Here is a 68,056-nt window from a genome sequence, read left to right as displayed (position 1 = left end):
CTTAACCGTTAGACTATCTCCAATCGAAGGCTGACCAGAGGGATCGTTTTAGCCCTCTGGTCTTCCAAGAAATTAATATTTTAATGAATAGTGAAGGGTCATATTTCTTACCATCTCCAACCGAGGGCCAAAGGGTCATAGGGTTCATTTTAGCCCTGTCACAAAAAACTGTCTCCAACTAAGGGCCAAAAGGTTATAGTATGGAATGTGAAGAATTGAAATAAAATGAGGTAAGATAGTATGGAATGGTGAAAAATATGTGAGAAATGGTGTAGGAAAACAATTAGAAATAAAAAAAATTAAAAAAAAAAAGGTCCCAAAATAAAATGGGCTGGGCATAAAAAACAAAAAATGGGTTGAGACCCATAAAACCTAAGCCCTAAACCCTAAAGTGGGCTGGGCAAGTGGAAAAGAACAAAAAAAAAAGGGGGGCTGGGCAAATGGAAAAAAACAAAAAAAAAATGAAATTGGGCTAGCCAGCGGGCTGGCTGATTGGCTAAAGATGGCCAACCGGTTGGCCCTTTTTTGTCCAGTTAAGCCCACAAGCCTTTTGGCCTGATCCTCGGTTGGAGACGGTTTTCGGGCTATTTTTGACCGTTAGGACCCTTCGATTGGAGATAACCTTAATTATTTTTGTTCATAGCCATGCATGCAACATCAATTTTCGTAAGTAGATATAGTGTGGAATACTTCGTGCATGGAATTGAGTGGTAGTTACACGAAGTACATATACATAGCCCTAGTTTGGCTTAGCTTAACTTAAAAAAAAAAAAAAAAGTGAGTATGAAAAAAACTTGAAGCATTTTAAATGTTTGGTAAACATTTTAAATCAGTTTTTTTTTTCAAAGTTATGGGTGAAAAAAAGCTGAAGAAGATGATGGGATCGGAAATGGAAATGGAGGGTTGTTCGCGACGGCTACGCCTTGGCTGCTGTTGCAGCGTGAAGGGGATAAAGAAGGAAAAACACAAGAATGAAGAAGATGAGAGAGAGAGAGAGAGAGAGAGAGAGATTTTTATTTTTATTTTAAAAATAAAGTATATTTAGTAATTGAACTTTATTTGTTAAGAAAATTAAATTAATAACATATCTAGTATTATATATATATATATATATATATATATTTTGTCATTTCATACTGTAAAAACTCATGATTATGTGAGAGAACAATTAGAAGTAGAGAGAGAAAGAATTCAAAAGAGAAAGATGATTGAATAGAATGATTTCATTACCCTTTCAGAATATGTACAATACAATATATATAGATACAACCACCTACTCTACCAACTATATCTTAACAGATAAGAAATCTTTTAATCAGATATAGACTTAGTTGGTGGTCCTATTGTATCCTTAACACATACAGTCACAATTGTTTCATATAAAAGTTTATCAATCACTATCATACTGTTTTTTTTTTTTTCCAAAAGCACTTAGGCCATCTCCAACCGAAGGGTCCAGAGGGCCAGAGGGCCGAAAATAGCCCTAAAACCGTCTCCAACCGAGGGCTAGGCCAGAGGGCTCTGGAATCTGGGAGGGCCCCACGGGATCGGAGAGGGCTGGAGGGCTGGAGGGCTGGCTGCTTTCGGCCAGCCAGCCAGCCCCGGGCTGGCTATTTTTTTTTTTAATGATTTCCTATTGCTGTCGATTATAGCCGACAGCATTAAAGATATTCCTTTTTTTTTAATAGTTCTACTATTAGTGTCGGTTATAACCGACACTAATAGTTTGAAATGTTTTTTAATATAACGGCTAGTAGCCGTTGTATTATTAGGCCTCTTTTTTTTTTTTTTTTAATGAATTTAAACTTCTTTTTTTTTTTTTTTTTTAATGAATGTAAACTTCTTTTTTTCCCCTTTTTTTTTCCTTTTCATATGAATCAAATTTTGTTTCATATTTTTTTTCCTATAACTTTTATTTCACAAAATTTGTTTCATATTTTTTTTCAATTTTATTTTTTCCGTATAACTTCCTAGGCCATTTATACAACATTAAATTGTAGTTTTTAAATAATAAATTATGTTTGGCCCTATGGCCCTTTGGCCCTCGGTTGGAGACGGTTTTTTGTGACAGGGCTAAAACGAGCCCTTTGGCCCTCTGGCCCTCTGTTGGAGACGGAGGCAAATATGGCCATGTACTGTTCATTAAAATATTAATATCTTGGGGAATCTTGGAGGGCTAGAGGGCTCAAACGAGCCCTCTGGCCAGCCTTCGGTTGGAGATGGCCTTAATGTTTATCAAACATTATATTGCTTTATTTCACAGCTATTTTTTTTTTAAAGCACAGTAATACTAAATCAGCCATTCGCTGTGAATCATTCAGTAACCAAAATTATTTTGATGGCTTCAATATTATTGTAAAAGTAATCCAACGCACCTGACTTTCTTCCTCTGCTGGCACTTTGCAAACCTGCAATGGATGTGCACAGTTCAAAGCCTATAAACATGCATATGCAACTAGTGAGATATAGGTGCTAGCCTGGGTCCTGCGGACTCCGCGGGTGCCGCCCAGCAATTCGATAGCTGATCAAGGTTGAACGCCAAGTTCGAGGAACATCGGACGGTCCATACGTTTGAAAAACAAAGTGCTAGTTAGCCAAAAATATATACGTTTAGAAAAGCTTTAGTAAACCGCTTTATTATGGCAGACTGGCAATTCCTGTGTGGGTTAAATTACAGGGGAGGAATTTTATGGGAAAGAGATTGGATTTTTTCCTTTAAAGTTCAGGAATCAAATTATTCAGATTTTTAAAATTTGATCCAATGTTAAAAAATTATTATAGCTTTTAAATTTTTTTACTAATTTCTCTGTTTTTAATTGTTAGATTAAATTTCAAAGGTCCATATCACTTAATCTTTGAGCTTTAGAGAGAAAGATCCAATCTCTTTCCAATTTTATGTATTTGTGAAATGTGTTAATTGAGTTGTCTCATGGCAGTAAACACTTATTAGTTTTTACTTTGTATTTTTTTCCCAGGATTTGAAAAAACAAAAACAATGAATATAATTAAGCTTAAGTGCTATATCAGCAAGATTTGTTAGAAACAGTATAAGTAAAAACTTTGTATGCAGTTGTGTAATAACGAAAAATGTCGATTCATTTCTTTCCTTAGCTATCTCTCTCTAGCTTCCTTTTCTCGTCCTGCTTCTCTGTTATCACAAACCTCCGTTAATTCAACCATATAACTACTTTAAAGGAGCGGAAATTCTATGCAGTTTCCCGGGAAATTTTTTATCTTATTAATCAAGGATTTTGTATATAGTTAGAATATCATTACAAATGAAAAGAAGAAAAAATGTGTCGCAAACAACCTTTTTTTATTGACTAACAAGAAAAAGAAAGAAACAGGGTTTATTAATGAGAAGTTTAATGAAACACTCTCGATCAATTTTAAGGAAAAAAAACATTTTTTCCTTTCCTAATACTATTCACTTACACATTTATTTGTCATTTTTCATTAAAACTAAAAAATTTAAGAACTTTTCGTTAATTTTCCTTTTATTAATTTATTAATGAGTTCTTTTTTTCGCTTATATATTCTCGAGGAGCTTTCTTTTTTGCATGATGACTCTACGATGTAGTGAATGGTCATGATTTCCCCTTCCAGGCAATTGCTGACACCCTTTTTTTACTGTGAGAAAATAAATCAAAATTAACAAATGAAAACTAATAAAAAAGGTTTTAAAAATTGAGTTTTAACAAAAATGACAAAAATGTGTTGTAAGTGAATAGTACTAGGATTGACTTTTTAGAGTAAAAATATGGTTTTTCGTTAAAGTGAACAGTACATGGAGTTTTTCGTTAAAATTCGCAATTAACAAAGGCGAACATACAATTTTTTTTGTCTTTGATCCAAATAAATGAAAAGAATAACCAAGAAACGAAAATAAAAAGTTTCGCATGAACAGACAAAAATACATATGTGGAAGAACACTACTTGGGTGCAACAAATTCAACAGCAGCCTCTGCTACTACCTAATCATGTTTGAACACGTGTCTAACCTGTGTTTACAATTTCAATTATTTGAACACACGTCCAAACTTGAGTGGGTAACAAAAGAAGTTGCTGCTGAATTTGCAACAATCAAGTAGTGTTCTATGCGGATATCAATTTACCTAAATTCAAAATGGTATGTTTCATCTAAATCTAAGGGGTTTAGCAAATTTCTTCTTTAAAAGTGTCCTTTGCTAATCTACATGGAACTTTTATTCAACTTTAAAAATTTGTCAATCTAACACACTCTCCAACTAAACTCTTCAAATCTTAATTTCATCTTAATCTTAATTTTTCTTACCTTGTGTTGCATCAATTTTATTTTCAAACTCTTTACTAAACAATAGTTTAGAATAAAATATATTGCTGGATCAATTTACTAATTTGAAAAAGTAATAACTGACCTTAAAAATTTACAAATATTAGATTTTTCAATTTGCTAATTGGGTTGCTACTTCATTTGAAAATGCATTTGCTACTTCCATTGAAAATGCATTTTTACTTATGACATAGCAAATCTAACTTTACTTCCCAATTGATGCCTCTCTTAAAGATGTTCTTATTTTGTTTAAATATATAACTCAAATTCATTTGCAAATTTATCATTTCGTGTGAACTTTTTTGCCCATTGCTTTTCTTTGACATAATTACAAATTTGGTCTCTCAACTTTAGTGGTGGTTTTACATTAGTCTCAATTTTTTTTTTTTTTTGGGTATCAAGTTCGTCTATAACATTTTAAGGGTAATGCTAAGTAAAATAAAAGTTCATCTAAAAATTTTTAAACTAAATTTGCAAATGAAATGATATGTCACTAATCGAAAATAAGCACATTAACTCCAATAATTAACAACCACATTATTTGTTTACAAATTCAATTTATAAAATGAGTAATGCTAGGTAGATTAAATTTGTAGACTAAATTTGTAAACTAAGTGATGTGTCATCAATAAGAATAAGCACATTAATCAACACTTAAAGTAATACTTCAATTATCAACTCCCATATCATTTAATTTACAAAATTTAGTTTACAAATTTAGTTCCCTATCATTACCCTTATAAAATTGGTCTCTCTAATATTACACAATTTTTAATATAGGTTCAATGAGAAACAGTGTGCCGTTCATTAGAAATTTGACAGACTTAGTGGATAGGGTGATTGAATTCAATTTTTGTTGAAACAATACCATTTTGTGATGGATTTCAATTTTTGTTGAAACATACCATTTTGTCAAGTATACCAACTATAGAATTTTTTTTTTAAACGAGAATTTTTTTTTTGTCACATCTATTCTCACTTTTTTTTTACTGATCACATATGTTTCCTGTGGTTAGAAAACAAAAAAGTTAATTATATTTTGCACTCTTGTGGACTTGTAGTTTAAGACTAGTAACCGTTTAGCTTCTGTCTTTCAAGAATAGTACTATTAACACACTTAAAGTTACAAAGTATTACATTATTGGTCTCTCTATCTATTTAACTATCAAGTCAACTACTATATGCTGACAAAAAAATGTTATTCACACTTATTTTTACCTCTAACGTACATGTTTTAACTTTTAATTATTAATATTCTTCGTGATTCCATTTTAGACTTCCATAGCCACTACTTTAGTGCTACCTGAATTCACGGATGCCCTAAAGACAATAAGAACTTCCTTTGTACACCAAATGCTGAAAAATAGTGATTAACTTAATATTTGTATAGATTAGGGGCCAAATTATAATATTTTGTGATACATTTTTAGGTGCTCTGGAATATCCAGTACTTCGTGAGTGAGTGTAGGAAGATAAATAAATGCCAAAGTACAAGTAGGTTTAACATTATGACATTATTAGCTAGGAATGAGGATCCCATCCGGATCCAAATGGTGGGGATCCTAGGAATCCTCACATCCTAGTCGTTCATCGTATATCGTGCAATCAGTTTTCGATAAGTACTATTTATGTTTAATTTTAAATAATAAAATTTAAATAATTTATGATCACACAATATACGATGAACGGCTAGGATTTGAGAATCCTTAAGATCCATGTGGATGCAAATTTCCGCCTTCTTCTTCTTGGACAAAATTACACCTACAAAACAATTAACACCTTAGGTCAAGGCCAAGAGTCTCACGCGCCCACGATGAATTGGGGGGGCTTTGGCCGAAGAACCTCCGATGCCAAAGTTAGAATTTAGAGAGAAAAGTATTTGGAAAGTTTTTGGGAGTTTTTGCAAGAGTATCAACCTAGCTTTTTAGAAGAAATAGGGTCATATATATAGGAAATGGGGTGTGGCCGGCCTTTAAGTGTGTTTTTGGGTGTTATTTGGTGATTCAATTAGCAATTAATATATTAATTAGGTATAAATATATTAATTGGCTAATTATCATAATAAAAGAAATGTTTTGGGAGGTTATGGTATGAGGATGGATGAGACAAATTTGAACTTGTTACCTATTTTGGGTACTCCTGATTTGGTTGATGGATGATTCTCCACTGCTCGCGTGTAGGAGACTCGGTATGCCTCGAAGGTAAATTTGTCATCTTCACCCAAAAATCCACGTGTCGCTTTGTGATTATTTTTTGCTCCATAAATGCCCCCACACCTGCTGGGCTGCTCATAGGAAAGTGCAGCAAGTGTAGAGATCTTCTTGCTGTAAGAAACTTAGGACTGCTTCCTGTTTTGATGTAGATGCCCTCTTTAATATGAAATTAGATCCTTCTAGGAAAAGGAAATAAATTTCTTTCAAAGCCTATTTAAGTCCACCTTAAGTGGGTTATTAAATCAACTTTGGAGAGTGATTTATTCTACTCTACAAGAGAGAGAGAGCGTTTAGAGGATATTTGTTCTCCCTCATCTAGCAATCTTCTACATCTTGCCCGTGCAAAGGACCGTCTTTCGTAGATTTCTTCGTCTTTCGTAGATTTCCTAGGTGGTGTTACCATGGGGCAGTCGTCAGGGTGGTGCGGCACGTCGGCTGGCAGGGGCCAGGAGTCGGCTTGGCATGGGCCAAGGAGGTGATGTGGCAGGGGTCATTGCTTGAGCAGCTCGGCATGATTGTAGCCAAGGATTGGTTCGGCATACGGCGAGGAAATGGCATGGGATAGGCAATTGTTTGGGCTGCCACGTCTAGGCTGCCTCCTGAAAATGAGGAAACTGCTTGAGTTTGATTTTTCAACATTTGTTGCTTAGTTGATTTTCAAGCATTCGATCTTTTGAACTATGTGGCATTCTTGCACTGAAGAGCTTACCCAGATGGGTGTCAGGGATTTAGTTTACCCTCTCGCACTGGAGAGCAATTAGTTTACCCTATCGCACTGGAGAGCGATTAGTTTATCATCTTGCACTGGAGAACAAACCCATATGGGTATTGGGGAATTGGTTTACCCTATCGCACTGAAGAGCAATTAGTTTATCCTCTCGCACTGGAGAGCAGACCCTTTTGGGTGTCGGGGAATTAGTTTACCCTATCGCACTGAAGAGCAATTAGTTTATCTTCTCGCACTGGAGAGCAGACCCTTTTGGGGCTTAGTTAGCGCGAGAAATTGCGCAATCGCTTGGTCATGAGCCTTTCTACTTCTTCCTGATTTTCCTTTGTTAGGGTGGCAAAGCTCTCGACTGCCTCCGATCGTGATGTGCTAGTCTAAGCTGTTCTTCCATATGTTTGGCTCGTCTATGCCGCAGTTGCGGTGGGTGTGGTATGTTCCTAGCAAGCGAGCGTGTAACTCACATGTTGCTGGTTGAACTTGAGCCGGATTGAGTAACTGTTGTTTTCCATCAGCTGTGCTGCCTGCACCTAGACCTGGCAGTTTTTGACACGACACGGTGACACGACACGAAAATAACGGGTTTCGGGTCAACACGATAACTTATCGGGTCACTATCGGGTGACCCGTTAAGAACCCGTTAATAACGGGTTCTTAACAGGTATACACGCGGGTAACACGTGGGTAACCCGTTTCGACCCGTTAAGAAAAAAATTATTTTAATAATTTTAAAGTTTAATTACTAAAAGATTTATTATAAAATACAATAGTCATATTAATATATACAATATATTCTATATTAAATATATAGTTTTGTATTATTGTTCTATATAAATTATAAAAAAATAAAAAAAAGTTTTAGTCATTATTTATTTTTATTATGAGAGTTCCTTATTATCATTACTAGGATAAATTTTACATAACATATTCTTGTCCAAAATTAAAATATACTAGTATAGTATTTGTATATGCAAGAACTAAGAAGACATATATACAAGTATGAAAAATGTGAAAGAATATATAAACACTCGTGATTTATCATTATTCCTTCACGAATAGATAATTGTTACACTTATATTATCGTTTAGATTTTTAAAATCCTTCAAACCCTCATGAATAATGTTTTTTATTTGAGGGCAAAATTAATAAAATTAATAATAATTATTGTAGAAGTGTAAAAAATGTAAAAAATTATATATACAATCACTCATATATAAAAAATGTAAATACTTTAAATTAAAGATCAAATTTATTCATTACATTCTAATAGGGTTGAGGAGTGTATATGTACAAAATCATCAAAATCGGAGCTAAAATAACCGTTAAATTGTGATTTTTCGTTTATAACCGTCGAAAACTTTTGTTCCGTTACGTAATCTCTGAATGTTTGTTTTTTACAATTTTTTACGTTTGCAATCTCGGAATGTGTACAAATAAGTTTGACGGTTGGATCGTTGAAAAAAGTTTCATAGAATTCATACTGCATCAAAACGGTAGATTAAACAAACACTTAGAGTTAATATTATACTTCTATTAAGTATAAAATAAGTTTTTGTGGTATCCACTAGTGTAAATACTTTAAATTAAAGATCAAATTTATTTATTACATTCTTATAGGGTCGAGGAGTGTATCTGTAAAGAATCATCAAAATCGGAGCTAAAATAACCGTTAAATTGTGATTTTTCGTTTATAACCGTTGATAACTTTTGTTCCGTTACATAATCTCTGAATGTTTGTTTTTTACGATTTTTTATGTATGCAATCTTGGAATGCGTACAAATAAGTTTGACCGTTGGATCGTTAAAAAACGTTTTGTAGAATGCATATTGCGTCAAAATAGTAGATTAAACAAACACTTAAAGTTAATATTATACTTCTATTAAGTATAAAAAAAGATTTTGTGGTATCCACTAGTGTAAATACTTTAAATTAAAGATCAAATTTATTCATTACATTCTTATAGGGTCGAGGAGTGTATCTGTAAAAAATCATCAAAATCGGAGCTAAAATAACCGTTAAATTGTGATTTTTCGTTTATAATCGTCGAAAACTTTTGTTCCGTTACGTAATATCTGAATGTTTGTTTTTTACAATTTTTTACGTATGCGATCTCGGAATGTGTACAAATAAGTTTGACAGTTGGATCGTTGAAAAAAGTTTCGTAAAATGCATATTGCGTCAAAACAGTAGATTAAACAAACACTTAGAGTTAATATTATACTTCTATCAAGTATAAAATAAGTTTTTGTGGTATCCACTAGTGTAAATACTTTAAATTAAAGATCAAATTTATTCATTACATTCTTATAGGGTCGAGGAGTGTATCTGTAAAAAATCATCAAAATCGGAGCTAAAATAACCGTTAAATTGTGATTTTTCATTTATAACCATCGAAAACTTTTGTTCCGTCACGTAATCTCTGAATCTTTATTTTTTATGATTTTTTACGTATGCAATCTCGGAATGTGTACAAATAATTTTGACGGTTGGATTGTTGAAAAAAGTTTCGTAGAATGCATTGTGCGTCAAAACGGTAGATTAAACAAACACTTAAGAGTTAATATTATACTTCTATTAAGTATAAAATAAGTTTTTGTGGTATCCACTAGTGTAAATACTTTAAATTAAAGATAAAATTTATTCATTACATTCATATAGGGTCGAGGAGTGTATCTGTAAAAAATCATCAAAATCGGAGCTAAAATAACCGTTAAATTGTGATTTTTTGTTTATAACCGTTGATAACTTTTGTTCCGTTACGTAATCTCTGAATGTTTGTTTTTTACAATTTTTTATGTATGAAATCTTGGAATGTGTACAAATAAGTTTGACGGTTGGATCGTTAAAAAAAGTTTCGTAGAATGCGTCAAAATAGTAGATTAAACAAACACTTAAAGTTAATATTATACTTCTATTAAGTATAAAAAAAGATTTTGTGGTATCCACTAGTGTAAATACTTTAAATTAAAGATCAAATTTATTCATTACATTCTTATAGGGTCGAGGAGTGTATCTGTAAAAAATCATCAAAATCGGAGCTAAAATAACCGTTAAATTGTGATTTTTCGTTTATAATCGTCGAAAACTTTTGTTCCGTTACGTAATATCTGAATGTTTGTTTTTTACAATTTTTTACGTATGCGATCTCGGAATGTGTACAAATAAGTTTGACAGTTGGATCGTTGAAAAAAGTTTCGTAAAATGCATATTGCGTCAAAACAGTAGATTAAACAAACACTTAGAGTTAATATTATACTTCTATCAAGTATAAAATAAGTTTTTGTGGTATCCACTAGTGTAAATACTTTAAATTAAAGATCAAATTTATTCATTACATTCTTATAGGGTCGAGGAGTGTATCTGTAAAAAATCATCAAAATCGGAGCTAAAATAACCGTTAAATTGTGATTTTTCATTTATAACCATCGAAAACTTTTGTTCCGTCACGTAATCTCTGAATCTTTATTTTTTATGATTTTTTACGTATGCAATCTCGGAATGTGTACAAATAATTTTGACGGTTGGATTGTTGAAAAAAGTTTCGTAGAATGCATTGTGCGTCAAAACGGTAGATTAAACAAACACTTAAGAGTTAATATTATACTTCTATTAAGTATAAAATAAGTTTTTGTGGTATCCACTAGTGTAAATACTTTAAATTAAAGATAAAATTTATTCATTACATTCATATAGGGTCGAGGAGTGTATCTGTAAAAAATCATCAAAATCGGAGCTAAAATAACCGTTAAATTGTGATTTTTTGTTTATAACCGTTGATAACTTTTGTTCCGTTACGTAATCTCTGAATGTTTGTTTTTTACAATTTTTTATGTATGAAATCTTGGAATGTGTACAAATAAGTTTGACGGTTGGATCGTTAAAAAAAGTTTCGTAGAATGCGTCAAAATAGTAGATTAAACAAACACTTAAAGTTAATATTATACTTCTATTAAGTATAAAAAAAGATTTTGTGGTATCCATTAGTGTAAATACTTTAAATTAAAGATCAAATTTATTCATTACATTCTTATAGGGTCGAGGAGTGTATCTGTAAAAAATCATCAAAATCGGAGCTAAAATAACCGTTAAATTGTGATTTTTCGTTTATAACCGTCGAAAACTTTTGTTCCGTTACGTAATCTCTGAATGTTTGTTTTTTACGATTTTTTATGTATGCGATCTCAAAATGTGTACAAATAAGTTTGACGGTTGGATCGTTGAAAAAAGTTTCGTAGAATGCATATTGCGTCAAAACAGTAGATTAAACAAACACTTAGAGTTAATATTATCCTTCTATTAAGTATAAAATAAGTTTTTGTGGTATCTACTAGTGTAAATACTTTAAATTAAAGATCAAATTTATTCATTACATTCTTATAGGGTCGAGGAGTGTATATGTACAAAATCATCAAAATCGGAGCTAAAATAACCGTTAAATTGTGATTTTTCGTTTATAACCGTCGAAAACTTTTGTTCCGTTACGTAATCTCTGAATGTTTGTTTTTTACGATTTTTTATGTATGCGATCTCGGAATGTGTACAAATAAGTTTGACGGTTGGATCGTTGAAAAAAGTTTCGTGGAATGCATATTGCGTCAAAACAGTAGATTAAACAAACACTTAGAGTTAATATTATACTTCTATTAAGTATAAAAAAAGATTTTGTGGTATCTACTAGTGTAAATACTTTAAATTAAAGATCAAATTTATTCATTACATTCTTATAGGGTCGATGAGTGTATCTATAAAAAATCATCAAAATCGGAGCTAAAATAACCGTTAAATTGTGATTTTTCGTTTATAACCGTCGAAAACTTTTGTTCCGTTACGTAATCTCTGAATGTTTGTTTTTTACGATTTTTTATGTATGCGATCTCGGAATGTGTACAAATAAGTTTGATGGTTGGATCGTTGAAAAATGTTTCGTAGAATGCATATTGCGTCAAAACAATAGATTAAACAAACACTTAAAGTTAATATTATACTTCTATTAAGTATAAAATAAGTTTTTGTGGTATCTACTAGTGTAAATACTTTAAATTAAAGATCAAATTTATTCGTTACATTCTTATAGGGTCGAGGAGTGTATCTGTAAAAAAATCATCAAAATTGGAGCTAAAATAACAGTTAAATTGTGATTTTTCGTTTATAACCGTCGATAACTTTTGTTCTGTTACGTAATATTTGAATGTTTGTTTTTTTTTAAAATTTTGTACGTATGCAATCTTGGAATGTGTACAAATAAGTTTGACGGTTGGATCGTTGAAAAAAGCTTGTCATTACGAGTGTTTATATATTTTTTTTATATTTTTTACACTTCTACATTAATTAAAAAACTATTAAAGACTTTAGGTAAGCGAAAATATACTTAAAACAAAATTGCGTTTTTATGTTTTTGATGTGATAATATGGAATGTATATACTTATTTAGTATTATGTTTTTCATTTGATTATTTATTGGTTTAAAATATATTTTCCTTAACGGGTAACGGGTCGGGTCATATTACCTGTTAATATTATCGGGTCGGGTCATTTTACCCGTTTATTTTAACGGGTGTTACACGACACGACCCGTTAAGATATCGGGTATGACACGAAAACGACACGAACACGGAAAACACGACACGAATGCCAGGTCTACCTGTACCGATGTAATGTGGAGGATACTTCTTGTGGGCCTAGCCGTGAATGAATACTTCGCTTGGAAGACTGCTCATGTTGATTATCGGAGTGCGTCATCAACCGTGAGTGTATGCTCGTCCGTGGGCCTAGTCGATAGTGCACGCTCATCTGCGCGCTAAGACGAGAGTATACGCTATCTCATAGGCCAATCGGGAGTGTACTCTGCCCAAACGCTCGGTTCGTCGATGGTCGAGTGGCTGTTTGCCAGGATGCTGCTAGAGAGGTTCTTCATCTGCCATTGTTCTACTTTGAGACACCTCGTTTGGGGCACGTTGCATCTTGGTGCGTTGCAATAGCTGGTTCACCAAGGTCGTTTGATGTGCTAGGACGCTTGTCAACTCTATAACTTGTCGAGACAAGGGTTCACCATTTGGATTAGAAGAGCTTGGAATGAATGTGCCTCCTTAAACACTGGAAATGTGGTAGACTCCGGGTGCGAGATTTGAGTTGGGAAATGTTAAATTCGCGGAGAAATGTGGTGAGAATGCCCCCGGTTCGATCGTAAGCCCAAAAATTTGAAACCGGGATGGTTGAACTAATCTTGGACCGATTTGGGCTACGAAAGTGGGCTGCTCGTCAGGAGCAGGCTGGGCCACGAGAATGGGCTGCTCGTCGGGAGCAGGCTGGGCCACAAGAGTAGGCTGCTCGTCGGGAGTAAACTGGGCCAAAAGAGTGGGCTACTCGGTGGGAGCAGGCTGGGCCACAGGAGTAGGTTGCTCGTCGGGAGCAGGCTGGGCCACGAAGTGGGCTGCTCATCGGAAGCAGGCTAGGCCACGATAGTGGGCTGCTCAGTGAGAGCAGGTTGGGGCACGGGAGTGGGCTGCTCGTCAGGAACAAGCTGCTCAATGCGTGGTGCATGCGAATGTAAGGCTTGGGCTGGAGTCTGTGCAAGTTTAGATGGCATGGCTTGGGCCATGGTGGAACCTTGTAGTTGTGGTGCCACTTTGCTTACGACCCCATTTTGCCTCATGGATCTCCGCGATCCTATTTCTTGAGTATTGGAATTTTCACTTATGGAATTTTCTAAATTTCTAGCCATTATATTTTTCTTATACGTTTTATCAAAGAACCTTTGCAAATAAAAAATTCTAATAATAAGAACGTATGAAAAATATTCAAATGAACTAGAAAATAGAGAAAAACATTTTTATGCGAGAGTCTTCTACGAGTATGGATTTTAACTCTCAATGAAAGCACCAATTTGTGGATGCAAATTTTCGCCTTCTTCTTCTTGGACAAAATTGCACCTACAAAACAATTAACACCTTAGATCAAGGCCAAGAGCCTCACGCGCCCACGATGAATTGGGGGGAACTTTGGTCGAAGAACCTCCGATGCCAAAGTTAGAATTTAAAGAGAAAATTATTTGGAGAGTTTTTGGGAGTTTTTGCAAGAGCATCAATCTAGCTTTTTAGAAGAAATAGGATCATATATATAGGAAATGGGGTGTAGCCGGCCTTTAAGTGTGTTTTTGGGGTGTTATTTGGTGATTCAATTAGCAATTAATATATTAATTAGGTATAAATATATTAATTGGCTAATTATCATAATAAAAGAAATGTTTTGGGATGTTTTTGGAGGTTATGGAATGAGGATAGATGAGACAAATTTGAACTTGTTATCTATTTTGGGTACTCCTGATTTGGTTGATAGACGATTCTCCACTGCTCGCGTGTAGGAGACCTGGTATGCCTCAAGGGTAAATTTATCATCTTCACTCAAAAATCTACATGTCGTTTTATGATTATTTTTTGCTCCACAATCCCCACCATTTGAATCCGGATGCGATCCTCTTCCATTAGCTAGGCATTGTGCATATGCGCAAGAGTGGGTCAGTATTTGGTCACATATATGTAAGTTAAATATGAAAACTAATGAAAATGACTTGAAAACTTTGAGTTTTAATGATAAGGACAAAATAAAGGGTAAAGTGAATAGTAACATAATTGACTTTGTAGTGTAAAAATGTGATTTTTCGTTAAAGTGAACAGTACCGGATGATTTTCGTTAAATTTCCCTTGTTAAATAGAGTACTGAATAGTGTAAAGTACGGACTGAGGAGACTCTGTCACTGTACATGTGAAGCAAAAGGCTGTAATCTTGACTTGAAACTCCGTTCCGTTCCTTCGAGGAAGATCGAATACAGCAGAATCCAGCGCTAGGTCTGTATACGTGTCTCTGTATTAACTGTATCTTTGGTCTCTTGACCAAGCAAAAGATTTGGCATCGAGAGCTTTTGAAGGACAGAAAACGTTGGCATGACGATGTCACCTGATGAACATATATACCCATGTTTGATTCCCATATATTTTAGCTGGGGAGCAGTAGCTTAGCTTGCTAGGGAGCAGTTTATCTTATGTACCTCCCTAGAGGCGCTTCTATGAAACAACTTTTTTGTCATTGTGACTTCTCGGTACGGACCAGGATCCTCTCCTGAGCTAAGGATGAGGATCCTCCTCATCAAGGTATATGGGCCGTTGGATGAAAATCCAACGGCTACAAACAGAAGGGTCTCTTTAAAGTTATAATAATTGTAGCCGTTTGATTTTCATCCAACGGCCCACACCCTTTGATGAGGAGGATCCTCATCCTTAGCTCAGGAGAGGATCCTGGTCCTCTCGGTACATCTATCAAATAGTTTGTGTTTGTGGTGTTCGTATTATTTTCTTATTATATTTGTTATTCAAACGGATTGTATCATGTTAAATTTATTATTTTAACAGACTCTTAACAAATGATCAAATAACAATCTGACCCGTTAACAGGTTGACTCAGAACTTGTTATTTTTGTGTCGTTTCGTATCAGGTTAATAGATGATGCAAAAAATTATCATGCTTAATGTATAGGCTTGGCCAATAGGTTGTGTTCGTGTCTTTTCATGTCATAACCATTATTTTAACAAGTGATCTGATAACAATCCGACTCGTTAACAAATCGTGCAAAAAAAGTGAAAGATCTACTTTTCAATTATCACAATATCATGTGGAGTCCTAAACCCTAAACCCTAAAAACAAAAACAAAAACAAAATCCTCTACAGAAATAAGACCCAAGGCACCGTACACTACCGATTCCTATGATCATGATGATCAAATAACCTTACTTCATCAATAATACCGACAAAGAATTAGGGGTTTCGCGTATTGAATCACCATCTCAACCTCTGTAGTTGGATTTGTTATGATTAGTCAAGTTCATGTATAATTTTAAGACGAAACTCTAAATTAACCAGTAATTTATAAATTAAAATAATTAGACTACTATTGGCTGTTCTATTTGAACTCTAAATTATTGATATTGGTATATATTCCTTCAATATTCTAGTCTTATAGGAAGAAATGTGAGCCTGTTGGATTGTAGCTATAAATGTGCGTACTGCTGCTGAAGGTCGAGGGAGGTTTGGTCACATCCGTGTGCAGCTGGGCTTCTTACCCCTCCTTCGCTATGATTACTTTTTTAGTTTTTACCACCACATTTGCTCTCGACCTGAGTTATTCTTATGGAGTAAATATTATTTTTGGAAGTTCCTATAAATTTAGAGAATTTGGGTAGTCACAAGCTTGCATGCCATATGCCTGTCAAAATTAAGACTCAATACACGGATACTGTCAGTCAGGGGCCTGTGTAATGAAGGACGACAAAGGTTAGGTACATATATGCTTATTTTTCAACAGTGTTTTTTCTTAAACCAAGATCAATAAAAAATGTCAATCAGAATAAACACTTTAATGAAAATTCGAGTTGACACTTTTGTTAATGAACCCAAAAAATTCAAAATGATGCTTCATCTTTTGAAAGTAACGATGTACATGACTCTAGTGTATCGGTTTACCCGGAGGCCAAAACTATGTGTTAGATTAGAGTTAATCAATTATTGTACTTCTAAATAGGTGACACATCCATTTTTATATTGTACAATTCACTGTAATGCAATATAGGAAGTCTCAATTTTGTACTACTAACATGTGGTACCGGAGCTATATCATAAATGTGTGATACCTCTTATATTAAAAAAAAATATATGTATATATATTCTCGTTAAAGAGTTATACATAAGTTGTGTACCAAATTATATTGATATCATTAGTATCGAAAGATTATATGTACATATTAGTAAAGAGTGTCTCCTTAAAGAATACATATCACTCATATTTAATTAACGTTAAGAAAGACCATGCAAATGTTAGTATTTGCTATTTAATGTGGGGTTAGTTCAAGTAGCGAGTGTGAGTAAGATAATGAATCGGATTAAACTAGGTCAATAGTTTGATTTCCTCCATTTATAAAAACAAAGAATAAGAAAAAGGATTATGTATGTAATGCAGCATAAATGCTTTAATGAATGCATCATCAAGAGATCATGGGACCTCTAATACCTAATAGACCCTAAATTCCTTATTAAAAAAAAGTGGTCAATGGGATTGTTATTGAAAACTAAAAAGAATACTTCAATAACGAATATATATATACGAGGAAGTTGGCTCCTGCCTCCTGGTTGTCGTAAGTGTCACCTTTCCCAAATAAGTATTTGCTGCTTATATGGTTTGGTTACGTAGCAGTAATCTTAACCTAATCGACATGCACAGCAGAGCAACTTTAATTAATTGCCTACCCTCTTTTTGGATTATGCTTTTGGAATCCCTAGTTACACCTTTTCCCTTTTTAAATCAAGCACGTAAGGATTGTATAATTCTTGCCTTTTTTTTGCCCATCTAAAAGTAGGGTTAAAGGAGCTTGCTTTTGTTTGAAAATTAGCCTCTACATCAGCAATTAGTGAAAAACGTACCCCATAATAAGAGAAGATAAGAGTTGGATTAAAATATTATGTTTTTTTTAATCACCAATGAAGAACTTTTATTAAAACAAACACACACTTACAAAACAAATAAAGGCCCAATTTATTTCTAAAAACAAACAAAGAACGGACCTAAAAACAAAGAAAACACATAAAATAAGCCCAACAACAGTGAAGCCCAAACACAACAGAATGTCCGAGAACCATTCACTGTGCTCTTCACTGCCGATCCAAAAATCAGTCAGCCATCCGATTCTCCATCCACCGCCGATCATCACCTCCACAAACGCCACTTGTGCATTGAGGAGATCATTCAGTTGGTAATTACCTAATTCGAGAACCATTTGATCTGGCTTAAAGCTCAATGGTGATAATGGATTCACCAGTTTACCTTATATCAGGTCATCATTGCTCACTGTCAATACTGTATACCAAGCATGCAAACGAATGCTAGTGATCATAACACTTGTAATATGCTCACCACCAACCATTTCGTGCTCTTTAATATTGAGAAATTTGAATGTGTATCTGCAACCCTTGTTGGACTTTGTACTTCTCATGCCTTATAATATTGACTAGGGTTGGGCACGGGTCGGGCCATGCCTAAATTTGGAGGAACCTGGTCCTACATGTTTTAAAATGTAACAAGTCGGGCCGAGTCAGGTAGAAGAATTTTAAGTTTGGGAACTGGACCTAACCAGGCCCGTTTTAAACGGGCTGGTTCGAGACGGATCCAAGGGTCCAATTACTTTTTTTTTTTCGGTTTTGGAACGGCGCCGATCTGTTCCTCAACCTTCACAAGCTCATCGGAATTAGCCTCCGCATTGGCATGTAATTTCCGACCTGAACAAACAGAGATCACCATAAAACCCTAATCAATATCAAATCTTCGTTACAAACTTCGAATTAAGAAACATTTACTCATAACAATGCATCGTTCACAATTCAACTAATCGAGATCTGCAAAAACCCTAGTCGTACCTTGATCTGGGAGGAGTGAGAGATGGCAGAGCAAAAGCAGAACGGAAGGGATCATCCACTTCCCCATCGTTGCACCTCGAAAACACTTCGAAGAAAAAGTTATAGTAACTTCGCTTATTGAGATTTATCTGTTTCTGGGTTAATTTCCCTATATCCAGAAAACCAAAACCTAAAAATCAAATCCCTTTTCGACTCATGCATGCCCCCGAGATCAATTGAATTTCAAAAACAAGAACACAATAACCTCTGAATTGGCAGAAATTTCCCAAACAGAGCATCATTGAAACCCAAACCATTTTCCGTTTGGTTCAATTATGCAGGCACAACAAGGATATGCAAAGATAGGTATGAAGGTACAACCTTCTCGAGTTCATCTTGGATCTTCTGCAACTGCTCGATGGAGAAGACGATGGGTTTTCTGGGACCTAGGTTCTTTGGGATGTCGTCGAGGAGGATGGCTGGATTGGTGGTGCTGTTGTGTTGGTCGCAACGATGGTGATGGGCTGGGTGATTTCTATGAGGTGAGGTTGGTGAGCACTGTGAGTAGGAGAAGACGATTAAGATTTGAAAGAGTCAAGGGAGTCGAGGGACTGAGAGTCTGACTTTGGAACTCGGGAGGAATTCACTAGGGTTGAAACTAATGGTTGAGATTGGATGATAGGTTATCATTCAATCTCGGCTGTTTATTATAATTAGAAACGGGTTGGTTCGGGGACCCTTTTTCTAATTATATGGACCCGACCCGCCCAGTAATTGACAGCAGCCCCGCCTGACCTGTTTTCTCTCTACAATTTTTGGAACTAGCTTGTACTCGCCCCGACCAGCAGTTTCTTTACTCGTTTGCCCAACCCTAATATTGACAGACGACATAATTGATATATTTAATTTTTAAAATACAATAATAAAAAAATTACATGTGTGTTGGAAATAAAATATATAAATATAGACATGAGAAAATGGGGGAGGGATTAGACGTCTATTATTCTCATTAAAAGCGTCAATTATAAACGTAGGGTTTACTTGGAAACAAAACACAAGTTTCCTTGTTTACATTATTAAAGAACTAAACTATAAAATATCAAATATTCACAAACAGTCGCACAATTGACAAATGTACAATAATATATTATAGTTTAAATAAACTCATAACACAACTGATGATATTTTATATATACTCAAAACCATCAAATGGAACAAATAAATTTCTTTTTTCTTGCACCAAGGTGTTTGAAAAACACATAAATGAGTCCAATTCCTATTCTAAGCGATCGAGGAAATTGACAGTTGAATAAAAAGACTAATATATGTAGTTGTACAAATAATTTCGATTTTAACAAAGCAATTCAAGCAGTTGTGTAAAATCATAATTGTACATTCAAATATAATAATTTAGCGTCTAGGGTTTAAGGTTTAGAGTTATGAACTTCAGTATTTGCTACATATCATTTGTGGATTAAAGCCACGGATTTATAACATTTTTGTATTGAAAATTGAACATGTATGGCTTTTTGGTAACAAAAAAACGCGAGAAGAACAACAGTACAAGGTTCTTTCTCGTTTATATGCTCATACTTTTAATTGGCTGTTATAATAATTGTAAAAAAGTAAAATGAAGAAAAGAAGAAAACCTCGTAAAGCGAGAAGCGAGAAGCGAGAAGAGAGAAGCGAAGAAGGAAAAGATGATGGGCGTGGAGGAATGCCAAAACCTAAACAAAAAATCAGAAAATGTTTCATTCATCACACTCACGTCCTCTATTCCCGCGGGACTTAGATTGTCCGTCCTACCCATTCCATACATTTCTCATGCTTTTTTATTTTTGTAATCATGATTAAGTCACGTCAATATTTTATATTTATATTATTTTTTATCTTATTATTTTTATAAAAAATTAATATAAAATATTAACGTGATTTAATCATAATTATAGAATATAGGAGGACATAAAAATAATACAGAACGGAGAGGGTAGATAATTCTAGTCCATTCCCGCGTTCTCACGTGCGTCATCACCGCCCAATTACGGAATACAAAATTATTTAAAAAATATATTCGGATTCTAAAAACGATTAAAAACAAATAATTTCAAAAAAAGAGGGGAAAATTGTAAGATCAGTGAAACGACAAGAGCCAAAAACCTGTCAGAAATATCTGCCACCACAGTTAGTTCGATTATTACCGGAAATAGCCGGTGGTCGTCCGGTTTCTCGAAACCCTATGCTTCCCAGCTCCTGCAGGGCCTCCTGGCCCCTTCCCTCTCTCTCTATCTTGTTCTATGTGCCAGAAATGCAGAGTTTTAGAGAGAAAGAGAAAGCGACTGTAACAAGATATTGGTATTGTGTAAGATCTGTGTGTGAGTGAGTGACTACTGAACTCACTCAACTCTCTCTGCGTTTATATGAGGATGCGTGAAGTGAAGCAAATACCCAAATCTTCAATTAACTCACTCTCTCTCTCTCTCTCTCTCTCTCTCTCTCTCTCTCTCTCTCCTGTGCAAGCCATACTTAGACGTTGTCGTTGCTCAGTAGAATAAGATCATCATCTTCCATCATCATATGATAAGACAGCCTAGCCTCTCCTTTTCCACTATTTTCTCTCCATAATCTCACCCACAAAATTCTTAGCCACACGCAACTCTCTCTCTCTTTCACTCACTCTCTAAAGAGCTTTTTCCTTTCATGGCTGAGGGTTTCGAACCCTACCATGTGCCCCAACAGAGCAGAAGGGACAAGCTCCGGGTCCTGGCGGGTCAAGCCCAGCCGGATTGCCTCCAACCCGCATCACCATCTCCTCCTCCACCACATCTACACCATGCTTTGCTCCCTCTCTCATACGATCCCACCACCTCTTTCATCTCCTCCTCCTCAGATTTGCTAATGTGCGCCGAGCCGGCCGTGAAAGAAGAGGGTAGTCATCATCACGTGATCAACCACTTGATGGGTTTTGCTTCCAATTCCACCTCCTCTTCTACTTTTCGCCACAACAACCACCACCATCCCTACATGGATCCACAATTCCCTCTCACTCTTACCGCCGTTCAAGAAATCAACGCCAACCCATTTCTCTGTCCCCCTCAAGACCTCCACCCCCTCAGAGATTTCGACCACCAACAACCTCCCTATGACGATCAAGTCGTCGTCTTCAAACCAGAGCCTCTCTCTCTGTCCCTCTCTTCTTCCCAACCCACCAACCACACCCACTACACCCAGCAAACCCAGAACAACACAAACAACAACAGTCTCCAGAGATTTTCCTCTCATGGGATTAATTATGATTCAATAAATTCTGGCGTTAGTGTTGCTTCTGTCCCTTTTGGACCGTTCACGGGGTACGCTTCGATTCTGAAGGGATCTAGGTTTTTGAAGCCGGCGCAGCAGTTGCTGGAGGAGTTTTGCGATGTGAGCAGTCGTGAAATTTACAGCGCGAAAGTCTTGACGGCCGATGATTCCTCTTCGTTTCTTGACCCTCCTATTGAGAGCTTTGGTGACGACGACTCACTGACGGCTGGGGGAGACGGCGGCCAGAGTACAAGAAAAAAGTCCAGACTAATTTCCATGCTCGACGAGGTATGCAATTAATTTTAACTTACATTTTTAATTAATTTCCCGTTTTAGTTTTTGTTTTGCCCAACATTTGTTTTATGATTTAATTTTGGGCAGACGTTTGTGACTGTATGTTGCGCATTATATGATTTGATTGTTCATTGGTTTTTGGTCAAAGTACAAACTGCGGTCCTTAATTTGGTAGTGTTAATTAACAAGAACTGATTAGGGTTATTCTACAATTCATTTGTGCGATTATGGAATTAATAGGGGATTATGAGACTCATGCATTAAAGGAAGGAGAGACTGGTGAGTGTAAAAACAAAAAATCGTCTTTACAGAAAAGGTGATAGGAGGAGGGAATATATGCACTGAGATTTTCGCTTATAAAGCATCTGACAAACATGGAATGAGTTCCTAATACGTGACAATGTCTCCAAGTTTTGGCCCTAAAGTAGCGGAGGGAATCCGTTTAATTGATTTTTTTTACATGTATTTAAACAAAACAAAAAGTATAAAAACCATAATGTTTTTGAAATTTAAAAGATGGGATCGGGGCAATTTAAATTTTATGATATGAACTCAGACAAAGTTACCAAGTGTGAACAATGAAATAATCAATATTTCAGTTCCTATTTAGAATGATGGGTAGGAGTAGGCTGCGTGTGAGATTCGAAACTCTCTAATGGAAAAAAAACACACATATGACTTTTTTCTTTCTTTCAAAATGTGATAATTCGTCCATGTGCATGTGTGATATGTATTTAGTGCATGTTGCTTTGTTTTCATGATGATATCTGAGTCAGACTTAAACCTGCTGTCGGGGTTACATTTCCTGCCTTTAGCCGTGGAGGGCAATGATGAAGATTCAGTCTCACGTTATATGGTTTCATGCATATATATGGTGTCATATGCCTATTTAATATCTCACTGACCAGATATGTTTTCGGTCTGCTGTGAATTTTTGTGGTCCTTGTCAAGACTTGGAAGCTGTGAGACAATATGATATTGTGTATTTAACAAGAACTTGGATATATATATATATATATATATATATATATATATGTATGTATGTATATGATGCATGGTTGAAGGTTTTGGGTGAAACCTAAGGAAGTTAACTTCACATCCCTTTGTTTATGTGGATCAATTACTTATTGGAGAGCTAAGTGAACAAATCAAAGTGAATTCATTGCAATTATGTAGCAAGTAAGATGCATATATGGATCTTGATTCTTGATTCATTCTGTACCAGGGACAAATACATGGTACTCTTTACAAAAAATGGATACTAGTACCTTAAGGAATTATTTGTAACGTCATTCACTATTTGGTTTCGTAACTCCACGTTTAACTTTTGCAACATATATAGCGTTAACATTCAACATTTGAATTACAATAACCGAAACGTTACACCATAATCAGCAAAGGTTACATAATAATGGTAAGGTATGATGTCGTTAATAATTATTACAAGTTAGGTTTTTTATGTTTTGAACTTCCCAATACACTATTAAGGCATGTTGTTATGTGTGAATGTGATGGCATATAACAAAAACATTGTCAAATTGAGTACCGGTACCCTTTTTAATGAAGGGTCCATTGACTTACTCCTAAACGAATATATACGAGGGCCAATTGTACAATTATTTCCAACCCAATCAATAAAGGGCGTGGGGTGAATATATAGGCACAATTTGATGGAAGCATATCACACCCGGCCTATCACATAGCATACATTACTAGTATATGTTACGAAGAGAATATGGAAAGTTTCAGTAGAATATACGTTAAATTATATCGAAACTAAATGGTATTGAATAAAGATTTCTATTTTTTGCATCTAGGAGTTAATTACTCTATATTATTGGGTAGGTTGGCAATTCCAAAATTCTTTGTACTTTGAGGTGAATTTTTTACATGGCAACTGCTCAAGGGATGAATTTGGTTGCATCCCTGGGGTGGTAGTAGCACTGCTAAATTTTTTGGTTAATGATATTCTACTTCTTGACATCGCATAAAGATCAAAAGCTTAAGAATTTGCACTTTGACGTCCAAACATTTATATCGTCGCAGTTTGTATAGAAGGGTATTTTAAAGTGCTATTTTGTTTTTTTGTGTCCTATAGGTTTATAGGAGGTACAAGCAATACTGTCAACAGATGCAGGCAGTGGCAAGGTCATTTGAGTATGTTGCTGGGCTTGGAAATGCAGCTCCTTATGCAAACTTAGCGATAAAAGCTATGGCTAGACATTTTAAGTGTTTGAAGAATGCTATCACTGATCAGCTCCACTCCGGAAATCGGAATGGTACTCATTTAAGACATGAAAAAGATGAAAATCCTATGCTTCATAGCAGTAGAAGTATATATGGCCAGAGATCCATTCATACCTCTGAGTTTGTGGATCACCAACCTGTTTGGAGACCACAAAGGGGTCTTCCTGAGCGCGCTGTTACTGTTCTTAGAGCCTGGTTGTTTGAACACTTCCTGCATCCGTAAGTAATTAATTAATTAGTTACTTGACAGCTTGTTAGTCTTTTCTTCAATGGATATGAGCCTTGCATTACTTCAATCTAATACTTTATGTTGCAGTTATCCTACCGACTCGGATAAATTAATGTTGGCTAAACAAACTGGTCTATCACGAAGCCAGGTATGTGACATCTATCATCTATGTAACCGGATCAGTATATTGGTTTTTGAAGTTGTCCATTTCCAAAACAATTGAGTCTGGTGTTCAAGCAATCGTGATCAACTGTTTTAAATTGAATCAGGTTTCAAATTGGTTTATTAATGCAAGAGTAAGGCTATGGAAACCAATGGTGGAAGAAATACACATGCTAGAAACACGGCAAGCCCAAAAAGCTTCACAAAGGGTGGATTTAAGTTCCAATAGATCAAGTGATGATCATTTACCTTCCCCAAACTCCCTGGGATCCGAGAATCCATCCACATCCACCCATAGAGTTCAAGACACCGCATCTAAGCGCACCAGAAGCGAACTTCATGATCATATCACTATGGGGGCTACTGAACAAAGCCCATCTTACAGTAATTTTCCAAGCCATATGCATGTAGGTCATGTTGGTATGAACATGGCAGGGGGGAGTAGTAGTGGTGTGTCTCTAACTCTGGGACTTCACCAAAATAATGGCATTGGTTTTTCAGCTCCCTTTCCTATCAATGCAGCTGAACGTTTTGGCCTTGGCCTTGACGGCAATAGCGAGAACTATGCAATGGTTGGTTTCGAAGCTCAAAATCGGCATTATGGAAGGGATGTCATGGGAGGGCAACTTTTGCACGATTTTGTGGGATGAACGTCAAACAACATGCAATTAGATGTTCATTTATTAAGCCAGAATCTCAGTTGAAATTTGAAGAATTGTTGAATGGTTAGCTTATATTGTGGTGTTAGCTAGAGGTATGTATCATTTTGTCACACCCCCATGTGTAATATTGGTGTTAAATTGTTAGGTAGTTTTGTATTGATCGAAGAAAAAAAAAATGATGAAATGTCCAATAAGATCCATGAAACCATCGTGCATGATACATGGCTTGAATCAAAAGTTGCCCCAAGTTTATTGCTAGGTTCTGTCATCCTGCGATGGCTTGCCATTTACTGGGAGTTTTAACAAACAAAACACTCTCAGTACGGTTCACTTTTAACGAAAAATCATATTTGTACATTTCTCTGGTACTAATCATTATACCTTTAAAAAGGGTTTTTTTATTAAAAGAGAAGATTTTTTGGATTTTATGTTAGTTTTCCTTTATTTTTATGCGTTGGAAGACAGCAAATCTTTCTGCGTACATGCAACTTACCATGTTTTTTTAAAGGAAAATTAATAAAAATGGTTTGAAATTTTTGAGTTTTAACGATAAAGACAAAATAAAGGGTAAAATGAATAGTATTAGAATTGATTTTTTAGTGTAAATGTGGTTTTTCGTTAAAATGAATAGTATCGAGAGTTTTTCGTCAAAATTATATATTTTTAATGCAAGCAAATTTTTTTACTCTATTCTACTCTAAATGGAGGGGATGAGTTTGAACTCGGAATGAGCGAGTGGAAGAAAAATGTGTTAACAATCTGGGCGCATTCCGTCACTTGCTGACTTACCCTTGTTGTTTTGCGCATTCCATCACTTGCTGACTTACCCTTTATTAGATAATTATAGTGAGTAGGGTATAGTTTCTGGTACAATTATTGAAAACCGACTCGTACGCTCTATGTTTTACGTCGTATTTAGGTACTGCGGGACATGCAAACTATTTAAATCTCTGTGAAGTTTGCATGTAACAAATTTTATTCCAGGGCTTAGGGGAAGGTGAAAGTGAAGCTGCAGAGAATAAGGTCTTGGGAGGTCGGAAACTGAATTTTTAGGGTCAACAGAAACCCAGAAGGTGATTGGAAAGGCTAAGTTTCGGTTGGCAGGTTGGCCAAGTTATGACATTTATTTTTGTTTATATTATCTGTGGATGGACAAGTGAAGAATTACCAAACAAAAACTGCAGAATCTGACTATTATATCCGTGAAAAAATATTTACAGGAGGAATTTTCTTGATGTAATTAGTGAAATGGGACTGTCGACACTTGGGAGATATGCCTGTTTTTCTAGGGTTACGACTTACATGGTGTATACATTTCCCTGAGACTTAACCTAAGGAAAATATTGGGCCAGACTGAACCTTTTATGCTGGACGGAATTGGATAGAAGAAGCCCAAATTTACTGTGATGCATTGTTTAATAATCCAACTGGTTTTGTAGGTTTCTGATTTTCTTCCTTTCATTTGTTGGAAAAACTTTATTTCAACTAAGCTAAGGGCACGTTTGTTTGACAGGATTCGCAAGGCTTGGACTGGACAGGACTATAGTCCTGTGTTTGGTGTGCAACCGGATTAGCTTTAATGAGCTTAAGCCGGACTCGGTCGGACTAAAGACCTCTTTAGGTGGTCTTCGCGAGCAACCCCAAAACCCAGCGGATTCGTAAGCCAGAGCAAACCGAGAGAGTTTCTGCCTTCCCTTCGTCCCTTCGTCCCTTCCTCCTGTCTTCCCTCGTCCTCATCTCTACGTTCCCTCTCATTTTCGTTGCCGTGCTCTCTCATCTTCTTCCTCCTCACCCTCCTCTGAGCGCCTTCCTGTCTCTGCATCTGCTCGCCTCATCTGAGTTGTACGGTAAACTTCGATTCTTCTATTAATTGCATGTATTTGTGTTGTAGAAGGTAATTTTACTGAGTTTTATGTGATTTGATTGTTTTGGGTTTGATAATTTTTGAATCATAGAGATCTGCACTTGAATAAATTAGGGTTTTGATATTTAGGTGAAATTGAAATTAGGATTTGGGCTTTTCATAAGATGAGATGGAACTTAGGAATTTAGGATGTCAATGTTGTAAAACTTGGAAGTCCTACCCACATGTTGTTTTCGATTTTTAAAAATTGGGGTTTCAACAATGGGAGTACTTTGTGCTTGTGTGTGTGTGTTTGCGTGTGTGTGTGTCTCTCTGTGTGTGTAGTGTATGTAGTGTGTGTGTGTCTCTGTGTGTGTGTAGTGTATGTAGTGTGTGTGTAGTGTGTATGTATGCAGGGTGTATGCAGTGTGTATGTATGCAGTATGTATGCAGTGTGCAGTGTGTGTGCAGTGTGTGTGTATGTCCGTGTGTGTGTGTTAGTGTGAGTGTGAGTGTGAGTATGTATGTGTATTTTGCACATTTGTCCATGAGTGTGTGTGTATGTACTTGGTTTATAACCATGATATTACAATGTGAATGTTTTGTATGGTGTGGGATTGATGCTGAATTGCAATTTTTTGTGGTTGTTTGTTGCAGAGAAGAGGAGCATAAACAGAAGGCTAAGGCTAAGGCTACTGCATTACAGGTGTCCTTTAATTTCCCTCTTCACATGCAATGCCTAGGAATGATAGCAATCCTCATACTATTGTTTTTTTTTTGTTTGGATAGATATGGATCGAAGGAAGCTTTTATTGATCTTATTGTTAGAGATGTCTTATTTGGAGACAATTTGTATTTGTACGATTCTTGTGGTGATGATGCTACGTGGCAAACAGAGACATGTTGAACGACCCACATTGACTAACCGTTCACTTATTAGACGAGAGATTAGTTTGTGTTATCTGAATGGTATAATAGGGAATACTGATACTGAATGTGTCAACGAATTGAGAATGGATAGAAGGACTTTTGGCATATTATGCGACTTACTTCGTCAAGATGGGAGGGTAAAAACTGATGGTTTGGTGTCTGTAGAGGAACAGGTGTGTATGACTTTACAAATATTAGCACATCATACTAAGAATCGTAGTGTTGGCGGTAGATTTTATAGGTCGGGAGAGACTATAAGTAGGTATTTCAATAGCGTATTGCAAGGAATTTTGCGATTACAAGGTATCCTACTAAAAGTCCCCCAACCTGTGCCTATTGATTCTACAGATCCTAGGTGGCGATGTTTTAAGGTATGATGAGAAATTTTTGTCATTTTCCCTAAGCTTTAACTCTTCATTCCCTTTGTATAAATTAACAAAAACTTTTTTATTTTTTATTTTTAAGAATTGCTTGGGAGCATTGGATGGAACACACATTGATGTGCATGTACCTGAAATTGACAAACCAAGATACCGAACAAGAAAGGGTCGAGTCGCAACTAATGTGTTAGGTGTGTGTTCAGGAGATATGCAGTTCATATATGTGTTTCCGGGGTGGGAGGGTTCCGCATTAGACTCTAGAGTGCTACATGATGCAATTAGTAGGCCTAATGGTTTTAAGGTACCAGCGGGTAAGACTATTACGTAGTCTCAACTTTGTAAGTTAGGTTTAGTTCTGTTTGTCAACTACAAAACACTAATAAGGTCTGTTTTTTTTTTCATTAGGTTGTTATTACCTTGTAGATGGTGGTTATACAAATGGTGAAGGATTCCTTGCACCCTATAGAGGAATACCTTATCATTTATCTGAATGGGAGGGACGAACACCTTCTAATAAGGAAGAATATTTTAACATGAAGCATTCTAAGGCAAGGAATGTAATTGAACGCTGTTTTGGCTTGCTAAAAGGAAGGTGGTCGATACTAAGGAGTCCATCTTTCTATCCGATAAGGACACAAGGTCGAATAATTACCGCTTGTTGCCTACTACACAATCTTATTAGGCAAGAGATGTCTGTAGATCCAATGGAGAATTTGCCAATAATAGAAGATGGACAAAATACAGAAGAAGGTGAATATGTTGGTAGTGTTCAAACATCGGACCAGTGGACTGCAATGAGGAATGATATGGCTCAGGAAATGTATAATGAGTGGAGAGCAATTAGGAACCAGCAACCGAACTAGCTATATGTGTTAATGATAACATTTTATTTTAGTATTCCTTTTTATCATGCATTTGTTAGATATTAGCACAATGATTGGATGGTATGCAAATTAATTGGATATTATGCAAGTTGATTGGATATTATGCAAGTTGATTGGATATTATGCAAATTGATTATTTGTATGGTATTTTCCTTCATTAAAATATTTTTTGTTTAGGTATGGATAACGAAATTTTTTTGAATGCTACTCAAGAGCCAAAAGGAAGAAGGCGTAAATGGGAAGCATTTGAGGAAGAAGTATTACTCGGAGTTCTTGAGGATTTTGTTGCTCGGAAGCAACGGTGTGACACCGGTGCTTTCAAACAAGGTACTTTGGTTGAAATAGCAAAAGCTGTCAATGTTTTATGTCCTCATTCAAATATAAAGGCAAATCCACATATTGAGTCCAAGTTGAAGAAATGGAAAAAAACATATAGTATGGTCGTTGACATGATAAACACAAGTGGATTTGCATGGAATGATGTCAAAAAGTGCGTTGAAGTTGACAGTGATGACGCATGGCAAACTTATGTGCAGGTTCATATCCTATTTTATTTATGCATTAGTTATATTCTTGCTGCTATATTTGTTACGCATGCTAAATTTTAGTTTTGCTATGTTGATATAATCTTAGAGAAATAAAGAAGCCGATGGATGGAGAAGCAAACCTTTTCCACTGTTTGATAGATTTGCATATATATTTGTAAAAGATCGGGCTACGGGTAATGTAGCCGAAACCCCTGCTCAAATGGTGGAGGAACAAAGTCATGATCATGTTGGTGAAAGTGATATTGGAGGTGATAATTTTGTTTCTTCAATGAACCAACAAAGCCAACAAAGCACCCCATCTGAAAATAGCCAAAGAAAGAGGAAAAGAGCTGTGGGAAGTTCAAGTGATGGAACCGAGGCAATTATCAGTGGACTGAAAGATTTTTATGTTGAAAGTGGGAAGAGGATGCAAATGGTAACTGAAGCTTTAGTTCAAGGTACTGCAGATCATACTGACATAGCTAATGAACTTGAAGCAATGGGTCTCTCTCCTATGGATCAAATTGATGCATTGTCTCTTATTTTGGATAAACCAAAAAATGTGGGAGTGTTCAGGGCAATCAAACCGGAACTCAAGAAAGTGTTCGTCCAAAGGCTTTTAAGCGACAACGCAAGCGGATGAGGATTTTGGCTAATGTTAACATGGATGTATTTTATTAACGTTAACATGGATGTATTTTATTAATCATACAATCTTATGTTATGACTTATAACTTAGCTTTGCACTAGTATTTTGGCTTATGTTAACTAGCCATTTTGTAAATTATGGAGATCTATTTTGGCTAATGTTAACTAATGTTAACTAGGATTTTCTAAATTATGGAGATCTTATGTACTTGTATTTGTTGAAGTTGCATGTATTGGCCACTATTATTTTTCTTCTGTTGGGTGATAGAGTTTAAATCAAGCTACATTTGCAAATTAAACCCAATTCTATTAGCAGGTAATAGAAACAAAACAATTGTCAATTTTTTTTAAGATTCATAATATACATGGTAAAAATATGCTCCAATTAACCCATATCATGAGATTTGTAGCTTTACTCTATTACACAATGGCAAAAATTTGTAGTCCTAGTCTAAGCAAACACAAATCTGGTGAACAGTACTGTTTTTCTTATCCTGCTTCTTAGTCCGAGACTGCACCAAACGCTTCACTAAGTTAGTCCAGCTTAGTCCAGTCTAAGCCAGTCCAGCTTAGTCCCGGCAGCTAGTCCAGTTCGAGACAGTCCGGCGCAACAAACGCACCCTAAGTGTTTAAAGTATCACTGACATGTTTACTTACCAAGTTACTATGAATAGAAATGCAATCTATGAGTTTCATTTGTTATATAACATATGTTTATTAACATACAAGGAATGAGAAAATAATTAAGTGTGTTGAACAAAGGTACATACATACCTTCTATATATATGTGTCCGATAAAGGGAGGGATCCTGATTTTTTTTTAAATAGAGATTAGTTGTGGGATCCATTTTACATTGAACTTCAATGATCTGAACAGTGTATTAAAAAAATGGGGATTAGATGCACAAAGCCGGAGGGGTATTGGAACAACGTAAATCCGATCGTGAATCTGCAAGAAATTAAATAACACAAGATGTATCGTGGTTCACCCCAATGTTTAGGTTACGTCCACACTGATATTGTATTTCTCTGAGAGGATTGTGATGGATAGAGAGCTTCTGAGGGTGAGAGAGCTCCTTTCTGATTGTGAGGGTGAGGAGTCCCTTTTATAGAATAAGGGTTTCTCACTTATTACATATTTGCCCCTTCCTTTATTACATAATTACATTTAAGTCCCCCGAGTATTTATACGAGATCTAAATAAAGAGGCCCTAAGTATGGTACAAATAGTAGTCCCCCAAGTCTTCAGTCAAGAGAGTTTTTTGGCTGGAAACTTGAAATTCAGTCCATGTGTGGGCCGAAGTAACTAGATGTTGTCTAGAACTGAATACTCGATATAAGGCGGTGCTCAATCTGAAATGATGCTCAACTAGAAGTAGCATATGTTGCGAGGCTGCTCGGCTTGTGGCTTATGTTGCCTTGGTTGGCTGGGCTTGTGGCTTTGAAGGTGAGGGAGTCCCTTTTATAGAATAAGGGCTTGCTCCTCAATACATAAATGATGGGCTAGAGCTGATGCTCGTGGCGAGGCGATTGCTCAGTAGGCGGCGATGCTTTCTAATGATGGTGAGAGAGTCCCTTTTATAGAATAAGGGCTCGCTCTTCAATACATAAGTGATGGGTTATGAGTGATGCTCGTGGCGAGGCGGTTGCTCAGCTGGCGGCGATTGTCTCTAATGAAAGTGAGGGAGTCCTTTTATAAAATAAGGGTTCGCTCCTCAGTACATGAAGAATAGATGCTCTTTAATGAAAGTAAAGGAGTCCCTTTTATAGAATAAGGGCTCGCTCCTCAGTACATAAATAATGGGCTAAGTCCTCCAAGTATTTTTCATGAGGCTCAGTTGAGGCCCAATATATGGTACATAATGTAGTCCCTCAAGTCTTCGGTCAATAGAGTCTGTTGGCTGGAGACTTCAAATTGAATCTATGTATGAGCCGAAAGTGGCGATTGTTCGGAAGCGGTATTTGTATACCCTGCACTAAAGCTTTGTAGGTGAAGCTTTTGAAGCTGGAACTTTGTAAATAAAGCTTTTGAAGCTGGAGCTCTGTAAATGAAGCTTTCGAAGCTGATTGACATGAGTGATGCTTATGAATGTTTATATTGATTGACATGAGTGATACTCATAGATGTTGACATGAGTGATGCTCATGAATGTTGACATGAGTGATGCTCATGAATGTTGACATGAATGATGGTCATGAATGTTTATGTATGATTGACATAAGTGATGCTCATGAATGTTTATGTATGATTGACATGAGTGATGCTCATGAATAATTTTGGAGTACTGGACGTACTTTTGATCACCTGGTTGGTGATAATAGCGGCAGGCTGCCGAATAATTTTGAAGTACTGGGCGTACTTTTGATCACTTGGTTGGTGATAATAGCGGCAGGCTACCGAATAATTTTGAAGTACTGGGCGTACTTTTGATCACCTGGTTGGTGGTAATAGCGGTAGGCTGCCAAATAATTTTTTGTAGTACTTGACATACTTTTAATCACCTGGTTGGTGATAATAGAGGACCTGGCTCTTTTGGGCATATGGGTCTTTGCCCTCCATATAACATTCCAGCCTATTATTTTGGGCTTGCCTTTTTAATTTTTTTTTTTATTATTATTACCCTCTAATGGGGTTTATACAGATGTCTCCGAAAGATAAGAAAAATAAATTACATCATTCAAAAATAAAATTTACCCTCTGCTTAATGGGTTACGCCCATAATTCCTTTTTTTTTTGCATGCCATCACCATCACAATTATGTCTGCTTCTTTTTATCTTCTTTTGCTTTCTGCTTTTCTGCTTTTGTTTCCCACTCTTCCTCTTTTTCTTTTTTTGAAACATTCTCTTAACAACATCATGATTTTTTCTTTTTTCTATTCTGTTCCTTTATCCAGCAAGCCCACTTGACAGCGGATTGCACGTTACTCTCCAGCTCTTTCCTTTTTCTTTTATTCCATTTTTGCTTTCTCAAAGCTGGTTGATGATTTTCTTGCTCTGTGCATTGAAGGCAATGATTAAAGGAGACAGGGAACCTTGGTAGGCATCTTCTTATCTTATTCATGAGTGCTTCCTGTGGGTTTTTTTTTGCAGAAATCTTGTTCTGCTCGGCATCTGACCGCTTTCAAATTCGGGGCGGAAGTCGGGTCCGGACCGAAACTTCTATCCTTGCATACTGAAACTGAGCAATGTCAATCTGACCAAAAAGCTTGGGATCAGAGACCAAGTCCTTCAACTTGGCAGTCCTGGGATGATGCAGCCACATGCTGCCATCCATGAACTGTACACCGTTGGATTTGCATGCTTCCAGTATCTGATCAAACAGCTGAAGAGCTTCGAGAAACTTGTCGTGCTCCTGCTCCATCCAGCTCTTCTCATTCGAGATCTCGTATTTAATACGACACCAGAGCTTCCATCTTCCATCAAAGTGACTTCACTAGACACATAATTTTGAAATTCAGGGTGAAGCCCTCTTTGAATCTTTCCAGGTGGCGGAGCGATTTCTGAAACTTCTGGATCATCCTAAACACTATTGGTTTTAAAAATTCTGAAGAGAGTGTTTGGAGAAGAATGAGAGAGCGAGAGAAGCCCTCTGCGACGGTCATGAAGTCAGATCCTCAATCAGGTTCTGCATCCAAGGATGATTCCGGATCCGGGTCGGAGACCGAGTCCGATAACCACTCGCCGCCAGCTTCCGACTTCACCGTCAAGCCGATCGTCTTCAAGCCCGAGAACAACGTTGTTATGCCCAGCAAGAAGACTGCTTCGGCGAAGCCTGCTGCCGCGCCCAGTTCCGGGTCGAAGCGACCGGCGGAGACCAAGCCCAGCTTGAAAAATTCCAAGAAGAAGAAGGTCGGCGGCGACGATGAAGATAAGATCAGGAGATTGAAGAAGAAGTACCAGGCTGGAGAGGATGGCGATGACCTGGTGTTTTCGAAGCCCTATGAGCTTAAGTGCTTTGAGTTATGCAAAAAGACTTGGGGTTCTGAGGCTTAAAAAGGTGAGCTTTGTAGACTGAAGAGAGAGAGAAAGAGAGAGTCTAAAGAGAGAAAGACAGAGATTGGAAGAGCTAGAAAGAGAGTATTCATTTATTCATTTTTGAGAGATGGGTTTTGCAATGATTTTGGTTCCTGGGTTTCTGCAGATTCACGGTGGAGGTGAAAAAATGAAAGAGAATGGACATAACTTTTAGTATCGTTTCCCACAGATGGTGCCAAATGTTGATGTACAAAACCGGAGGGGTCTTGGAACAACGTAAATCCGACCGTGAATCTGCAAGAAAGTGAATAACACAAGATGTATCGTGGTTTACCCCAATGTTTGGGCTACGTCCACACTGATATTATATTTCTCTGAGATGATTGTGAGGGAGAGAGCTCATTTCTGATGACCTAAGAATTGGCCTCCCCTAATGAGGAGAGTGATGAGTCATTTTATAGAATAAGGGCTCCTCACTTATTACATATTTGCCCATTCATTTATTACATAATTACATTTGAGTCATCCAAGTATTTATACGAGGTCTAAATACGGAGGCTCCAAGTATGGTACAAACAAGTTGTGTGTACAAACACTTTGCAGACGTGCGTTGTCCGTTCGAGGACAACCAAATTTTACAAGTATTTACAATGTACGTGATTGTACGGAACTTGAGGGAGCACTTATGTGAAGGAAAAACTTATGACTTTGATTGTACAAGTCAGAGATATAGTTAGTAAGTCTGTTTGTATTTGGTTAGAGCTGTTAGATTTTCTGTTATAAAAACAGAGTTATGTAATCATTCTGTAATGTGAATACAAGTCTCATATTTCTCTCTCTTAATTCTCTAGTTCACCTTTCTCTCTATTACTCTTTCTTCTTCAGTTTCTCTACAATTCTCAAATATTTCAGTTTAGTTAACAAAGGAAAGAGCTCGATCTCAATCTGCATTGAGAACTTGTCAAGGTAAAGGAAGTTTAGAGCAAATCGTGGGGCAACGATATGAGAAAAAGACTCGAGGAACTCAAGGGAGATTCTTTGTTCTTTGGTCATGATGGAGAACTTCATCGTTCTAGAAGTAACTTGCATTTTTGGGCACGTTGAAATTTTCTATTTCCACACGTTGTAATGTCACACTCTTCTTGCATTTTGGAATGGTTATATAACCAATGCATTAAGTTAACTCAAACCAAATATTCGAATAATTTAACCAATTGGCAAATCCTGTATGTTAGGAAGAGTTTAAATCTGAAAGACAGTAAATTAATGAGAAAATCTCTAATTAATTAGAGCAATCCACTACTTACCCGTCTTTACCAATTAAAATAATTTAGAATATTGTTGAACAAAAAAAATTATTAGAATTATTTAAGAAAACCCGAAAATATAAGTAATTAGAAAGAAAAAAAAGAGAAACGTGAAAACGCACTTGGAAAATACTCATCGATGTCATCGTTCAAAGCACGCACAAAAAGAATATTATTGGCATTCTTACTCAAAATTCTTCGTTGTTGATTTACTGGATTTCGTGTTTATGATCAGAATCGTTCATATTATAAATGCCTACGATCTTTGTAAAAAAAAACAATTAAAACTAAGGTCAATTAGTCATAATTTTTTTTTAGTATATCGATATTTTTACACTAAGAGGAAGGGGAGTTTAGCTAAGCCACACAAATGTCATCTACGAAATTTGAACCTAAGATCTCTCACTTCTAAGTAAAGAAGAATACCATCAAACCGTAGTACTGAGTAACATCAATTGTATAAAAATAGATAGACGAATTTGTTAAGAGTATTTAGAACTATTTATTTATTTGTTATAATTCATTGACTAAACATTTTTAATTTTATAAAATGATTGAAAAGTTTTGAGTAGGTGTCTTCGATGAGTAGGCAAGCATTGTTCGCAGAAAAATGTTCCACATGTGAAGGGTGTCCACACTTTGGGAAAACCAGTCTAAACCACAAGTTCGTAAACCCCTCGTTAGGGTTTCTACTTTTCTCAAAAGGGTCTCTCTCTCTCTCTCTCTACTCCCTTCTTCTTCCTTGATTTTCCAACTCCGTGACCGCACAGTCTCACCAAATTCCACGGATTCTATAAGATTCTCTTCAAACCGCCAAAACCCATGTGAGATCAGCTATGTTCTGCCCGACCCAAATTCACAGACAGGGGAAAGATTGAAGCTTTCTAGAGGCAGAAGGAGATAAGGATAGAGAGAGGGTTTTGGATATGGAAGCTCGAGTTGGGGTGGTGATGGAAGGAAAGCAGAGAGCTTCGAATTCAGCTCAGGGAGGCGTGGTGGATGGGGGCGCCAGGAAATTCTTGCAGCAGCAGAGCCAGGCGAAGCAGTCCCTGAATCAGCAGTCCCAGATAGGGACGGTGAACCAGCTTTTAGCTGGCGGTATCGCCGGTGCTTTTAGCAAAACCTGCACTGCGCCTCTTGCTCGCCTCACCATCCTCTTTCAGGTTCTGTTCTTATTAATTTCAATGAATTTTTTGTGCTAATTATGTTGGTATTATTGTTTTGTGATATGGGTTATTTTGGGTTTGTGTTTTCAAGCATTATTGATGTTTGATGAATGGGATTCTAAGTGTTAAAAGTTGGGGCTCTGTTTTTCTAATGTGGGATATGAAATAAAGGGTTTTATTCTCTGAATTTTTAGTTTTAGTTTCTTGTAAGAATTATGGAGAGTTGAGATTATGGCAAAAGAAAATACAGGGCACGGTGTGTTGAAGCTTGAAGATGTTTAATTGCTTTTGTTGGATTGGTGTTAGTTAAAAAATGTTCTTTTACACTTGAAAATTGACAAAAGTTTTGGGAGTATTTTTGTGTGGAAATGACATGCGTAAGATAAATATTGCTAGAAAAAAGAAAGTTTGTTTTGGTGATTTGGTGTCGAGTAGAGCCGTGGAAGTTGTGTTGGAATCTGGGGTTTAAGAAAATGATTAAGAGCAGAGGCGTTTCCGTATTATTCAATTGCTCGTGGGTTTATGTTTTGCAATGATGTTTGTGGTGGGAAGCTCATTTCATTTCATTCCTATGTAGCTATTTATACTTAAGGCTGGCTATCATCCTTAGTTTAGAAAGATGAATTAACCTAATGGCACACTTTGACGAGGGACTTCTAGTTCATGGAACTTAGGCTAAATTTGTTAGGAACGCACTATAAAAATTAGAGAGGGACTTGAAAGTCACTAGATGCAATACATTTCAGAGAAATTTCAAAAGACACATTGAAAGGCTAATTTGTATTGCATTGGTAGTGTTTCAGTAGTTTGTAGTGCATTTTTGACAATTGAGCCTAAAGTTCCTTGGAAATTTGAAGCCCTCGTCCAAACATTGGGCAAGGATGGACAGTTCCATATCATTATGTGTGATGGGATTTTGTTGAACTTTTCTCTCGTGCGGTGCTAGCGATGTTCCTGTTTGATGGTGGTTAGTTTACTAATCCATCATTTACTTCGATTAGGTGCAAGGAATGCACTCTGATATTGCAACATTGAGTAAGGCTAGCATATGGCATGAGGCTTCACGTATTATCCATGAAGAAGGGTTTAAAGCATTTTGGAGAGGCAATCTGGTTACCATTGCTCATCGCCTTCCATATTCTGCCGTCAGCTTCTATGCTTATGAACGCTACAAGACCGTGAGTTAATACATGCCTGGACTGAATTCTAAGCTTGTTGAGTACAAATCAATGTTGTCCTTGCAGTTTGCTCTGGTTTCATCTGACCTCATTTTATATTGCAGTTGCTGCATTCACTTGTTGATGAAAATTTTAGGGGTAATGCAAGTACTGACATGTGTGTGCACTTTCTCGGTGGTGGGATGGCAGGGTTAACTGCTGCCTCAGCCACATATCCACTGGATCTTGTGAGGACACGTCTTGCAGCCCAGGTATTGCTAAGATTTTTTTTGTGGGTTAAGAATTAAGAACTAAGAAAAGACATCTGATTCTCAGTGTAATGTTGATTTATAACTTTCATTCCCTTCTAATTTTTTTTCAGTTTGAGTTCATTAGTGTATTCCAATTTTGTAGAGAAATGCACTATACTACAGAGGTATTGGACATGCATTTCATACAATTTGCATAGAAGAAGGTTTTTGGGGATTGTATAAAGGACTTGGAGCGACACTTTTGGTATGCTTTATTTGCACATTTTTTCATTTTTTCATCTTTTATGGTTCATTTCTTCATTCCGTTGACACTAAATTCTATTTTTCTTCTTGCTGCGATACAGGGTGTGGGACCCAGTATAGCAATAAGCTTCTCAGTTTATGAGGCTTTGAGATCTTTTTGGCAGTCCCAAAGGTAAAGACTGCATATCTGGTTGATTTGAGGCTGAGCTTCTCTATTCCTTAAGTTGTAATATTGTAGTTTTTAATTCTATTGACATCAGGCCCAATGATTCGACTGTTGTGGTCAGTCTTGCTTGCGGCAGTCTTTCAGGCATTGCCTCATCAACAGGTTAGTGATCTGTGACAGTCGGTTTGAAGCATAAATAGATGGAACATCTATTAGAAATATTATGGCGTGATGGACAGTGGAGAATGTATTTGCATTAGTAGATTCAGTACCAAATTTTTATGTACATTGTGGTTATGAACAATACTCCATGTACGATGCCTTTAAAACCTATATAAATTTCTGAAGCGGATAGATGGAAAATTATGTTAGGACTTTCCAATTAGTTTTCTAGAATCTAGCAATAAGATTTCGGATTTGTTCTTCTTCTGAATGATTATTTTTTGCTCTTGTTTCAGCAACATTCCCTTTGGATCTTGTAAGGCGAAGAATGCAGTTGGAGGGGGCTGGTGGTCGAGCCCGCGTCTATAATACGGGCTTACTTGGGACTTTAAGGCACATAACGCGGACTGAAGGCCTGCGGGGCTTGTATAGAGGGATAATGCCAGAGTATTACAAGGTCGTTCCAAGTGTAGGAATTGTCTTCATGACTTACGAGACATTGAAAATGCTTTTTGCCCGCATCCAATCAAGTGACTAGTTGCCTCTAAATTTCCCGTTTTCCGCCACTCGGTGGGGGTTTCCCGACATACGAAGGTAGGGGAGAGGATAAAGTTGGTTAAAGACACAACTTAGAGCAATAGTTGTGGTAGTTTGAGAAATATTGTGGTGGTAAATTTTGCTGCTGCTGCTGCCGCCGTGTGACCATATTGTTTATTCTTGTATAGGTTAGTTTAGCTGCATGAGTCACAACATGCTCCCATTTTGACATGAGAAGTTAGCAAACTTTTACGCATTCGTCGGTGGTCACCGTAACAATTTTGTTGTAGAAGCCCTTTTGTCTTCCCCTTGTGTTTTTCTTTTTCTTTTTTACTCTGTCGAAGTTTTAGACTTTCTTTCTTTTTACATGTTTCGCCCAACCTCTTGAATGCTTAAAACCTTGTGTTCGGTCTGATTTTAACTTTTTTGTTTTAATTTAACTGAGGAGCTCTCTTAGGGAGTCCATTGGATGGAAAGGGAAATGAAACACTTTTGAAACGATTTTGCAAGATATATTCGTCGGTTACAGAAAGACGTTCTATATATGTATAATTTCATTTTTACTCATCTTGTGAGAATTTATTAATTTTCTTTAACATACATCTTAGATTGTTGGACCTATCTTATCGTTTGTATTAAAGATGTACTACAATTATGAACATCATACGACGACTATAAAAGTTAATTTGGGATCATGGGATGGGTTCTTAAGAGCATCTTCATTGTTGTCTCTACCACCGTATCTGCAGGGTCAAGCATTCTCCAATGGGCCGGAAATGGAGGCTCTAAAGTAGGCTCGCCAGGGTACTAAAAAAATTAGGAACTTTAACGAAAAATTATCAGTACTGTTTACTTTGACGAAAAATCATATTTTTACACTAAAAAGTCAATATTGGTATTATTCATTTTATCTTTTATTTTGTCCTTATCATTAAAACTCAAAGTTTTCAATTACTTTCCATTAGTTTTTCTAAAAAAATTCCCAAATATAGGGACGCTGGAGGGACTCCTAATGTGGTGGGGCACACGTTCTTTTTTGAGTTGGATGATGTCCCCACCAAGCGGAGGTGCGACGCTGTTGTCTAGCTGCCAAACGCACCCGACACGCACGAATGATTCTTACTTGCCTAAATGAGTTCTCAATGGTGATGGTAAGAGTCCCTAATAGGAATTCTGAATTGGAGATGCTCTAATGCTGGTAGTGCCACTAAACTTTTATTCCTATACCAATAAAAAATATGCTATGAGACAAAATTTGTAATTTTACTTCAGTAGTCTAGGAAATGAAAGGTGAAGACCAACTCTAAAAAATTGAACGATTGATTCTTAAAAAATCAACGGTAAAAAACGTTTAAAAAGTCGGACTACTTGGTAGGCTGGACTACAGAAGTCTTGAACGCAACACGGTAAGAAGGAAAGCAACACAGTAAGACTTGAAAGCCAACCCAACCACAAACCCGAATGACCACTGAGAATTTCTGGTGTGTTTGGTGGCAATGCACTGAGAGTTTCTGGTTGAAAATCTCTAGGTGTTCTGGAATAAGCAAACTGCAAGCAACAAAGCCTCCAACCATCCATCCAAACTATGTTAAAACCTGGTTGAGTATATGCTGTAGGCGCTGATTCATTCTTTTCCAAATACTGACGATTTTTTTTTTATTTTTAATTTTTTTTTTTTACACTAATGAGCAAAAAAAGTACTGGTAACAGTTAATTTTTCCACCTGACATAGAACGAACAAAATAAGAAGCGAGTGATTTAAGTGCAAGTTTTTATTTTGGGCAGAAAAAGAATGACGTTCATGCAACCAAACGTACACATAAGGCTTGTAGGTCAGTTGGTTAAAGTATTTACTCTTAAAGAGAAAAAACACGATGACGTACGTGTTTATATAATGAAAATCACACAAGGCAATCATGAGCACCTATGTAGGTGGGAGTGCGACATGCTTCCACTTTCTTCCGCTTCTCATGGTGTTGGCACCACTATTTCTTCATGGCTGCAGTGATGGCAGACGACTTCAAAGTCGACATGAAAGAAGAAAAACTATTCGTCCATTTCCCCTTTTCCGATTCGACAATGCCTATGAAAGAAGAAAAACTATCAGTGCGTAAATCCTTGTATGTCCTCAACTTGTCAAGTAATGCTTTCACTGGTGAAATCTCATAATCCCTAGGTAACTTGCGAAAGCATAACTTTGACAATTCCTATATGTTGTGGCATAAAAGACTAGGACACATTTCGAAAGATAGGATCATGCAATTGTCAAAGTTAAATTTCATACCTCCATTAGATTTTAATGATGCATCTGATTGCATTGATTGTATGAAAGGTAAAACCACCAATGTTAGGAAATTGGATGCAAATAGAAGTAAAAATTTACTTGAGATCATACACACAGATGTTTGTGGACCTTTTCCTGTCAAAACCATTTGTGGAAATTCATATTTTGTGAGTTTTATAGATGACTACTCCAGACATGCTTACATTTTTCTAATAAAAGAAAAGTCAGCAGTTCTTGAGTGTTTTAAAGTTTTTAAATGTGAAGTAGAAAAACAACTAAATCTTGAGATTAAGATTGTTAGATCAGATAGGGGAGGAGAATATTTTGGCAGGCACACAGAAGCAGGGCAACAGAAGGGTCCTTTTGCAAAATTTCTTGAGTTACAAGGCATTGTGGCTCAATATACTACTCCGGGGACACCCCAACAAAATGGAGTGGTTGAGAGAAGAAACCGAACCTTGATGGGAATGGTTAGAAGTCTCATTTCAAGATCAAAGCTGCCTGGTTTTCTATGCGGAGAAGCATTGAAGACATCAAACTATGTGTTGAACCGAGTGCCTACAAAATCAGTGCCAAAAACACCTTCTAAGCTATGGACTGGCAGAACACCGAGTTTCAATCATTTGCATGTGTGGGGTTGCAAAGCAGAAGCTAGGTTTTACAACCCAAATGAAAGGAAGCTCGATTCTAGAACCAGTTCATGCTACTTCATGGGATATTCAAAGAAATTGAAGGGTTTTAAGTTTTATTATCCTCAAGCACAGACAAGAATTCAAGAGACTCATAATGCAGTTTTCTTAGAAGACCAAGGTGTATCAGACTTGGTTCATGATACTTTCGCGTTTGAAGAATCAGAACAACTCGATGGTTCAATTCCAATGGACTACAATCATATCTCAGTGTTGCCTAGAACTCATACAGAGGAATATGACTTTAAAGAGGAGATGACACATGAAATAGGTGCTGAAATACAGAATGAACATGAGGATGCTTCTTATACACGAGATATATCATTAAATGCTCAAAGTTCTCACATTGAGGGAGATACATGCCATGTGAGTGATCAATTGAATCTAAGGAACTCAAGTAGAGTCAAGAAACCAGCTATTCTAACTGATTATGTCTATCTCCAAGAGGCTGAATTCGACATAGGTGACATAGATGATCCAGTTACCTATCAACAAGCAATTCAATGTCCTCAAGTTGCATTATGGAACAAGCAATGGAGGAAGAGTTGGATTCCATGACCAAGAATAAGGTCTGGACCCTTGTGAACTCTACTTTAAATGTTAAACCAATCGGTTGCAAGTGGGTTTACAAAACTAAAAGAGATGTTGCAGGGAGAATTGAGATATACAAGGCTCGGTTAGTAGCCAAAGGCTTCAGTCAGAGAGAGGGGATTGATTACAATGACACGTTTTCACTTGTTTCTTCCAAAGATTCTATGAGGATCATCATGGCTTTGACATCTCATTTTGATTTGGAGCTACACTAGATGGCTGTTAAAACTGCCTTTTTAAATGGTGATCTAGAGGAAGACATAAACATGGTGCAACCTCCTGGATTTGTTGAAAGAGGGAAAGAGAATATGGTTTGCAAACTGAATAAGTCGATTTATGGACTTAAACAGGCATCTAGGTAGTGGTTTCTTAAATTTGTTTGGTGGCAATGCACTGAGAGTTTCTGGTTGAAAATCTCTAGGTGTTCTGGAATAAGCAAACTGCAAGCAACAAAGCCTCCAACCATCCATCCAAACTATGTTAAAACCTGGTTGAGTATATGTTGTAGGCGCTGATTCATTCTTTTCCAAATACTAACGATTTTTTTTATTTTAAAATTTTTTTTTTACACTAATGAGCAAAAAAAGTACTGGTAACAGTTAATTTTTCCACCTGACATAGAACGAACAAAATAAGAAGCGAGTGATTTAAGTGCAAGTTTTTATTTTGGGCAGAAAAAGAATGACGTTCATGCAACCAAACGTACACATAAGACTTGTAGGTCAGTTGGTTAAAGTACTTACTCTTAAAGAGAAAAAACATGATGACGTACGTGTTTATATAATGAAAATCACACAAAGCAATCATGAGCACCTATGTAGGTGGGAGTGCGACATGCTTCCACTTTCTTCCGCTTCTCATGGTGTTGGCACCACTATTTCTTCATGGCTGCAGTGATGGCAGACGACTTCAAAGTCGACATGAAAGAAGAAAAACTATTCGTCCATTTCCCCTTTTCCGATTCGACAATGCCTATGAAAGAAGAAAAACTATCAGTGCGTAAATCCTTGTATGTCCTCAACTAGTCAAGTAATGCTTTCACTGGTGAAATCTCATAATCCCTAGGTAACTTGCGAAAGCTCGGGTCCTTAGATCTGTCAAGTAATGATTTCCCTTCGTTCTTGAATCTCTCAAATAATCAACTGTCGGAAGGATCCCAACAAGTACTCAGTTTACTATATTTGCCAAGGCCTCTGTGAGAATATGAAGGTAAAAGAGTCACACATTGGTGAAAGAAGAAACATTGCCAGAGCTTATAAGAGGTTGGGCCACTCTCCATATTGCCAATTGGTTTTATAGTGGAATCCCAACTTTTTTCATAGTATCAGAGCCAGGTTGGCCCATGTGTGAAGCCTAACGGTCGCACATGCTTCACGTTACCCAATTCGTGTTGTCCACGTGTTTGACTTGACAATCCTCCGCACGTTTGACTTGACAATCCCCCACACGTGAGAGAGCGTGTGAGAATGTGAAGGTAAAAGAGTCCCACATTACCTTGTAAGGGCTTATAAGAGGTTGGGTTACTCTTCATATTGCCAATTAGTTTTATGGTAGAACCCCACCAGAAACAAAGAATTTTGGGGGCCTCCTTTGACTTTGAATAACAAAGCAGGATCATCTCCTCCACCAGCAGTAAATGGAAGTTACCGAAATTTTGGAGTTGAGATTGATTGTGATCTTATCAGTGTCGAAATTGGATTTGCATTTGGCTTTGGAATTGCGGTGGTTGGGTCACTTGTGTTGTGCAAGAGATGAAATAAATGGTACTACATAGCTATGTATAAAATCCTTGTTAAGACATTCCCTAAACTTGATGAAAGAATTAGTCCTCACCGAAGACATGTTCACATAAATCAAAGGCCGAGATGTTGAAATTATTATGAGGGCCAATGCACAGCTGGCCTACTTGTTAAGAAATAGGGCATTTGCTTCTGCTGTCACATAATTATGAAGTACGAGATGTAGTGTGAGCTTGTTCAGTTACTTTTTTTATATTTTGATGTTGCAAGTTTTTAATAGTAAAAGGTAGATAAGATTGACATATTCACGATCAAAATTTTCACACTTTTTTTTAATCTTCTTTCCGATACAGGAATCAGCATTACTCATTATGAAAACGACATATTCGCGATCAAATTTTCAAAAGCATAGAATTTGACACATAAAAATACAAATCATAAAACTAAATGTGCTCACCAAAAAACAGAATTAAACAATGGTGATCCAAGCTGTTAATGCACAAAATCAGTGAGGACTTTGGTACAACAGAAAGTGTTAAGTTTGTGACCTTCGCTAGATTGCTCCGGTCATTAGTGTGGATAAGTATGTAAATGGATAGAGACAGGGAAACAAACACAAGATGTACGTGGTTCACCCAGATTGGCTACGTCCACGGAGTAGAGAAGTTCTCATTAATTGTGAAGGGTTTACACAAGTACATAGGTTCAAGCTCTCATTTAGTGAGTACAAGTGAATGATTTAGTACAAATGACATTCGGAAATATTGTGGGAGAATGATCTCCTTTTATAGAAGAGAGTTTCTAGGCTTGTTCTGACATTGACACGTGTCGTGTTGTGATTGACTCCGATGTTGACATGTGTCGCGATATGATTGGCTTCTGATGTCGACACGTGTTGGTCTATGATTGGCCTCCTGGTTGGAGGGAAACTCTTCTGGGTCCTTGACGGTATAACGTTGACCGGTGCTCGGTAGTTTCGGGATTGGTCAAGTATGGTACAAACAGTGCTCCCCTAAGTTCTCGAGTGAGGGAAGCTCCTCGGTTGGGGACTTGTAAGATCCAAGCCGCTAAGTAATCACGAAACTTCTACGTACCGAAGTGTGGTATCGTCTTCACTTGCCTTATCTGTCTCATAGGTAGATGTGGCATGTTCTCTGGAAGTACTTTTCCTCCATCTAGGGGTGGTATCTTTAACCGGTGGAGATGCACAAGGTAATGTATCAATTTGACTGGAAGCTTACTTGTAGTTTTAGGCTTGGTCAAGCGCGATACAAACCATGTAGTGGAGTCCCCCAAGTCGCCGAGCTAGGAGATTTGCCGAAAAAGGTGACAGATAAGGTAAGCAATCAGAGTTCCAAGCAATCAGTCCCAGATCAGAAGTTTGATTTCGAGTTCCGGCTGATTGTTCTCATTCTCCCTATCTTGCAGGCAGCAAGAAGGATAAAGAGAAGAAAAAAGAGAATAAATGATATGAGATACTTTTGCTTTTGAAGAAGTAACTTTCAACAGGCTTATTCTTGAACTGGGCTGGAGGGTTTTCCGGTTTCCTCCAGAGTATAAGGTTGACTCAAGAATTTGAAGGGATACTTTTGCTGTTGACATGGGATACTTTTGCTGTTGACAAAGTAGTGGATGTATCGGCACGTGTTCTGTTACGCTTGTCTCCACATGCTTCCTTGTATCATTCTCACTTGCCCTATCTGTTCCTCAGACAGATGTGGTATCTTCTCTGGAAGCATAAGATGTTGAAGATGAGTACTCGAGAGCAATGCCAGGTAAGTAATCAGGTAAGGGGTTCCAGGCAGTCAGTTCCTGACTAGAAGCTTGATTCCAAGTGCTGACTGATTGCTCCCTTTCTTCTTGTCTTGCAGGTAAGAACAAGGCCAAAGGAAAAGATAGGGAAAAAGCATGATATGAGATACTCTTGCTTTTAACCCTGATGATATGAGATATTCTTGCTCTGGTGTAGCTTGTTTGCAGAGGTATTATCAGGGGGAAAGAAAGTTGAGTATTTTGAGAGGTTTCGTTGGGAGTGCCCTCTCAGATATGAGGAAGGGTTGAGCATTTTTGCAGGTCTGCCTGTCCGTTGAGGATAAAGGTTGACATATATAGGAGTCTCCCTAACAACAAGTAGTAATGCTATTCCTTTACCCTTCTTAGTCATAGCAATGTAGTGGGAGCTGCAAGCTTCACGTGTTTTAACTTTGTCAGAGCATTTTGAAAAAGTGGTCTGTGGTATCTGGAAAGCTGATGTTGAGTGTGAAGATTGCAGACAAGCTTTATCTAAGGAAATCTGGCTCTCGAAGTTCGGAGAGCGGTGCCTCTTCGGTTTTCGAACAAGCAATCCTGTCGGGGATCTAGCTTTTGAGATTCGGAGAACGGTGCCTATTCGATTTTTGAGAAAGCAATCCTGTTGGGAGTCTGACTCTTGAGATTTGGAAAGCGGTGTCTCTTCGATTTTTGAAAAAGTAATCCTGTTGGGAGTCTGGCTCTCGAGATTCGGAGGGCGGTGCCTCTTTGATTTTTGAGCAAGTAATCCTGTTAGGAGTCTGGCTCTCAAGATTCGGAGAGCGGTGCCTCTTCGATTTTTGAGCAAGCAATCTTGTTGGGATTGTTTTCTCGAATGTGAGTAAACGTGGGCATTTTTACCAGTCTGCCTTGCCACGGAGCACAGAGGTTGACACACATATGGACTTTCCAGTTATCAAGCAGTGGTGCTGTTCCTTTACCCTTGTGGGTAATAGTAGGGTAGTTGGACCTTCAAAATTTATGTGTCTAAACTTTGTTAGATATCTTTAGCAAAGTTATTTGTGGTACCCGATGAGCTGATGTTGAGTGTGGAAAGTGGTGCCTCTTCGATTTTTGAACTAACGACCATGTTGCCCTTTATTTGCTATTCCTTTACCATTCTTGGTCATAGCAATGTAGTAGGAGCTGCAAGCTTCACGTGTCTAAACTTTTTCGGAGATCTTTGGCAAAGTTATCTGTGGTACCCGATGAGCTGATGTTGTGTGTGGAAAATGGTGCCTTTTCGAAATCCGGAGAGTGGTGCCTCTTCAATTTTTGAACCAACGGCCATGTTGCCCTTTCTTTGCTATTCATTTACCCTTCTTGGTCATAGCAATGTAGTGGGAGCTGCAAGCTTCACGTGTCTAAACTTTGTCAGAGATCTTTGGCAAAGTTATCTGTGGTACCCGAGGAGCTGATGTTGCATGTGGAAAGTGGTGCCTCTTCGAAATCCAGAGAGTGGTGCCTCTTCGATTTTTGAACCAACAGCCATGTTGCCCTTTCTTTTATAAGGGCACCAATTGTGTGCAAGAAGTACATTTAGAGAGTTATTGCTTGTAGGAATTTTCCCCTTATTTTTGTACTTCAGAGATTTATTAGACCTTATTTCTCCTTCATCATTTCTGAAAATGTCTAGCCCATCCAACCGTTGTTTTGACTTGAACTTTGGTGAAGAGGCATCTATGTCTCCTCAAGACAACATATGGCGCCCATCCTTCTTATCCCCTACTAGTCCTCTTACCGTTGGAGACTCTGTGATGAAGAATGATATGACCGCTGCGGTGGTGGCCAGGAACATTCTCACTCCCAATGATAACAGATTACTTTCCAAACGGTCTGATAAGTTGGCTGTTAAGGATTCCCTGGCTTTCAGTGTTCAATGTGCAGGTTCTGTGTCTAATATGGCCCAACGCCTATTTGCTCGAACCCGCCAAGTTGAATCATTGGCGGCTGAAGTGATAAGTCTCAAACAGGAGATTAGAGGGCTTAAGCATGAGAATAAACAATTGCACAGGCTTGCACATGACTATGCTACAAACATGAAGAGGAAGCTTGACCAGATACAGGAATCTGATGGTCAGATTTTACTTGATCATCAGAGGTTTGTGGGTTTGTTCCAAAGGCATTTATTGCCTTCATCTTCTGGGGCTGTACCGCGTAATGAAGCTCCAAATGATCAACCTCCGATGCCTCCTCCTTCTGGGGTTCTGTCCAGTACTAAGGCTTCGAATGATCACCCTCCGGTGCCTTCTCTTTCTGGGGCTCTACCGACTACTGAGACTTCTCCTAAGCAACCTTTGTGAAGGCTCCCTATTGTTTGTTTATTTTGACTCATGTATATGTACATATTTGTAACTTATCGGAGATATCAATAAATAAGATTTGCTTCATTTCAACGTACTGTGTTAAATACACCAAAGCCTTCTTCACTAAGTTCTTTGAATTTTTTCTTTTGTTGAAGCTTGTATGTTGAAGCTTTGTGAGTGAAGCATGTAGGTTGAGGTAGTGTTCCCTTAATTTCCCAAGTGAGGAAAACTTCTCGGTTGGAGACTTGAAAAATCCAAGTCACTGAGTGGTCGTGAGACTTCCGAGTATCAAGGTGCAGTAGCATATGGTAGGAATCCCCCAAGTTTCCGGTCGAGGGAGTTGACGAAGGAGGTGTCTTGCTAGTAGCCAAGCTTCTAAAGTAACAAAACTTTACCATTTTCCTTTCTAAGTGGTAGCCCAAAACTCCTTCTTCATATATATGTGTTATGAAAGTTGTTAGACCCAAAGAAGAGGAGGCCTAGGCAATTTTTGTTTTTTTTTCGATTTTTTTTTTCTTTCGAATTTTCGAATATATATATATATATATATATTTAAGCTTTGTAGGTGAAGCTTTGATGTTGAAGCTTTGTAGGTAAAGCTTTGAGGTTGAAGCTTTGTTGGGTACTATGAATTGATTTTGCTTCACACTATCTTGATCAAGAGTGTGTGAAGCTTTTGTAGGTCAAGCTTTTGTGGGTCAAGCCACACCTTGTAGTGTTTGCATTGTTACAAAGGAGAAATGTCTGAAGCAAATGCGAGAGGGTTGAATAGCTTGATCTTCGTATGCCATGCACTGAAGTTGTTGTTGGCTTGCAATAAGACTTTGTTGGTGACTATAACTCTTGTTGGGCATAAGTGCTCCCCTAGTTGAGTTGTAAAAAATGAGGGTTTTTGATTTTTTTTGTGAATGCTAGGAGTTCACATGTACAAGTTGTACCACTCGTCTTCTGGTTGGTGGAATGAATGGTGAGTTGCTTTCATCACCTGGTTGGTGGCACGAGGATGAGTTCCTTCTTCACCTGGTTGGTGGCATGAGTGGCAAGATGCCAAATGATATTAGAGTATAGGTTGTACATTTCATCACCTGGTTGGTGGCATGAAGGAGAGTACGGGTTGTACATTTCATCACTTGGTTGGTGGCATGAAGATGAGTTCCTTCTTCACCTGGTTGGTGGCATGAGTGGCAAGTTGCCAAATGATATTAGAGTACGAGTTGTACATTTCATCACCTGGTTGGTGGCACGAAGATGAGATCCTTTTTCACCTGGTTGGTGGCATGAGTGGCAAGTTGCCAAATGATATTAGAGTACGGGTTGTACATTTCATCACCTGGTTAGTGGCATGAAGGAGAGTACAGGTTGTACATTTCATCACCTGGTTGGTGGCATGAGTGGTAAGTTGTCAAATGATATTAGAGTACGGGTTGTACATTTCATCACCTGATTGGTGGCATGAAGGAGAGTACGGGTTGTACATTTCATCACCTGGTTGGTGGCATGAAGATGAGTTCCTTCTTCACATTTCATCACCTGGTTGGTAAGAATAAGGGCAAGGTGTCGAGGCACATTGTAGCAAGTGTCGAAGACACAAAGTATGTTGAACCATTTCGAAGCACAATTGGCTTATGTATGGATGTGTTGGAATGTATGATGTTTATGTATGAATGCGTTGGAATGTATGATGTTTATGTATGAATGTGTTGGAATGTATGATGTTTATGTTGATTGATATGAGTGATACTTATGAATGTTTTGCTATGCATGAAGGGATCCATGCTTTTGATATGTGAACCATGTTAGTTGTAACACTTAGTATCACATACTTTGTGTCAAAGTACGCTTGTTGAAGCTCTGAGTTGGAGTATAAGGTTAGGTCAGCGTAGACCAAGTGTTCCAGTGCTAGGAACGCAAAAGACTCAGAAGAAGTTGTCTGAATTCCCTCTTCTTTAAATATTTGCCGAATGACTTGTGTGACAAAAGATCTCAAGCGGTTGAGAGTCAAAACATTTGTAATGTGTATGCCTTCTTATAATAGCATTTCCTTCAGTACCTAGTCCTCCACTTTGAAAGAGTGAGGCTTGGCCCCATAGTCATAATAGTCGACGGTATGTTCATCCCTGGTTGTCTTGATATAAACTTTTATCCCTCTTGTTGTAATGGGTTTGCTGAGAGTAAAAATCCTTCCTCTTACCAAGAGACAGATACGTTTGGTGACTTAGCGAGTAGCTAAATGAGGCAGGAGATGATGCAATGGGTGTCTGAATGGCCAAGATCTCCTCACTTGGTAGAACTTGACTTCCACTTCCCACTTGTTGATAGGGGTTAACCATATGGGGGTTCCCTTGGTATGTCTTTGCTTTGGCGGAGGCGTGGTTGTAAGCCTGTGCCATCACCTCAGAGTAAGTCTTCCAAGTGTTGGCATTAATCATGTACTTGAAGAAACAATCACGTAGGCCTACCATGAAGGCCTTAAAGGCGGTCTTGTCATCTGCCTCAGCGCAGCGAGAATACTCATGGCTGAAGCGACCGGTATACTCTCGTAGTGACTCGTCCGGCTTATGGCGAATAGTGTACAAGTCATCTGTAAAATGCAAGCAATCGGTCTGGAAGATATGTTGAGAGATAAACAGTTTTCTCAATTCCTCAAATGAGTCTACTGTCTCAGGTGGAAGACGGCAATACCAGTTTAGAGCTCCGCCAAAGAGGGTGGAGGGGAAGAGAAGACATCGCTCTTCGTTGGTGTTCATCCGATATGCCATGGTGGACTCAAAGAGGTTAAGGTGTTCAATTGGGTCCTCCCTTCTAGTATAGAGTTGTAAACCAAGCTTTTGTTTTGTCTTCGCTTGAAGGGGGTGTCGATGATCCTCCTTGTGAGAGGGCCAGGCCTGGGTTGGTTCCAGTCAGGTATCTCGACCTGACGTTCAGCCTTCAACTTGTTTACTTCTTCAAGGAGTTGTAGAACAAGGGGGTTCTGAGTAGAGTCATGTACCACTGGAATTTTCTTTTGTAAGTCTCCATTGCCTCTTGGAAGTAGGAAAGTTTGAACAAGGGCGTGTGGTTTTTTCTTGGACTCGCAGTACTGACTTCTAGGGCGAGTCTGTCGGAATACCTTAGAGTTCCCTGTACCTTCATGTTCCTCTGGGACCTATTGTTCCTTCCCTAGATTGGCAACTGGCCTGGGTCGTGGGAGGGGACCGAGTCTTTCAGAAACCCTTGGGTCATTGATCTTCGAGCATATATGGAGGGGATTCTCTCGACGTTGCTTTAGGAAGTCTCGGCAGTCACGGTAAACGGCTTTTGATCATTCCAACCCTTTTGCAAGGAGGTGTCTTCCTCCATTTCTCCTGCTTCTGGTCGAAACATCTGGGTTGAGAGAAGTCTCATGTTGATCAATGTTTTGATGATTAGCTCGCTCCTTATCAGGGATACCCATGTCGAAGGAAGGTGACCCTCCGTGTTGGGGGGTACCCAAATGATGTTTGATGTCCACAGGGGCAACGAGCTCGCGTGTTTGAGTACGCCTAGTTTCGTGGAGCGTCTCAAAGAACTTCTCATACTGCTCCTGGAGGACCTCATTCTTCATTGCTATCTTGTTGTTTTGAGCTTCTAGCTCATCGACTTTAGCTTAAAGAGCAACCCTTTTTCCTTCCTTCTTTCGTTGCTTCGCACTAGGTGCAAGAGGGGTGTCATTCTGTGTGTTGTGGCTTCCTTCGCTCCCCATGTTGGAGAGGGATGCCTGGTCAAAAGAGAGTGTACGAATGGTGGAAACCAGCTTGGCAAAGCTGAAGAGAGTGGGAATAAGTGTCATTCCCACAGACGGCGCCAAATGTTGATGCACAAAATCAGTGAGGACTTTGGTACAACAGAAAATGTTAAGTTTGTGACCTTCACTAGATTGCTCCGGTCATTAGTGTGGATAAGTATGTAAATGGATAGAGACAGGGAAGCAAACACAAGATGTACGTGGTTCACCCAGATTGGCTACGTCCACGGAGTAGAGGAGTTCTCATTAATTGTGAAGGGTTTACACAAGTACATAGGTTCAAACTCTCCTTTAGTGAGTACTAGTGAATGATTTAGTACAAATGACATTCAGAAATATTGTGGGAGAATGATCTCCTTTTATAGAAGAGAGTTTATAGCCTTGTTCTGACATTGACACGTGTTGTGTTGTGATTGGCTTCCGATGTTGACATGTGTCGCACTATGATTGGCTTCTGATGTCACGTGTCGCTCTGTGATTGGACTCCTGGTTGGAGGGAAACTCTTCTGGGTTCTTGACGGTATAACGTTGACCGGTACTCGGTAGTTTTGGGATTGGTCAAGTATGGTACAAACACAAGCAACACTAAATCAATTAGTTTTATTTATTTATTTAATGAGCTTCGTTTGACTCTCTTCGTTTTTTTTGGCTTCGGTTCTTAGCTCTTAGCTTTTGTGTTTTCTCCTCTTTGTTTGAATTGCTCTGTCTGTTTGATATCATGAACATTTACTCTGTTTTAGCTTTGGTTTTTCAGGATGAAGACTTCCTAGTCAAGCTAAACAACGACAAATCTAATGGAGATATTTTTCACAACCCTAAAGCCGCCACCGCTTCAACGCAAGCTGAGCGGAGAAATCCCTTTGTATTCTGGTGACTTTCAGCATGTTAAATCCTTGGACATGTTAAGTTCCACCAGAGTTTGCAAAACTTACTTTCCTTTCGCTCTTTGAATCTCTCAAATAATGTGCTCGTCGGCAGGATCTCAACTGGTACTCAGTTTTCGACATTTCCAAAAGCTTTCACTACAAGAAACAAAGGATTATGGAGTCCACCTTTTAACGGTGGATAACAAAGCAGAATTGTCATCAACACCAACACTGAATGGACGCCTTCCAAATTGGATTTATGTTTGGATTTGTTTAGACCTCCATCTGATTTATCAGTGTCGAAATGAGATTTATGTTTGAATTTTGTTAAGAACAAAAAGTGAAAATCAAAGTCTAAAAACGAAATGTTTATCATGAAAAGCTTTACGCTGTCGGTAGAATGCCACTTCCAAGTATCCAACCCAAAAATTAAACATGATTTCGTTAATTACCCCACTTGTAGCCTTGCAAATGAGAGATTGAAAGCGCTTCAAAGAAAAAGTTTTTGGGATCCAAAAGCACTTGAAGTGCTTTCTAGAATAAGCACCACTTCAAGTGTTTCTCCAACATTCACTTACGTTTTTACTAAAGATTGATTCCAAAAATATTTTTACTAAAAACTCTTTCAATGATTTAAAAAAATACTTCCAAACAAACTCTTAAAAGAAATCGAGAGTATAACGCATGTATCTGAATGTGGGGTATACACACCATTTCGTGAAGTTTTAGCCCTTCTATAGGGGCTAAGTTTTACCTCGCTTCTCCACAATAGTCAATCAACATTAATAAAACAACCTACGTTTTAAACCTCACAAGGGATATGGGGAAAGGCTTTGAAGTCAACAAGTCAAGCAAACAACAAATTAGTATCTGAAGATTTCAAAAAGACTACAGCATTAGCTTGTTAGTATCTGAAGATTTCAAAAAGACTACAGTAGTAGCTGTTTCAAAAAAAAAAAAAAAAAAAAAAAAGACTACAGTAGTAGCTTGTCATTATATGAAATTTTCAAAAGGAGTGATCACCTCGCTTTTGTTTTTTGTTACAAATGTGGCTTTATATAAAAAGCACTTCGTGTGTAATTCCTACACACAACTAAAAAGAAAGAAGTGAAAGCAATAATATCAGTACCCCTCTTTTCCTCTTTCCTGCAATCTTTTGTGTTATAGTTACGAAACTAAATAGTGTGATATCTTGCACCCGCTTCTCTCCTAGTGAAGGTTATCTCTCTAACTTTTCTATTTATAACACGTTATCAGCATGAGTCTTTAACCCTAACCAGTTCTCACCTCCCTTCGCCGAAAAATGCTTCCTCCAAGGATTTTACTGTTCTTCTTCTTCCTCTGCCTCACCTGCTTGATGTACCATCACCAAGATTTGCTGGCACCGTGCCTGCTCCTAGTTCTTAATATAATAATTACTTATATTTTTGATTTCTTGTTTGGTGTAGCTCCTGACTACTAACCCAGTGTTTATTTATGTTAATTTTACTGCAATTTTAGGTGGTGCAGTATAATCGCCCATCCTGATCTGCATATTTAAATTTTCCCGCTACTTGAGTGGAGCAGTATAATCGTCCACCCTATGTTATATTGTTTCAATGAGAGTGGTGCGGTACAATCACCCTCCTCATTGATCATGTCAATCTCGAGCCTGAAGTTTCGAGTGCTTATCATTTTGGCCTGAAGATCAAAATGAAAAATTTGTAAGAACCAGAAGTTCTAACACTACATTCATCAAGAATACATATTATTGCAAGTTCTTACACACCTCAATTTTCTTTCAAAAAAGAAAATGGTGAACTTGGCAAAGCTTGATTTTGTTGCCCTATATATTACTGGGAGGAACTACCTTACCTGACACGCCCCAACCCCGATATCCCTTTAATACCAGGATGGGCACGTGCTGGCCGACACCCGAGGGTGACGAAGCCATTTAAAACATGCATACAACTAAAATATTTAATTAGAAAGAGATACAAAAATGCAGAATCGTGTTCAAAGCATACAACTAATCAATAATAATGTGAAAGAATTATTATGGAAAGGTACGAACCGAGGAATGGAACCTACACATAGGAGGCTTGAAGATGCCTAAGCGGAAATGCCCTGACGCTGGGATCGCGTGCCTTGAATCTAACTCCTGAGGGGGTGCAAAACAGAAAATGTGAGTGGACCAAAGTTTATAATAGTTGTTTGTACCATACTTAGGGCCTCCATATTTAGATCTCGTATAAATACTCGGGAGACTCAAATGTAATTATGTAATAAATGAAGGGGCAAATATGTAATAAGTGAGGAGCCTTTATTCTATAAAAGGACTCCTCACTCTCCTCATTAGGAGAGGCCAAGATTGAGGGCAAGGCTTAGGCCATAGGAAGAGAGAAAATAGGCTAGAGAGCATACTGCCTCTAGCCTTCTTGTATATTCACCATTCAGAGTGAAACAATATCAACATCAGTGTGGACGTAGCCTAAACATTGGGGTGAACTACGATACATCTTGTGTTCTTTACTTTCTTGCAGATTCACAGTTGGATTTACGTTGTTCCAAGACCCCTTCGGTTTTGTGCATCAACATTTGGCGCCGTCTGTGGGAAACGATACAAAAAGTTGTGTCGGTTCTCTTTCATTTTTTCACCTCCACCGTGAATCTACAAAACCCACACAGAGACACAGAGACACAGACACAGAGCTCTCTTTCTCTCTCTGCCTCTGAACTCATGCCTTTCCTCACAACCTACACATTTTCCACTTCTCAGAAAAGCCAAAAAAACACAAAAAAAAAAAAACCTCCAGAAATTGAAAAGAAGCGGATAAAAAAAACCAAAATGTCTTCTTTCATCACAGCAAAGATCAAGTCCAAGGCAGACGAGCTCTACCATGAAGATGAAATCTACCAACAGAAATCAAAGGAGCTTCTCTCAGAAATCTGCCTCCCCAATGGCCTTCTGCCCCTCAAAGACATCGAAGAGTGCAGGATCGTGAGAGAAACCAGCTTTATGTGGCTCAAGCAAAAGAAGAGCTGCACCCATAAGTTTGAGAAGATTGGGCCAAACCTCCATCCAACGCGGCTCCCGCCCTGATTTGACTCATCCGAAATTCGATGAGTCAACCAGCCGCCGAGGCCACTCCGGATATCCCAAAGTCCGACACCACGGACGTCCTGGTTCAGTACGTTGTTCTCAGGCGAGACCTAATCGACACGTGGCCGACAAGCAGCGTGGTCACACAGGGCTGCCATGCCTCCGCAAGTCCCCGGGTCCTGACCCAACTCGTCCCGGTTGTTTTCCAGAAAACAGTAAATGAGGTGGAGATTGATGATATTATTATGGAGCAATAGCTCGTCCTGGTCATTTTCCAGAAAGCAGTAAATGGAGTGGAAATTGATCCTAGTGCTCAAACTGATTATGTTGAATCCGGTTCAAAGGTAGAGCTGCCTTTATGACTTGCTTATGAGTTACACCTCAAACAAGTAGTAAAGATGAATGCTCCTGCCTATTTCAATCATAGAACAAAGCTGGAACTTGGGGCTGATGGTGTAGCTGTAGATTGGTCCTATACGTCACTGTCACCCGCAACCTCCTCGAACCATTTCTGTCGGTGATGCCATCAGAAATGATGAGTCTGGATGGCTTTAGTCGACCATCCACATGGATTGCTTTTGTCGACCACCCGCATGGAAAAGCAAAAGCAAAGCAGAAAACAAAAGGTCCCAGCAGCAACCAGGCCGAAAGTAAAAGTAAAGCAGAAAACAAAAGCAAAAGCAAAAGTAAAAAAAAACAAGGAAATGGCATTATTCCCTTGTCTGTCATTTTCCAAAAGAAAGAAAAATAAAGAGAAAGGAAAAGGTAAAACGTTCAGTAGGCGCAATACGCACATGGAAAAAGATCTGCAACAACCCAGTACGCAGTAGGTGCAGTACGCACAACTGTCGAAGCTTTTATGTCGAAACCTTTGTTTTGAATGATGTGATTTACTTTTCTTATCTTTTGGAGACATCTGTATAACTCCACCAGAGGGTAATAAAAAAAAAACGGCAAGCCCAATATAATGGGCTGGAATGTTATGTGGAGGGCGAATACCCATATACCCAAAAGAGCCAGGCCCTATGGTTTCAAACTCCAACCTCCACCCCTCCACTTAAGGTTCACCCTCTATTATCACAAACCAGGTGATCAAAAGTATGCCTAGTACTCAAAAATTATTCGGCAGCCTGCCGTTATTATCACCAACTAGGTGATCAAAAGTATGTCCAGTACTCCAAAAATTATTCGGCAGCGTGCCGCTATTATCACCAACCAGGTGATCAAAAGTACGCCCAGTACTCCAAAATTATTCGGCAGCCTTCCGCTATTATCACTAACTAGGTGATCAAAAGTACTTCCAGTACTCTAAAATTATTCAGCAGCCTGCCGCTATTATCACCCATTAGGTGATCAAAAGTACGTCCAGTACTCCAAAAAATCATACATGAGCATCACTCATGTCAATCATACATAAACATTCATGAGCATCACTCATGTCAATCATACATAAACATTCATGATCATCCATCTTCACAACATTCACGAGCATCACTCATGTTAACATTCATGAGCATCACTCACGTTAACATCCATGAGCATCACTCATGTCAATCAACATAAACATTCATGAGCATCACTCATGTCAATCAGCTTCGAAAGCTTCATTTACAGAGCTCCAGCTTCAAAAGCTTCATTTACAAAACCTCCATCTTCAAAGCTTCACTTGCAAAGCTCCACCTACAAAGCTTCAGTGCAGGGTATACAAATACCGCCTCTGAACAACCGCCATTTTGGCCCATACACGAATTCAATTTGAAGTCTCCAGCCAACAGACTCTATTGACTGAAGACTTGGGGGATTACACTATGTACCATATATTGGGCTTTCGCAACTAGGCCTCATGAAAAAATAGTTGGGGGACTTAGCCCATTATTTATGTACTGATGAGCGAACCCTTATTCTATAAAAGGGACTCCCTCACTTTCATTAGAGAGCACCCATTATTCATGTATTGAGGAGCGAACCCTTATTTTATAAAAAGGATTCCCTTACCTTCATTAGAGAAAGACTCTTAGCCTATCACTTATGTATTGAGAACTGAATCCTTATTCTATAAAAAGGACTCCCTCACCATCATCAGAGAGCATCAACTCTAGCCTATCATTCACGTATTGAGGAGCGAGCCCTTATTCTATAAAAGGGACTCCCTCACCTTCAACGCCACAAGGCCAGCCAACCAAGGCAACATAAGCCACAAACTGAGTAGCCTCGCAACATGTGCTACTTCTAGTTGAGCATCATTTCAGATTAAGCACTGCCTCATATCGAGTATCAGTTTTAGACGACATCTAGTTACTTTAGCCCACACATGGACTGAATTTCAAGTCTCTAGCCAAAAGACTCTTTTGACTGAAGACTTGGGGGACTACTGTTTGTACCATACTTAAGGCCTCCGTATTTAGATCTCGTATAAATACTCGGGGGACTCAAATGTAATTATGTAATAAATGAAAGGGCAAATATGTAATAAGTGAAGAGCCCTTATTCTATAAAAGGACTCCTCACTCTCCTCATTAGGAGAGGCCAAGATTGAGGGCAAGGCTTAGGCCATAGGAAGAGAGAAAATAGGCTAGAGAGCACACTGCTTCTAGCTTTCTTGTATATTCACCATTCAGAGTGAAACAATATCAACATCAGTGTGGACGTAGCCTAAACATTGGGGTGAACCACGATAAATCTTGTGTTCTTTACTTTCTTGCAGATTCACTGTCGAATTTACGTTGTTCCAAGACCCCTTCGATTTTATGCATCAACAATAGTAATACTAATAATAAGAAAATCATTTTCTTTATGAATATACTAACCCCCTGTTTTGAAAACATATATAATACTACATAATAGGTTTTTCTGAAAACCCTAGCATGCCATGAAATCATTCGTAAAACAAGTATGAGTAAAACCATGCTCAATAACAGCACAATCATCACACGAAGGCAAATCCATAAATCTCATCATACTGTACTCTCTAGGGGTATCATAGTCGCTCGAAGGCAGTACCTGTCCATCACCAAAGGTGAAGCTGTACGACACTGTTTTAGCCAGTGAAGAAACCATGGTCTATCACCCGAAGGTGAAGCTGTATGACTCTAGATTACGCCGGAGAAAATGATATATAACATCACACACCTACACTAGCCCTAGGCTAGTGAAGCTGGGGGTATAACATAAATAACTCATTCCTCATTCGCCCGAAGGTAATACCTGTCCATCACTTAAAGGTGAAGCTGTACGACACTGGGTTACGCCAGTGAAGAAAACCATGGTCCATCACCCAATATTTCATAACCTTTATTGATACGTAATTCGCTAAATCATAATTATTTCGTAAACCACAAATATAGAAGTTCGTAAAGCATAATATAAAACATACTTAATCATGTAATATGAAATGCATGCTAGGCTAATATTTTATAAAAACATGAAAGTTTAGAAAGGGTCCACTCACAAGTATTCCACTACTGGAGAACTGCTCGAACTAGCAAGGATGGTGCTACTTCCCGTCGATGCACCTAAACACATATAAAAGCCATTTAGTCAAACTCTACTGAAACGGTTGAATTTGAGAAAATGGACAGCGGATTCAGATTCAGGGCGTCAAAATTAGTCTAGAAGGGGTCTCAGCCAAAACCTGAAAAAGTTAACTTAAAAGTCAATGTTGACGGTCAACGATCAACGGAAGTCAAAGGGTCGGGTCAATGGGTCACAGTCAATGGGTCAGATCTGGGTCTGTGCTTGGGTAGCTGGATTGGGCCGGATTATAAGATTGGATCTGGGTTAGGTTAAATAGGTTAGGCCTGGGTTATTGGGCTAGGTTTATAAGTTAAGAGAGTTGGGCTTGGTTTAAAGGGTTAGTGGACTTGGGCTCGGGTTAATGGTTCAGATGGCCTAAAGAACTGGGCCTGATTCAGATTGGGTTTTTGGACTGATTTCAAGTTGCGAGTCAGGTCGACTTGATTGGCTTCGTGGGTCACCAAACCCCACGAAGTGAAACACCGGAAATCCAAGGGTTTTCTTCGGGAAACTTCCCCGGCTTTGATCTGGGGTCAAATCTCCACCATTTTCAGTGATTCCTGAAACACAATGAAGCTAAAGAAGAGGGGAACAAGAAATTACCAATTTGAGGGTGTTGTCGAAAAAATCTGGAAAACGTTTCCCCCTGAGGTTCCTGCGTCCAAAACAATACCACGTACGTTAAAACTATCCTAATTGTGCACTAAAACATGATCTAGGAAATTTGAGAGGGTTTTTTAAGCTCACCGTCGTTGGAGACGGCGATGATTCGTCAGAGAAACATTTGCACAATGATGGTGCCACCGTGAAGAAAGAGAGAAACATCATCCTGGGCTAGGGGTTCAAGAGTATGAGTTCAATATGTGGGGAGAGATTGGTAGAGGCAGTGGTCTGTAGGGTGGCTCGCCAGAGAGGTGTGGTGTGTGGATGTCACCACTGTTGATGCAGAGGTAGGGCATGGGGAAATGTGAGAAAATGATAGAGAGATAAGGGATAGAGGTAGAGGCGAGGTGGAGGTGTCTTGGTCGTGAGGCTCGCCAGAGTATGGCGATGAGTGGTGATGGTGGTGTTGTGATGTTGCTCGGAAAGAGGGAGATAATTTTTCCCCGAGAAAGACAAGGAAAAAAGGAGAAAAAGAGAAGAAGGGAGAGTTCCAAAGAGATCACGAGAGGGAAAGAATCGCCACGTGTCGCCATCCCAACGGTCCATGGAGAAATATCTCAAATTGCAAAATTACCAAAATACTCGTATTATTTCGAGTCCTGGAAAATCTTCGTTTTAGCTCCAAATTCACTTCCGCTTGCACCCATGTAATCACAATGACGAGTACTACGAAGCTACGCCAAGGGAATGAATCTTACAGGACACGATAATACGGTCAACAAAAGTCAACGTTTTTACCTCAGAGGGCATTTTTCGTAAATTCCCATATTAAATTTTTAAAAACTGTAATTTTTGAAGATGGGTTGTTACATTGCCTGGGTAGTGGATGCCAAGATCCATCTGGAGGTAGGGAATCTTGGAGAAACCATCAAGGAAGAAAACAGTGCATCATCTCAAGATTGGGCAAAAGCCATGATCTTTATCCGTCATCACCTTGTTGAAGGACTGAAAAGTGAGTACCTAAAGGTTGAAGATCCATTAGCCCTCTGGAAGGCATTGAGAAATAAATATAATTACTAGAAAACAGTGATTCTTCTAAGGGCTCGGTATGAGTGGACACACCTAAGGATCTAGGATTTCAAGACGGTTGCTGGGTACAATTATGCAATGTTTAGAATTAGCTCCCAGATGAAGCTTTGTGGGGAGACCATCATTGAGGAAGATATGCTAGAAAAGACTTTCAGTACCTTACATGCCTCCAACATGCTCCTGCAGCAGCATTATAGAGAGCGAGGGTTTACTGAGTATAACCAGCTGATATCAGTGCTCCTTATGGCTGAACAAAATTAGGGCTGGTTCAGTATGAGATACAGAACCAAATTCTTGTCCCGATTCCCAAACCGAAGTTTTTGGGAATCCCAATTTCAATACTGATCCCAAACCAAATTTTTGGGAATCCCAATTTTCTGGAATCTCGAAATAGTTTTGGGATTTCGGGACAAATCAGGAATTCCGAAATAGTTTTGGGCTTTTGGGCTATTGGATTAAAATTTGACATATTGGGCTTTTGGGCTAAAATTCAACCTTTTATATTGAAAATATCAGCCTAATTGCATGTGCACAATAGCCCATCTCCTATTAACATAATCAATCTGCCAATCCTTGCCTGTGCACAAACAATAGCCAATCTGCCAATCTGCCTATTCTACTACACATGCATGCAACAAAAATAAATTAAGTAACAAATCCAAAAGCATAAAAATTAGTTACAAGCCAAGGTTTCAAAATAAATAAAGTAACAAACCCAAAAGCAAAAAAAAATAGTTACAAGGCAAAATTTCAAAATAAATTAAGTTACAAACCAAAAGCAAAAAGCAAAGCTTAAAGTTTATGAAGATTGTTGGCCTCTTCGGCCCCTTCGCCCCCTTGATCTTGTTGATGGTTATACTTGCTCCCTTCTTGTTGGTACTTGTACTCTTCCCCTTGATGTTGATGGTTGAGCCCTTCCCCTTAAACTGGGTGGTCATGGAGGTAGTGATTGATTTTGAAGTTGTTGAACTTCAACTTGAGGTGGTCGAGGAGGTGGAGGTGGCATTTCATTTCCTTGTGTTGTCTTGTCCTCACCTCCCAAATTAGCTGTGCCTAAAACAATAAACCACAAATCATTTAGATTGAATTATATAAATAGATAATAAATACTAAGAAAATAAAAGAGGAAATTAAATTGTTTACTTACTTCTTTCTAAGCGTTCAAGTTCCTTGTAGAAATAGAATTTGTCGAGAGTAGGCTCCTTGTAGAAACAAAATTCATGTCCTCTAAGCCAATCACTAGTACACACTAAAGCCTCAACCATTTTAGGTGTTAAAGAAGCTCTAAAAGGATTAACAACTCTCCCACCAAGACTAAAGGCATTCTCACTAGCAACGATGCTACTAGGAAGGGCCAAACATCCTTAGCAACTTTACTAAGAGTTGGATATGTACCACTATTTCCTTTCCACCAATCCAAAAGATTGAAACCTTCATATGTTAGGCTTTGATGTGGATCATTGAAGTCCATATCCACTTCATTGGCTATCTCATTTTGTTGTGCCTCCGCTCTCTTTCTTTGGATCTTCCTTGTCATCCTTGAAGCAACATCAATATCTACTATCACACCCCCTCCCCATCATCTAGTACAACACTTGATCTTTGCTCCACATTTAAAGTAGCACTACTACTAGTACTACGACTACTACTAAGGACCAATCCCTCTTTATATGCATTATACAACTCGGTTACGTAGCCTTTAACCTTTACTTTCTCCTCCCTTATTTTGTCCTATCCATAGCCGAGCTCTTCTAGATTTGTCTCCAACATTTCAAATTTATACCTCAGGTCGAGTGCTTGGGATACAAAGAGAAATGATTCACCTTTTCAATGTCACCCCAATATCTGTCAAACTTGAGCTTCATTGAGGTAGCCATACTTTGCAAAGTGGCATTAGAGGTGTTTTGGATTTGTTCTTCTATCTCCACTTGCAAAGCAATCACCGTGCTAAGTATTAAGTGTGCTGTTGGTGTAAGGGTTGCACTCAATGTCAAGGTGGCATCATAAAACTTTTTGAGAAAGTGAGCACAACTCACCGACCTCTCCCAATCATCTACTTCCGGAGGACCCACCCGCTTGGCCTTTGTTGTCACCCCATCAACCTCTTTCGAGACGTCCTCTTTAAAGTAAGAAATAAAAGAGTCACACTCAAAGGCCATCTTAGAGAACACTTCTTTAAACTTGAAAGCACTATTAAGCATTTCATACGTGGCACTCCACCTTGTGACAACATTAAAAGGGATACTTGACATCCTATCAAATCTCAACAAGACACAATATTCCCTAAAAGACTCCAACCTTGCCGGGGATGAGTGTATAAACTTCACACAATTTCTTATGGCATCAATCTCATAACTAAGCTCCGCCATTCCATCCTTAACTATCAAATTGAGGATGTGACAAGTGCACCTCATGTGCAAGTGAGCCCTGTCAAGTAAAAGAGTACCATTTGACTTGAGTCTTCTTTTCATGTATGCAATAGCAGTGTCATTTGCACTAGCATTGTCAACGGTAATGTTAAACACCTTGTCTATGCCCCAATCATTCAAGCAAACATCTAGACATCTTCCAATATCATCACCCTTGTGAGAAGTAACTTGGACAAAATTTAGGATCCTCTTATGCAATGCCCAATTAATGTCCAAAAAATGGGCCGTAATCACCATGTAGTTTATCTTTTGAATCGAGGTCCAAGTATCGGTTGTGATACTCACTCTTAAACCCTCAATCACACTTTTTATTTTTGCCTTCTCTTCGGAATAGAACTCCAACACTGCCGGTGCCACCTTATGCCTATTAGGAAGTTTGTACTTTGGATTCAAGTCACGAATAAAAACTCGAAAGTCCTCTTGATCAACCACCCTAAAAGGCATCTCCGTTATTATAATCCACCTCACACATCTCCTATTAAGTCTTTTTTGATTGAAAGTGTGAGTGACAATTGCACCTCCCATCCTCGCTTATGTCAATGTAGGTTGACTCGGATCCACACTCTCAAAGAGACTAGAATTCGGGCATTTCCTCAAATGCTTAAGAATTCCCGCCATCCAATGAGTTCTAAGGTGTGCCAGTACTAGGAGTTTGCAATGCTTGCATTCGGCCATATACGATTTCACCCCATTATTATGAGTGATAGTTACCCTCTTAGTATCATTCCACGCCGGACTTGGGCCCTTTCTCCTATTGCCCTTTTTCTGAAGAGGACCCTCCCATTGTCTCACTACTTCTTCTACTTCCTCTTCTTGCTCTTCCCGCTCTTCCCCATGTTCTTCTACTTGTTCTAATGCAATATCCTCTTCCACATCCGGATCATCATCCCAACAATCTTCATAATAATCATCATGCAGATAATCTTAAGGTGAGGAAGTGCCTATTTGAAGGGTACCACTAGGTTGGGTTTGTTTTCGTTTTCCTAATACAGAGACCATTGTTGTACTAGATTGGCTACTAGACTCGTCCATCCTAACAAATAAAATAACATTGCACATTAATATATCACAACCACAGTTCATCATATATCCAAATTCCAATCAATAACTCACATATCCAATTCAAATGCAATAACATTAACATATTCAATATGTGCAAAGTAAGAGGAAACAATTAAAGAGAATTAAAGAGAATTCATATATATTCATAAAGAGGAAACACAATTAAAGAGTCATATCTATTTATAAAGAGAATTCATATTTATTCATATCTAACTAATGTCCATTCGACATAAACCACACAAACATGTGAATGCAAAATGAAGATATAGTACTAACCTTGAAAAGCCTCAATTCAAACCGAGGACCTATCTCCTTAAGCCTTAATTCAAGTGGGTAATGGAGTGGTAAAATATATATAAAGAAAACCTATTAAAGCATTAAAGACAAATTAGAAGTTGAAAAGTATATATAAAGAAGCAAATTGAGATGCATATACTAAGTTTTATGAATCGAATGTTAAGAATTCAATGTTGCATAACTCAAACTGAATTTGGAACCTATCTCAGCATCAAATCTTATACAAAAATGCCGAAAATTCTCTCAACTAGCTTCTGCCTTATTCCTCCTCAAACAAACTAAGCTTATATAATCTACTCATGATACACATTCCATCTCTCCCTACTGCACTGAACACAAGAAGAACCTTCACATACATTAATAAAAAAACCAGAAAATAGAAAATAGAAAACAAAAAACAGAAAAACATCAAACCAAGAACCATCTATATTCATAAGAAGAACCTAAATTTACAAACCAGAAAACAGAAAACCTTCACTGCATATATCAATCAAGACAAAACAGAAAACCACAGAGATTTTGGAACTTTAAAGCAACCCATCTATACTGTAAATTATTGAATTGGACAATCGCATTGGACATAATTGAAACTTTGAAGCAGAAAAAAAGGAGAAGAATCTTACTTCACAAATCTTATACAAAAATGCCGAAAATTCTCTCAACTAGCTTTTGCCTTATTCCTACTGCACTGAACTAGAACCTTCACAAATACTTTGAACCTCGAGAGTCAAAGATGTCCAATATGCAAAAACCCAAGAACAATTAGATCAATTAAATAGAAACTGTGAAACCAAAATTTCAAGAATTCGAAAATTAAATTTCACAAACCCTAAATTAAATTTCAAACCCTAAATTAATTCCCATATTTACCTGACTTCGGGGATAATCGATGCACAGTGCACTGGATGAAGACTATCAGACTTTGAGTGTTTGAATCTGAGAGAGAGAGAATCGTGTGAGAGACTCTTGATTGAGAGAATCGCGAGAAAGAGAGAGAGCGGTGGCTGTGGTTCTGTGTGGTGAAGGAAGGCTCCACCATCGGAGAGAGAGTGTGGTGGCTCCATGTGGTGGTGGGCCCATGACTGGTCGGAGTTGGATTTGAGAGTCGAGACAGAGATGAGGAGAGGGCTCTCGGTGGCTGAGCTGAGACTGCGTGAGAAATGAATGAGAATGGATGACATAGATTAATTTGAAACAATCCAATGGTTGAAATTAACTCTAACTATAATTAAAAAAAAAATATATCTTATCATCTGTATAAATATATACATAATAATTAATAATATATATTTTCGGTTCGGTGTGAGATTACCGAATTATTGAGAAGACAATCCCGATTCCCATACCGAAATTTCAGGATAGGTTCGGGATAGCATACCAAAAATTTTGGGAAAATCGGTTTGGGACATTTTTGGTTTGGGATCGGTATTTTTTTGGTTTGGTTCGGAATTTTCGGGAATTTTTTCCACCCCTAAACAAAACAATGAACTCCTGATGAAAAATCATCAGTCCCGATCTACTGGATCGGCACCATTCCCAGAAGCGAATGCTGCTTCCCTTGAAGTGAATACCATTTCATCTCGTGGCAATAATTACAAACGAGGACGTGGCCACAAGTGAGGTCGGTAGAACGGGGAAGGCAAAAATCATAGTGTCCAGTTTCATAACCAGGGTCTAAGGCATAATTCAGGCCCAAGCTTCAAAAATGTAAATTGCCACAAAGGTAAAGCTCATTTGAATAACATTCCTTGAAATCTTGAAGGAGCCTACCATAGGTGTGGTGGCAATGAGCACTGGGCGCGTACCTGTCGTACCCCAAAACATCTAGTGGACTTGTGTTAAGCCTCCTTCAAGGAGAAGGGTGTCAAAGCCAATTTTCTCAACCAGGCTAAACCAATGAATGTACCTGATCCAGTGTTTAATTTATCAGGGCAATTGAACATAACCCATCTGGATGTCTCTGATTTCATTGTGGAAAAAGGGAATGAAGTGTATCGGTCTGACAAAATCATTTCTGTTTGATGTACTCTTATTATCTGAATTAGTAGTTTAAAGCTCGCATTTCAATTCAATAAAAGTGGCATTTCATTATGAATAAATTGTTTTTAACTATGATTCCTTTACTCAGAAAGCATGGATAAAAACTATCGTTATTCTCAAAACAAGAACAATGGTGGAGA

At 38.0% G+C, this 68,056-nt stretch overlaps 5 protein-coding genes across 5 annotated transcripts; all 5 read left to right on the top strand.

The window, feature by feature from the left end:
- The first annotated feature begins 20,801 nt into the window (after positions 1-20,801).
- Positions 20,802-25,814, top strand: LOC103450495 (BEL1-like homeodomain protein 9). The gene is made up of 4 exons (XM_008389860.4): positions 20,802-22,271; positions 24,376-24,743; positions 24,841-24,901; positions 25,023-25,814. The coding sequence occupies exons 1-4, from the start codon at positions 21,384-21,386 to the stop codon at positions 25,563-25,565; spliced, it is 1,860 nt and encodes a 619-aa protein (XP_008388082.2). The 5' UTR covers positions 20,802-21,383; the 3' UTR covers positions 25,566-25,814.
- Positions 25,815-28,072: 2,258 nt separating this feature from the next.
- On the top strand, positions 28,073-29,627 carry LOC139190221 (protein ANTAGONIST OF LIKE HETEROCHROMATIN PROTEIN 1-like). Its single transcript, XM_070810168.1, has 4 exons — positions 28,073-28,126; positions 28,210-28,721; positions 28,816-29,041; positions 29,136-29,627. The coding sequence occupies exons 2-4, from the start codon at positions 28,212-28,214 to the stop codon at positions 29,591-29,593; spliced, it is 1,194 nt and encodes a 397-aa protein (XP_070666269.1). The 5' UTR covers positions 28,073-28,126; positions 28,210-28,211; the 3' UTR covers positions 29,594-29,627.
- Positions 29,628-29,778: 151 nt separating this feature from the next.
- Positions 29,779-30,979, top strand: LOC139190222 (uncharacterized). Its single transcript, XM_070810169.1, has 2 exons — positions 29,779-30,150; positions 30,248-30,979. The coding sequence occupies exons 1-2, from the start codon at positions 29,794-29,796 to the stop codon at positions 30,782-30,784; spliced, it is 894 nt and encodes a 297-aa protein (XP_070666270.1). The 5' UTR covers positions 29,779-29,793; the 3' UTR covers positions 30,785-30,979.
- A 2,408-nt stretch (positions 30,980-33,387) lies between these two features.
- LOC114819931 (STOREKEEPER protein-like) lies at positions 33,388-35,608 on the top strand. Its single transcript, XM_029089621.2, has 2 exons — positions 33,388-34,787; positions 34,932-35,608. Exon 1 carries the CDS (start codon positions 34,358-34,360, stop codon positions 34,781-34,783), a length of 426 nt encoding a protein of 141 aa, XP_028945454.1. The 5' UTR covers positions 33,388-34,357; the 3' UTR covers positions 34,784-34,787; positions 34,932-35,608.
- A 1,038-nt stretch (positions 35,609-36,646) lies between these two features.
- On the top strand, positions 36,647-40,070 carry LOC103450494 (uncharacterized). Its single transcript, XM_008389859.4, has 7 exons — positions 36,647-37,235; positions 38,240-38,416; positions 38,521-38,667; positions 38,810-38,911; positions 39,012-39,082; positions 39,171-39,238; positions 39,535-40,070. Exons 1-7 carry the CDS (start codon positions 36,999-37,001, stop codon positions 39,774-39,776), a joined length of 1,044 nt encoding a protein of 347 aa, XP_008388081.3. The 5' UTR covers positions 36,647-36,998; the 3' UTR covers positions 39,777-40,070.
- The last annotated feature ends 27,986 nt before the right edge of the window (positions 40,071-68,056 follow it).

The sequence above is a fragment of the Malus domestica genome, chromosome 12, assembly GCF_042453785.1.
Source record: "Malus domestica chromosome 12, GDT2T_hap1".
Taxonomy (NCBI): domain Eukaryota; kingdom Viridiplantae; phylum Streptophyta; class Magnoliopsida; order Rosales; family Rosaceae; genus Malus; species Malus domestica.
Note: the sequence above shows the minus strand (reverse complement) of the source record. Positions and strands in the feature narration are given on the sequence as shown.

Excerpts from the sequence above, each read along its gene's own strand:
- LOC139190222 (XM_070810169.1), top strand. The coding sequence starts at position 29,794 with ATGGATAACGAAATTTTTTTGAATGCTACTCAAGAGCCAAAAGGAAGA. Across the intron at positions 30,151-30,247 it reads CATGGCAAACTTATGTGCAG|AGAAATAAAGAAGCCGATGG; the intron begins GTTCATATCCTA and ends ATATAATCTTAG.
- LOC139190221 (XM_070810168.1), top strand. The coding sequence starts at position 28,212 with ATGGATCGAAGGAAGCTTTTATTGATCTTATTGTTAGAGATGTCTTAT. Across the intron at positions 28,722-28,815 it reads CTAGGTGGCGATGTTTTAAG|AATTGCTTGGGAGCATTGGA; the intron begins GTATGATGAGAA and ends TTTATTTTTAAG. Across the intron at positions 29,042-29,135 it reads TGGTTTTAAGGTACCAGCGG|GTTGTTATTACCTTGTAGAT; the intron begins GTAAGACTATTA and ends TTTTTTCATTAG.
- LOC103450495 (XM_008389860.4), top strand. The coding sequence starts at position 21,384 with ATGGCTGAGGGTTTCGAACCCTACCATGTGCCCCAACAGAGCAGAAGG. Across the intron at positions 22,272-24,375 it reads TAATTTCCATGCTCGACGAG|GTTTATAGGAGGTACAAGCA; the intron begins GTATGCAATTAA and ends TGTGTCCTATAG. Across the intron at positions 24,902-25,022 it reads CTGGTCTATCACGAAGCCAG|GTTTCAAATTGGTTTATTAA; the intron begins GTATGTGACATC and ends AAATTGAATCAG.
- LOC114819931 (XM_029089621.2), top strand. The coding sequence starts at position 34,358 with ATGAGAGAGCGAGAGAAGCCCTCTGCGACGGTCATGAAGTCAGATCCT.
- LOC103450494 (XM_008389859.4), top strand. The coding sequence starts at position 36,999 with ATGGAAGCTCGAGTTGGGGTGGTGATGGAAGGAAAGCAGAGAGCTTCG. Across the intron at positions 38,417-38,520 it reads CTTATGAACGCTACAAGACC|TTGCTGCATTCACTTGTTGA; the intron begins GTGAGTTAATAC and ends TTTATATTGCAG. Across the intron at positions 39,083-39,170 it reads TCTTTTTGGCAGTCCCAAAG|GCCCAATGATTCGACTGTTG; the intron begins GTAAAGACTGCA and ends TATTGACATCAG.